At 40.7% G+C, this 72,089-nt stretch overlaps 1 protein-coding gene across 1 annotated transcript; it reads right to left on the bottom strand.

Moving 5' to 3' along the window:
* Positions 1–19,158: 19,158 nt before the first annotated feature.
* stat3 (signal transducer and activator of transcription 3 (acute-phase response factor)) lies at positions 19,159–71,184 on the bottom strand. The gene is made up of 25 exons (XM_078224033.1): positions 70,901–71,184; positions 68,707–68,785; positions 49,388–49,537; positions 47,122–47,266; positions 45,646–45,744; positions 41,787–41,879; positions 40,916–40,997; positions 40,672–40,766; positions 40,390–40,541; positions 40,083–40,241; positions 39,185–39,277; positions 37,992–38,051; positions 35,482–35,511; positions 32,880–32,973; positions 31,478–31,525; positions 30,902–30,985; positions 30,272–30,370; positions 28,679–28,814; positions 27,368–27,420; positions 26,824–26,918; positions 26,407–26,546; positions 25,861–26,073; positions 23,443–23,485; positions 21,905–22,020; positions 19,159–21,769 (listed from the first exon to the last, which is right to left on the bottom strand). The coding sequence occupies exons 3-25, from the start codon at positions 49,513–49,515 to the stop codon at positions 21,714–21,716; spliced, it is 2,313 nt and encodes a 770-aa protein (XP_078080159.1). The 5' UTR covers positions 49,516–49,537; positions 68,707–68,785; positions 70,901–71,184; the 3' UTR covers positions 19,159–21,713.
* Positions 71,185–72,089: the final 905 nt, after the last annotated feature.

Genomic DNA, 72,089 nt, shown 5'->3' with positions numbered 1-72,089 from the left:
CTGACCACTGTGCCACCCAAAATCAACGATAGTTTCATAGCCACCATTACTGAATTGAGTTTCCTGTTCCAGATTTTATTTATTGAATTAAAATTTCACCTCCTGCCACAGTGGGATTCGAACAAGTGTCTCAAGACTATTAACCTGACTCTGAATCCATTAGTCTGGCGACATTACCACGATGCCATTGTGTTTCATAGCCCATTGTTATTGTTTTTTTCCTATGTGCTTTCCTTGTGTTAAGGTGTCATATAAATGGTAGTTGTTATTGGGGTGGGGTGCAGAATTACAGCCAAATTGGCTCTCACCCGACCTCCCAATGCAAGCCTTCTCCAGCTGTAGTTACTGGATAACCTTCAAGAGCAGCAATCACAGTGGCTTTTTTAACGCGGGGGAGTTAGCGTAATGGTAACACCTCAGCTGCTGTATTGTAAGAGATTAGCTAATTTAGCACAGATGTAAAATCTAGCCTGGAATATTCTTGATGCTTGCTCTGGTCCCGCACAAAGTATTGACTTCCCAGTGAAATCATGGGGACTGAAGGAGTGGAATGTTACTTCATTTTTTTTGCAAGCATCTGGTTCACATTTTTGGACTTTATTTCCTGGCTTTCCCCCTCTTTTAATTCTCTGGCAAGGCTCACTCTTCATTAAAGGCACGTCTGTGTTACTTGAAAAAATAAACATGATCCAGCGGTGTACGTGGCTTCGGAATTCACCTTACCCACTGGAACTTGATGGGCTGAATGGCCTCCTTCTGCACTGTAGGGTTTCTATGATGATTTCTATGACATGGCTTGAACTGGATGCTCCGATTTCCTCCCACACTCCAAAGATTGCGGGTTGGGTGGGTTGGTCATGCTAAATTGCCCTTAAGGGAGGCTAGCAGGGTAAATACATGGGGTTACGGAGATAGGGCTTGAGTGGTATTGTTGTCAGTGCAGACTCGATGGGCTGAATGACTTCCTTCTGCACTGTAAGGATTCTATGATGATTCTATGATGATTCTATGGCACTTGTGGCTACTCTCTTTCTGTAGCATCCGTGATTCGAGGGGTGCCAAACCATGTCTTTACCATGATCGTAACAAGGGCAAGATGAGGAGGCAGGTCTTTATTCCATCTCAGTCAGGGTAGGGATAAAACCTATTGTTGGCACCCATCTGATCCACACATTCGCCAACTCGACATTTGAGCTAATCTTTAAAAAAATCATTTAGGGGATGTGAGTGTCGCTGGCTAGACCAGCATGCCTTGCCTTGCCCATGCCTTGTTGTCCTTGAGATGGTTGTGGTGAGCTGCCTTCTTGAATCGCTGCAGTCTCTGAGACGTAGGTACACCCACAGTGCTGAAAACCCCTCTCTCCTTTGACAGAGGAAAAGAAGATTTGTCAAATACCTTTTCATGGAGATGTTAGGAGCTGCCTAATTAGTTTATGGGTGTCTATTATTGCTTTGGCTGCTCTTCTATTGTTTTCACCTTTTCTATTTTTAATTGGCTTGTTCTTCCTTCACGAGGTGCTTCTTGCATGTTTTCTTGCACACCCTGGAACACTGCTTGTTTAAATTTGTCCAGGTTGTTTGTCGGGGCACATATTTATCAGGTAACAAAGGTGGGTGAGAGAAAAGACAGTCAGTGCATTCAAGCAGTTGCTTCAATTACTGCGATTTGTGATGGTATAAACCAAACCCCAACAGTGTTCAACAATAGGGTGATTGCTGACTACATTTTACCGCCAAGCAACAATGTTTCTTTGATTAAGATTGTTTCAGCAATATGCACAAACAATAGAACATCATAGAATCCCTACAGTGCAGAAGAGGCCGTTTGGCCCATCGAGTCTGTACCAGGTCCTCTGCCCTGTCCTATCCCTGTAACCCCATACATTTAGCATCCATCTAACCTACACATCTTGGGACACTAAGGAGCAATTTAGCATGGCCAATTGACCTAACCCGCATATCTTTGGACTGTGGGAGCAAACTGGAGCACCCGGAGGAAACCCACGCAGACACGGGGAGAACATTAAGAGGCTGCTGTGATTAGAGATTTCAGTAACAAATGTTAAAGGTAAAGCATTTTGTTAGGAGCACAGCATTTTGAATATTCTAGTTGCTGTACCTATATATTCCTCAGATTACAGAAGTCACACCCTCAATTTATAAACGCAAATTACTGCGGGTGCTGGAATCTGAAACCGAAAGAGAAAATGCTGGAAAATCTCAGCAGGTCTGGCAGCATCTGTAAGGAGAGAAAAGAGCTGATGTTTTGAGTCCAGATGACCGTTTGCCAAAGCTTTGACAAAGGATCATCTCTACTCGAAACGTCAGCTCTTTTCTCTCCTTACAGATGCTGCCAGACCTGCTGAGATTTTCCAGCATTTTCTCTTTTGGCTGCACACTCAATTTATACTGACTTCAGCTCATGGCTTTCATGTGGACTCCAGTGGTAGTTTTTGAGTGAGTGGCAACAAAGAAATGACCACCCATCAGTGGATTAGCCGTTCATTCACCTTGTGATGTTTGAAGATAAGCCACCCCTTCTGTAGAATATCCAAAACTCAGCTGGATCACAGAGGAGGATGAGGTGCTGGAGGAGAATGTTGTGGTCGACTATGTTGAAGATTGCATCCTTGAAAAGGATGGAGTCGGAGATTGTTTACCTTTGTCACAGTCACGTAGGGCAGGACTTTCCACACTCCCCACGGCGTGTTTCGCGGCAGAGGAGATGACCTGCCATTGGCCGGCAGTGGGATCTTCTGGTCTCGCCGCTGTCGATGGCTGACGTATGAGGAGAGACTAAACAGTTTGGACTTATAATCGCTGGAGTTTAGAAAGATGAGAGGGGATCTGATTGAGGAATATTAACATTTTAAAAGGGATTGATAAAGTAAATGTAGACCAAATGTTTCCTTTTATAGGGCAATCTCGAACAAGAGGTCACAGGAATAGGTTGAGAGGCGGTAGATTTAAAACTGAGATGAGGAGGAACTACTTCTCGCAGAGGGTGGTGAATTTGTGGAACTCGCTGCCCCATAGCGCGGTGGAGTCTGAATCATTGAATGGTTTCAAAATGTGAATCATAATATGGACATTGGTCAAAGATTTCTTTTGTTATCATCATTATATTCCCAGAATTTCCCAGCACCTTGATCTGTATCTGGATATGATTGTGTCTGCAGCAAAATCCAGACACCCAATTTATACCAGCAGATCTTTTGGTCATTTTTAAAATTCATTCCTGGGATATGAGTGTCGCTGGCTGGCTAGCATTTATTGCTGATCCTAATTGCCTGAGGGCAGTTGAGAGTCAACCACATTGCTGTGGCTCTGGAGTCAAATGTAGGCCAGACCAGGTAAGAACGGCAGATTTCCTTCCCTAAAGGACATTAGTGAACCAGATGGGTTTTTCCGGCAATCGACAATGGTTTCATGGTCATCAGTCGATTCTTAATTCCAGATATTTTTGATTGAATTCAAATTTCACCATCTGCCTTGGCAGGATTCGAACCCAGGTCCCCAGAACATTAGCTGAGTTTCTGGATTAATAGTCTAGTGATAATACCACTCGACCATCATGGTAACATTGCTGTTTGTGTGAACTGGCTGTTCATAAATTGCCCAGCACATCTCCGACTTAATTACACTGACCACACGTCAAAAGTCCTTAATTGGCTGTGAAGCATTCTGGGACATCTTGAGGTCCTGGAAGGTGTTATATAAATGTGAGCCTTCCTTGAAAAAATGGTCTCATTGTGAGAGTATGTGCCATAAATATCAAAATTATCAGAGCTATGAATCATGCTCTGGAGGGAAAGGGTTAGTACCCACTTCTAAACCAGCTTTTCTGTTGAGTAGATGAATCAGTTTCATATTATCGCAGCAGCTGAATATGAAATAAGCTTTATGCTACTTTATATGTGACCCACATGCCTGCAAGTATTACTGTACACTAGACAACTGTGTTACTCTGCTGTAGTAGGACTAAAATCTATTACTTGAGCTGTTTTAAAACAATAAGGATTTGTGCCAGTAATGGGCATAAAAATATTTTCCAGTTTCTGGGTATTTTGGAAACCACAAAGGAAGTCCAATACTCAGAAGGTGAGAGCCAAGTTAGCTGCGACTGAAACACAGTTAACCTTCTGGGGACCACAAGCCTTTCTCAGGAGTGAAACGCAACAACTTTGTGTGAAATTGACTCTTTGTAGATTGCTATTGATCACAATCATCAATATACAAATTAACTGTGTGTAGACTACAGAACATGCCTCAATTCATGGTTGTCCTGTAATATGTAAAGCAAACTGCAATCTGTGGCCCAGAAAGGCTACCGCAACCCTTTAACAGATTTGAGTGCATTAATTTTAAGTGCTTTTCTGCTAATCAAACCTACTCCTGTGTGCAATATAAATCTTGAGCTACGGTTTACAGGAAAACAAAACAAATCATACCGAGAACAAACCTACACATACTTTGAGTGAGGTGTGAATGATATGCTTTCCAATTGTCATTCTTAATGCGGTTTATCTTTGAATAAACCCTTGTTCCTATTAATTAGCAGCTGAGACTTTTTGTGGTTACTTACCCTGACAGTTCCCCACCCTCCATTTTCCTGCCCCTGATATTATGTGCGATGGAGAGTTAATTGCCTTTTGCCTGAAGTAGGTGCAAAATGATCAGAGCGACAGTATTGCCCAACCAAAGCTGGGGTCAGGAATTCAAACTGTATTCATATCCATATCTCATTCCAAGCATGATGTGGAGATGCCGGCGTTGGACTGGGGTGGGCACAGTAAGAAGTCTCACAACACCAGGTTAAAGTCCCTCAGGCTTATTTGGAATCACAAGCTTTCGGAGTCTCACTCCTTCTTCACCTGAAGAAGGAGCGAGACTCCGAAAGCTCGTGCTACCAAATAAACCAGTTGGACTTTAACCTGGTAGTTGTGAGACTTCTTACCATTCCAGCATGGCCAGTGATCTGCGGGTGCCAGACTTGCCCTCTGCCACAGTCTAGCGATAATACCACTCAGCCAGCATGGTTACATTGCAGTCTGTGTGACCTGGCTGTTCATATATTGCCTGCCGCATCTCCGACTTAATTACACTGACCACATGTCAAAAGTCCTTAATTGGCTGTAAAGCGTTTCGGGACATCTTGGGGTCCTGGAAGGTGCTACATAAATGTAAGTTTATTGCTGCGAATTGACCAACACCGGAGGCAGTGGAGTGGGGTGGGAGGAGGGGGGATGGGGGGGGAGGGGGGTAGAGGCTGGCACCTGGTAAAGGCTGCAGTATTAGGTGTAGCGCCAGAGAGACTTCCTGATCCCACACAAAAAATATATTTTGGGGTCTTTCCTTGGGTGGTCGGTAGCGGCCCCTTAAAGGATGGCTGCATAGGCTATTCACTGCCTGGTACACATGTGCGGTGCCCACTATGCTCACCGATTGCTGCAAATTGCAAAGCATCCTTGGTTTGATTTGTATTATGTAAATGAGAGCATCCCGGCCCAATCACAGTCCTTCCCGAAAACTGCCATGCCTGACAAGACACACAGGTCACCCCCTCCGAACCTCCCCCTAACTCATAGATCATGAGCTCAATTATAACATTTACTCCCAGTTAACCCAGGCAACGGTTTGACAGCAGGGGGGGTTTAAGTATCTTTTCAGCCACCAGCCAGCCTTATTCTGATTATTATTTTCAAAAGAAGCTCAATATTGTAGCCAGCAACATATTCACCACAGATCTCGCTGGGAGACTAACCGAATATTTAGAACAAAACCACAGGTTTAGATGTTCAAACGTGGAAATCCAGAATTGAAACTGGGACTTGAGTAAAGGCTATCCAGCAATCCTACGTCAGTGAGTTTAAAACTCATTTTACAATAAGTGCCTCGTGAGTCACGGACTTTGGCAGATAATTTTTTTGTTTTATTATTGATAGAGTTTAAATTTGAAAAGATACATTACCTTTTAAGGCAACAGTATCAGCTATGCATTGCAATAACAGTCAAATGCTTCACATACTCTTATGTAGGAGCCGTGCCAGGTATCACAGACACATTGCCAATAAACTCCATTTTTGGGGATGTTTTGTGCTTTTAAGAGAGCAGTACATTCCGCTGGGGGAAAAAAAATGAAAATGTAGGACTATGACAGGGACCATTTGATTTTACAAAGCTTTATGTTGGAACTAACAGCCATTTAACAAGGAAGGCTTAGAGAAATATGACTTCAGCTTGCTATTATTTGAAAAGATATCCATCGCCTGCTGTGCTGTGTGAGTCAAGCAGGGAGGGAGGGAGGGGGGTGGCGAATGCTTCCTTGTTAACTCTTTAACTGCTGGACTATAGTTGGATTCAATGGCAAATTGCACGAGGGTCAGACATAAAGGCCCCCATTTGCAAAGTCACATCTGCAAAAATAGATGCAGTGTCAAATCATAGGAGCCTAGTGGTATTATCGCTAGACCGTCCTTACCTGGTCTGGCCTTCATGTGACTCCAGACCCACAGCAATGTGGATGACTCTCAACTGCCCTCTGAAAAGGGCGGTTTCAAGGGCAACTCGGGATGGGCAATAAATGCTGGCCCAGCCCATGTCCCACGAATGAATAAAAAAAGGAAATTCTGTAGGCAATTTAATGATTTTCCAAACATTATAGGGAAAATTTTTCTTAATATGCAGATATGTTCCTTGAATAGGCCTTACTTTCAAAATGTTCTTTCTTTTGTGTAAAGAAGGAAGGAACACAATGGGAGCATTAAAATCTGACAAAGAAATATAGATGTCCTGGACAAATTCAATTTTGTTTTTGAGTTTGAACTGTTCCTATTTATTTATCTAAGCAACTTTTTAAAAAGGTCATTCATGAGATGTGGGCTTTGCTGGCAAAGCCAGCATCTATTGCCCATCCCTAATTGCCCTCGAGAAGGTGGTGGTGAGCTGCCTTTTTGAATTGCTACAGTCCATGAGGTGTAGGTACACCCACTGTGCTGTTAGGGAGGGAGCTCCTTGTTACGTTTCCTAATAATATCAAATAGATTAATTTGATAACTTGACGACAAATGTTTTGTGAATACAATTTTGTAAAACACTCATTAATATGAACTTTGTGCCTATTATGCTGAAGATGAATAAAGTAATTTAACTTGGAACAAAAGAGCACCTAGACTCGAGTTTCTCTGAATAACTTTATTTTTCTCCCTCCCATACGTACTGATTACTGACTCATTTTAATACTTGTAATGAGATGTTCATCTCCTCTCAGGATAAAAATAAACCCACTTAAATTTTCTCACGCCCAGTCAGAGGGAACATTACATCTTGTAGCTGTGCATGTTGGAATTGGCTGATGAAGATGTCAATGCAACATTGGGAGCAAGAATCTGGTGAACTGGTGCAACGACAATAATCTCTCCCTCAGTGTCAGTAAAACGAAGGAGATGGTCATTGACTTCAGGAAGCATAGTGGGGATAAGCCCCTGTCTACATCAACAGGGATGAAGTGGAAATGGTCAAGAGCTTCACATTTCTAGGTGTTCAGATCACCAACAACCTGTTCTGGTCTCTCCACGCCAACGCTATAGTTAAGAAAGCCTACCAACACCACCACTTTCTCAGAAGACTAAGGAAATTTGGCATGTCCACTACGACTCTCACCAATTTTTACAGATGCACCATTGAAAAAATCCTTTCTGGATGTATCACAGCGTGGTATGGCTCCTGCTCTGACCAAGACCACAAGAAACTACAAAGGGTTATGAACGCAGCCCAGTCCAGCAAACAAATCAGCCTTCCATCCACTGACTCTGTCTATATTCCCCACTGCCTCAGCAAAGCAGCCAGCATAATCAAGGACCCCACACACCCCGGACATTCTCTCTTCCACCTTCTTCAGTCAGAAAAAAGATACAAAATTCTGAGGTCACGTACCTACAAACCGAGCTTCTTCCTTGTTGCCATCGGACTTTTGAATGGACCTACCTTATATTAAGTTGATCTTTCTCTACACCCTAGCTATGTTTGTATTACTACATTCTACACCTGATCATTTCCTTCTCCCCGATGTACTCTATGAATGCAATGTTTTGGCTGTATAGCGTGCAAGAAACAATGCTTTTCAATGTACGTGACAATAATAAATCAAATCAAATCCATAGAAAGAATAGGCATTATTGTTACTCCATTATCTATCGATTTCAATACATTGCATGTGTCACAAAATTAACAGCTAAGGACGCTTACTGGATATATATACACACACATACACACACACAGACTTTGGTCCTCTCCAAAATAATTGAGTTTGTTTTATTGTTCAATCACAAATCATGGTTACCTGTACATATAGTACCGTTAAATATTACTTATAGTGTGAAAATGCTGATGTCATTCAGTTAAAAAATTGGTAAACTCGGGTCAAATAAAAAAAGCTTCGCATTAATTAATTGGATGGATTAGGGAACAAACACCTCCATAAAAGTCATTAACACAGCAAGAATGGAGGCAAGATGCAGAATTCCCCATGCAGCAGTTCCCCAACTTCTACTCTGCAGTATCAAGTAGGCTTAACTTAAACCCGCAATGTAGATAGTCAGTTACCCTGAGTTACATCATACACTCTCCAAAGTGAAAACAAGAGTAACACAAGCAGCAGTCTAGGAACAGAATACAGTGGCCAATTACCATTTCACTGGGAAACGGTCAACTGGACTGTGCAGGCTAAAGTTACAAGCAGGAAAAATCTTCTCTGCTTAAATGCAAATCGCAGGCAGGGTCAGAGTCAAATGCGAAAGCAGTTTAATTTTTATTGAAACATTGGTGAGTCGCTTATCAATTAGCAAGTTTATACACAGCATGGAAGAAAAATGCAAAATGGGAATAACTTTTTTTTGAAGTTCTCAGTTGTAGTTGCACCTTGTTGCCAGAGAGGTCTCCAACATCAAGGTCAGGCAAGCTAGTGGGATGAGCAGAGGAGGGTGCATCATGGGACGACACTACAGCACTAATGTTATGGCTGTTCAAGCTGGCTGGATTTTCCCATCCTGTTGTAGTAAACGGAGATTTGGCTGGGCACCAAATTCTCCGACTTCGCTGCAGCGTGAACCTGGCGTGAACAGCCGGTAAGATCACGCCCATTGTCTTATGGCCATTTAATTACATTTAACTTTATACAGGCAGCATGGTGGCACCGTGGTTAGCACTGCTGCCTCACAGCGCCAGTGACCCGGGTTCAATCCCGGCCTCGGCTGACTGTCTGTTTGCACGGTCTACCCGTGTCTGTGTGGGTTTGCTCTGGTTTTGTCCCACAGTCCAAAGATGTGTGGGTTAGGTTGATTGGCCATGCTAAATTGCTCCTTAGTGTCAGGGGGATTAGCAGGGTAAATACATGGGGTTACAGGGATAGGGACTGGGTAGGATTGTTGACGGTGCAGGCTCGATGGGCCAAATGGCCTCCTAGTGCACTGTAGGGTTCTGTGATTCTATGAATTAAAGGGCATGTGCCTGATCACATCATTGGCACGGAAGATCTTAAACTGGGATCTCACCGGCGCAAACCCCATTTTGGCTCTTGCAAGATTTAATGGTCAGAACGGGATTTGCACCCGTGGCGAACGGGGCAACTAGATCTCGACCATTCCATTGTGGGAGCTTGCCGTGTGCAAACTGGCTGCTCGGTTCCTTTACAACAGGGACTATACTTTGAAAATACTTAATTGGCTGTGAAGTGCTTTGGGATGTCCAAAGTTGAGAAAGGCACAAAATAAATCTTAGCCTTTCTTTTTTGGTTATATGTTGAAAGAGCCGGAATAACAAACACCCATGGACAAGCTAGCAGAATGTAACTGTACAACTAGACCCAGCCAAGAATTTGAAACCTTCAGGAATGGTGCAAAGGGATCGAAGAAATTAGGCAAAAGTAGAATCACAGAATTCACAAGATTGTTGCAGCGCAGGAAGCCACTTGGTCCATGGTGTCGGCACCGACTCTCCAAATGTCCATTTCACTTGGTGCCATTCTCCTGCCTAGGATACTGTATGCTTCATTAGCTGATCTCTCAACCTGTCCGGCCACCTTCAATGACTTATGCACATACAGGTCCTTCTGCTCCTGCTCCCCCTTCAGAGATATACCCTTTATTTTATATTGTCGCTCAATGCTCCACCGACCAAAATAAATCACCTCACATTTCTCCATACTGTACTTCATCTGCTATCTGTCTGCCCATTCCATCAACTTGTCTATGTCTCCTTGAAGTTCGACACTATCCTCCTCACAGTTCACAATGCTTCCAGGTATCGTAGCATCTACAAATTTTGAAATTGAGTCCTGTATACCAACGGTATTATTAGTTAACAATCTATTAAGCAAGCAGGAGCAGAAATTCTCGTGCTTTTCTGCTTCCTGATGCAGGGATGTGGGACATATTGTTATCAAAAAGCAGGTGGGTTTGGGATGATTGAGAGGGTGACTCCTGACCCAAAGCTGCCTCCAACCCATCCATAGAATCACAGAATCCTACAGTGCACTAGGAGGCCATTCGGCCCATTGAATCTGCACTGACCACAATCCCACTCAGGCCCTGTCCCCATAACCCCATGTATTTACCGTAGCTAGTCCCCCGACACTAAGGGTCAATTTAGCCCGGCCAATCCACCTAAGCCACATATCTTTGGACTGTGGGAGGAAACCCACGCAGACATGGGGAAAATATGCAGACTCCGCACAGATAGCGACCCAAGCCAAGAATCGAACCTGGGTCCTTGGCGCTGCGAGGCAGCAGTGCTAACCACTGTTCCATTATGCCACCTGTGAGCTTTAACGGAAGTGGGGCGATTGGTGTATATAACTACCCGAATTCAAGAAAGTGGTTTCACACTTCAAATGAGAAAACAATATTGTCACCCCCTGCATTTAAAATTTAATTGTGGATGTCCAGATTTTCCAAGCTTTGGAAAAACAGCTTAAATCCAGGTGAGACTGCCGAATCCAGGAGGTGAGTATTTACCTGTGGAATCCAGCAAGTGATGGACGGCACAATGGTTGGCACTGCTGCCTCACGGCACCAGGGACCTGGGTTCAATTCTGGCCTTGGGTCACTGTCTGTGTGGAGTTTGCACATCCTGCCTGTGTCTGCGTGGGTTTCCTCCAGGTGCTCCTGTTTCCACCCACACTTCAAAGATGTGCGGGTTAGGTTGATTGGCTATGCTAAATTGACCCTAGTGTCAGAGGGACTGGCAGGGTAAATATGTGGAGTTACGGGAAGAGGGTCTGGGTGGAAATGTGGTTGGTGCAGACTCGATGGGCTGAATGGCCTCATTCTGCACTATAGGGATTCTATGATTCTATGAAGTGATTCTATCTAGTGATAGATACAGGACAGATGTCAGAGGTAGGTTCTTCACTCAGAGAGTGGTAAGGGCATGGAATGCCCTGCCTGCAGCAGTAGTGGACTCGCCAACATTAAGGGCATTTAAATGGTCATTGGATAAGCATATGGATGATATTGGAATAGTGTAGGTTAGATGGGCTTTAGATTGGTTTCACTGGTCGGCGCAACATCGAGGGCCGAAGGGCCTGTACTGCGCTGTAATGTTCTATGAAGTGTCTCTGAGCAACCCCCAACCCCCACAGTCCCTCTCCCCACTTCCGGAACAATAGTGCATCACTCCCTCATGCTCTGACCACCCCATGCCCACTCTACCAAGGCCTCTAATATCCCACCTACCATCCGCCTTCACCTTCTCCCAGGATCTCTGGATCTGCTCCCGGGATTGCTCCCTGTCCTTCAGGATCAAGGGAAATTGTGAGAAAGGCAATAACTGCTGGCTTTGCCAGTAACAAATGCACACCATGGAAGAACAAACGCAAACTATGTCCTGCGGCCTCTACCAAAGTTCTCCCCACACAAGTGGAATTTGAGCCTTCCGGGACGAAAATGATTTGGTGATGCCACATGCACAGTGGTAGTAAAATGCCACAACAGGCGGGGAACTCTGATGTCCATGTTTCTGTGCTTTACAAATACCCACTCACCCCCACTGTTGGCATTTCAAGCAAGTTAAAAACTAGCCCAGAGAAGCCACCTATGAGGTCATCCCTGATTCGGAATCAGTTATCTCAGCACAAACCTGCGACTCAACCCACAGACCTTCCCAACACATTTAACAACTAAAGCACCAGGGGGAGTTAAACTTACTTTGACTTTTAGACAAAGACTGGAATAGAACTTTCAATGTTGCAATGAACTTCAATGAATTTCAAGTGCTATTACATATATAATCATCAGGCAAGAGAATACTACCAGATGACTTGCAAACAGCCAATGTTACATTTGTTAATTAGATTAAAAACAAAATGAAACAATGGATAAAGAACATGACACTGAGTTGATTAGATGCAGTCATCTGGAGAAAGGATAATTAGCCGACCAGTGGAAAAACAAATGTTTACATATGTGACTAGAGAGAACAATGGGGCTAAAGAATGGTAAGAAGTTTAACAACACCAGGTTAAAGTCCAACAGGTTTATTTGGTAGCAAAAGCCACACAAGCTTTCGAGGCTCTGAGCCCCTTCTTCAGGTGAGTGGGAATTCTGTTCACAAACAGAACTTATAAGACACAGACTCAATTTACATGAATAATGGTTGGAATGCGAATACTTACAACTAATCCAGTCTTTAAGAAACAAAACAATGGGAGTGGAGAGAGCATCAAGACAGGCTAAAAAGATGTGTATTGTCTCCAGACAAGACAGCCAGTGAAACTCTGCAGGTCCACGCAACTGTGGGAGTTACAAATAGTGTGACATAAATTCTGATTCTAGGATCGCATGATAAAGACTCAGGAGGAAAAAAGCAGAAATATTTATGTGAAATAGTGTGACATAAACCCAATATCCCGGTTGAGGCCGTCCTTGTGTGTGCGGAACCTGGCTATCAGTTTCTGCTCCGCGACTCTGCGCTGTCGTGTGTCGCGAAGGCCGCCTTGGAGAACGCTTACCCGAATATCAGAGGCCGAATGCCCGTGACCGCTGAAGTGCTCCCCAACAGGAAGAGAACAGTCTTGCCTGGTGATTGTCGAGCGGTGTTCATTCATCCGTTGTCGCAGCGTCTGCATAGTTTCCCCAATGTACCATGCCTCGGGACATCCTTTCTTGCAGCGTATCAGGTAGACAACGTTGGCCGAGTTGCAAGAGTATGTACCGTGTACCTGGTGGATGGTGTTCTCACGTGAGATGATGGCATCTGTGTCGATGATCCGGCACGTCTTGCAGAGGTTGCTGTGGCAGGGTTGTGTGGTGTCTTGGTCACTGTTCTCCTGAAGGCTGGGTAGTTTGCTGCGGACAATGGTCTGTTTGAGGTTGTGCGGTTGTTTGAAGGCAAGAAGTGGGGGTGTGGGGATGGCCTTGGCGAGATGTTCGTCTTCATCAATGACATGTTGAAGGTTCCGGAGGAGATGCCGTAGCTTCTCCGCTCCGGGGAAGTACTGGACAACGAGTCTTTATCATGCGATCCTAGAATCAGAATTTATGTCACACTATTTGTAACTCCCACAGTTGCGTGGACCTGCAGAGTTTCACTGGCTGTCTTGTCTGGAGACAATACACATCTTTTTAGCCTGTCTTGATGCTCTCTCCACTCCCATTGTTTTGTTTCTTAAAGACTGGATTAGTTGTAAGTATTCGCATTCCAACCATTATTCATGTAAATTGAGTCTGTGTCTTATAAGTTCTGTTTGTGAACAGAATTCCCACTCACCTGAAGAAGGGGCTCAGAGCCTCGAAAGCTTGTGTGGCTTTTGCTACCAAATAAACCTGTTGGACTTTAACCTGGTGTTGTTAAACTTCTTACTGTGTTTACCCCAGTCCAACGCCGGCATCTCCACATCATGACTAAAGAATGGGTCATTTTTAAATGGCGAGATAAAGAAATTATCATGTGCCTGCCAAAAGCCAACTCAGTAAGAAGTCTCACACCTGAATCACTCACCTGAAGGAGCCTGAGACTCCGAAAGCTTGTGCTGCCAAATAAACCTATTGGACTTTAACCTGGTGTTGTGAGACTTCTTACTGTGCTTACCCCCAGTCCAACGCCAGCATCTCCACATCAAAGCCAACTCCACAGGGTGGATAACATCAAAGGGAAAGATACAGTATAACTGCAAATCACTACGGGGAAGGAGGAGAGACAGCTAACAACAGAACTGCAGAAGTTGCAGATACAATCTCCTGAAAGAAGTAGCCATTTGCCACCTTTGTGGAACGTTAAGACAGTTCCCAGACATGGCCACTTTAACCTGTATGCGGAAGTTATTTGCTGGATTTATCTCAGTGACTTAATATTGGATGTTGTTTGGGAAAATGAGCATCTCAGAGTTTCAGGTAACATAGGTAGTTGGGGACCAAGTAATATTTCATAAAAAAATTGTGTATAATCATCAGTGTACTTACGTGTTGTATTATAGTCCTTTTTATTATTGCATTTTTATTTTTTGAAGTTTATAAATATTCTTTATTAATTGTCCACACAAGGACTGGACTGTTCTTTCACTAGGCTGTACATCGTTCCTCTTATAATACCAAAAGAACGCATACACTGCTACAAATTGGTGTTCCAACTTACTCTTGTGTGTTTTGGGACACCCTCGCATGCAACATCAGCAGGGATTGTAACTCATTTAAAAAGGGAGATAGAACCAGCCCAAGGATCTATAGACCAGTTAGCTTAACATTAGTGGTAGGAATGATAATGGAATCTTCACCAAAAGCACTCATAAACATCTAGAATATCAAAATATAGTCAACGTGGAATCATGCTTGACCAACCTTACTGAATTCTTTGAAGAGCGAAGAACAGGCAAGAATAATGCAGTGAATTTATTATACTTGGATTTTCAAAAGGGCTTTTGATAAGTTACTGCATAGTAGACTCATGATTATAGGCATGAGTATGTGAAGAAGGAGCTAGGTCATTAATATATCTCAGGAAAAGCTAGGGTTCCAACACTGATCCCTGGGGGACTCCACTTCAAAGCTTCTCTCAGCCTCAAAGTATCTATAAATCACTACTGTCTGTTCCCTGTCACTCAGCCAAGTCCACAACCATGTTGCTAATGAGCCATAACTTTGCTCAAGTCTGTTGTGCAGGACTATATTGTGATGATAGTGTGCTATTGACATATTTCACATCTGGTAGGAATACAGCTCAGATGTTGGGACAGCAGGATAATTACCGATTTTAGCCATGTAGTGTTTACTTTGGAGAAAGCTAACGGACTTTTATTTATAGATGAAGATTTCCTCTGGGGCTTTTGATTAGGTTGATTGACAGGATCATGTGATAATGTGGTTAATGGGAAGAGCCATGTTTGTAGCAGAGAAACAGCTTTCATTTCTGGCTGGGGTTTGTTTAAAGAGAGGTCTGCAAGCTGTTCTGAAAATCAAAACCTCTCTGAAAGCTTTGAGACTGACAACACTCATCAGAGCAAGTATGTTTATGGTTGCTAACTGTATTTAAAGTGGAATTTTAAGTCATTAAGAGAAGATTGCTAAATTGGAACTGATGTCAGATATTGAAGTTGTTCCCTTTCATTTTTAAAATATTGTTCAACTGTTAATGGTTAAGCTGTTTCCTTTGTTAGAAGTTATATTTAAACTGTTATGAATAAAGCTCATTTTGATCAAAGATTTCTAATTTGTCAGTGGAATTACTCCTGGAGTGAAGCATCCTATCCTCACATTTTTGCCAAAATAGAAAAATTGTTGGGTCTATTCTGGCTTCATAATATACCTTGGGGTTCGGATCCAGGGGCCTAACAATAGCAAATGTCTTTTGGAAGCACATGTGGATCAGACCAGACAAGAACAGCAGATATCCTTAAAAGGGCAGCATACACGTAGTATGTTTCCCCTGACTGGGAGCTCTACAACCAGGAGACAGAATCTCAGATTAAGTAGCAAACCATTTAGGTCTGAAATGAGAAGTCATTTCTTCAGAGGGCAGTGAATCTTTGGAATTCTCTAACCTCAAGGGCTGTGTAAGATCATTCATTTAGTATGTTAAAGACAAAGATTGATAGATTTCTAGGTACTAATGACAGGAAGAGATGTGGGGCTGGCGTGGGAAAATGCCGTTGATCTGGTTAAATGGCAGAGCAGGCTAAAAGGCCTACTCCAGCTCCTCAGTTCCTAAAGGAGATTAGTGAATCGGATGGGCTTTTAGGACAATTGATAATTTCATGGTCACCATTACCAAGACTAACTTTTAATTCCAATTTTTTTAATTTTTGAATTGAATATAAATTCCACCAGCTGCTGTAGTGGGATCTCTCTCCCAGAGATTTGGAAACAGTGGAGCAGTGGTAATATCACTGGGCTAGTAATCCAGAGGTCCAGATTAATGCTGTAGAGTCAGGGGTTCGAATCCCACCACGACAGACTGTTAAACTATCACTGATTTCATTAAAGCCCATCAGTTCACTGAAGTCCCTTTAGGGAAAAGAATTTGCTGTCCCTACCTGGTCTGGTATAGGTCAGAGTCTGACCCCAAATTAACATTGGTTCTTAACTGCCCCGTGGTACGGAGGTTAGCACTGTTGTCTCACAGCGCCAAGGACCTGGGTTTAATTCACGGCCTCGGGTGACAGTGTGCAGTTTGCACGTTCTCCTCCTCCCCGGCGAGGGTCTGGCAGATGGCGTACAATGTTGGTAAATGTGAGGTCATCCATTTTGGTAGGAATAACAGCAAAATGGACTATTATTTAAATAGTAAAAAATTGCAACATGCTGCTGTGCAGAGGGATCTGGGTGTCCTTGTGCAAGAATCACAAGGAGTTGGTCTGCAGGTGCAGCAGGTAATTAAGGTAAATGGAATTTTGTCCTTCATTGCAAGAGAGATGGAGTTTAAAAAGTGAGGTTATGTTGCAGCTGTATAAGGTGCTGATGAGGCCACACCTGGAGTAGTGTGTACAGTTTTGGTCTCCTTACTTGAGAAAGGATATACTGGCACTGGAGGGGGTGCAGAGGAGATTCATTAGATTGAGAGGGTTGGCTTATGAGGAGAGACTGAGTAGACTGGGGCTATCCTCACTGGAATTCATAAGAATGAGGGGAGATCTTATAGAAATATAAGATTATGAAAGGGATATGATAAAGCAGGGGAGTTGTTTTCACTGGCGGGTGAAACGAGAACTAGGGGGCATGGCCTCCAAATAAGGGGGAGCAGGTTTAGGACTGAGTTGAGGAGGAACTTCTTCACACAAAGGGTTGTGAATCAGTGGAATTCCCTGCCCTGTGAAGCAGTTGAGGCTACCTCATTGAATGTTTTTAAGGCAAGGATAAATATTTGAACAGTAAAGGAATTAAGGGTTATGGTGAGCGGACGGGTAAGTGGAGCTGAGCCCATGAAAAGATTAGCCATGATCTTATTGAATGGCGGAACAGGCTTGAGGGGCCAGATGGTCTACTCCTGCTCCTAGTTCTTATGTCTCTGCGTGTGTTTCTTCTGGGTGCTCCAGTTTCCCCTCTCACTCCAAAGATGTGCAGGTTAGGTTGATTGGCCATGATGAATTGCCTCCTTAGTGTCAGGGAGATTAGATCAGTAACTACCTGAGGTTACGGGGATAGGGCCTGGGTGGTATTGTCATCGATGCAGGTTTGATGGGCCAAATGGCCTCCTTCTGCAGTGTAGGGATTCTATGATTCTAAAATAGCCTAGCAAGCCAATCTGTTGAAGAGATATTAGGGATAGGAAATGCTGGCCTGCCAGCGATGTCCACATCCCATGTGAGTAAAAAAAAAGAGCATGAGGATGGTGTTTGGATTACTAGTCGAGTGGCATTACCACTATACCAGCCATCTCCACTATTTTTTTTAAAAGGAGTTTTATCCTCTCCATCATCATTAAAAAAGTTGTTCATGTTGAAGAGACATCTCAAGTTCAGCAGTTATACTAGTAAAAGACTGTTGTCAGGCAGGAACAATTGTGTTTATTTACTCTCCTGTGATACCAGAATGACTCCCATCTAGTGGCTTGTCTTATTTATGAAGAATTCTAAGAAGAAAGGTCGGAGGATTCTGAAGACAGTGCATTTCTTCGCCTTCATTTTGCTCCTTCAATGTTGGCTGTACCTTCAACTATCTGGACTCCACTCTCTAGGAATGCTCCCACCCCAAGCACAATCTTTCCACATTCCTCCCTTTTCATAGAATCCCTACAGTGCAGAAAGAGGTCATTCAGCTCATCAAGCTTGAAATGACAACAATCCCACCCAGGCCCTATCCCTACATACCCACATATTTACCCTGCTAATCTCTCTGTCACTAGGGAGCAATTTAGCATGGCAAGTCTACCTAACCTGCACATCTTTGGACTGCGGGAGAGAACCGGAGCACCTGGGTGGAAGCCCACGCAGATACGGGGAGAACGTACAAACTCCACACAATGACCAGAGGCTGGAATCGAACCCAGGTCCCTGACACTGAGGCAGCAGTGCTAACTGCTGTGCCACCATGGCCGTTTAAGGCACTCCTTGACGTGGACCTTTTTAAAACCAGAAATTTGGATAGTTTTGCTAATTTCTTTGATTTGGCATGTTTTACTCACTAAGCATGAAATATCTCAATGATTTGCCACATGCGGAAGTGAATTCTGCAAAATGACAACAGCTTATGATTCTCCAATTGCATCAGGCACTCATGTTAATCTGTGCATGCACTCACTCCTGAAGTTGCGGCCAGTTTCAGGGAGGTAATGACAGCAAACACTCATCGTTGGCCTTCAAAAGCCTTGCAAATTCTGGGCCATTATATTGGTCTTCTGGGATTGTTTTAAGTGTAAAATTAATATAATTATGTTCCAGGTGATCCTCCAGCACAATACAAAGCCATTTTGAAATGCAGTGCTATTGCCAAAGGGGGCAGTTTTAAGCCCTTGGGGTCTGTACAACTGATGCAGGGAATGGCAATTTAAAAAAACTTCAAATATGACATACATTCAACACATGTTCCCTTATATAAATTATGTATATACTTGAGAGATGCATTCTCAGTTGACTGCGTTGAAAGTATCTGTTGATTTTGTTGCATGGCAAAGGGCAATAAAAAGACAATTTCGACAAACCCAAAATTCAGAAATAAAACACTGGGACAACTGGACAGTTAAAGCTTGGCCTTTTAATCAGTAAAAGGGTAAGGAGACAGTATTCAGTATTACAGCAATAAAATTTACAGCATAAATGAATGCTGCCTTTTTCATTTATGCATACTTTTCATATACACATATCTTGATACAATCAAACCATACATCCCATAACACAAATGAAATTAATTAAAAAATGATAAAATCAGAATTGGATTGCATTAGAATGTTTTACAGCTTAAGTGATTTTCAATCAGCTTTAGAATTCAAGAAATCCTAGATTCTTTCGTTTCTCCATATACAATAGAGGGGACTAGAAATATTATTCCCTGCTTGTGAAAAGTAATGATATTGAATAAGACAGTGGAGGTATACAGTTGGCTTTAGGGCACAATGAAATCAAACTGCGTTACAACGAAGCAGGGGATGAGGAGGTAATAAATGGTTACTCAAACAGGTCAGAATTCAATTTGGACACCTCTGTAGCTCTCTGCTAGAGATTTACTTTTTCCAACATTGGTGAATTCAAATCCCTGATCAAGGAAACCTTTCCAATTTGTTGAATATTTCATCCCTCTCCCGTAATGTATGGGGAACGATACACAAAGGTCTGCTAAAAATCACTTCTGCTTGACTTAATCGTGGGTTTTGAAGTCAAAAATCATGATTATAAAGTTTAATACAACGTTATCCACATGGTAGCACAATGCACGCCCACTGGAGTTGTTAAAATTATAGTGTAGTCTTTGCAAAGAAGCTTTTTACATGGGTGGGTGGGGGTGGAAATACTAATCTTGAATAAACCCTTTTTATTTCAAAAAAGCATTCATGTCAAAAGGCCTGGGTTCAAATGAGATTTCTGGTCCTCATTCTTCCCCTTCCCAAATGCTAAACCTTCAACAAAGATTCTGATGGCCCAATATAGACAAATGTTGGCCAGCAGGGTCATACATGGTATTTCATTTGCACAATTCACTACAAATCCACCTCAAGTGCTAGGGCAACATCAAACATTCTTATGAGTGCATTCCCACAGCTAGACCAAGCATTGCTCTACATATATCTTTGTCAATAATAAACATAGTATCACTGGAATGATTGCAGACCTTGAATTTTTAGTCAAATGCACTCAACTACATTGTAATCTTCTACCTCCGGCCAAGGCTGGTCCAAGCCGTTTCCATCATTCCATTTCATCACTTCCTGCAATGCCAACTGTACCTCTCCAAGGTACAAATCTCAGACACACTACAAGTCCCTGCAGTTTCATACAATTTACATTTCAAACCTTTCTAAATTAACAATGTCAGGTTCCTCTTCCCTCAATGGCAATGCACCACATGGGTGCAGTTGTCTTTTAGAACCTCGTTTAAGAGTTGTAACAAAAATGCTTTTAATATAAAAACAATTAATCGATTTTAGAGAACTTTTACTTATTTAATTAATAACCAGCCTCAGAAAAATTCCACTGTATTGCTAAATTTAGCAATGCACTACAATATCCATTTACTCATCAAGAAACTTTAGTTGACTCTTGAAATAAATTGAGCACAGTCAGCTTGTCCAGTGCACCATGGCAATATGCTTCCCTTCTGATAACTAGTGAATAACCAGAGGATGCGGAGCTCACTAACACAGAGATTTGACACCTTTCCTTTAAAGTCCAGTCTCAGTACCAGCATCTCCTCTGAGCTCTATACAGTGCAAGTATTCAAGAGGCCTGGACTAGTTAATCCAGAGCACACAAATGCAATTCCCATTATGGCAATTTCAGAATTTGAATTCAGTTAAAAGATATGGAAACAATAAGCTGGTATCAGTACGTGACCATAAAGTTGCTCGGTTGACTCAAACTGATAGTGGCTCAAGGAAGCTTCGCCAGCATCTTTTCAAGAATAGGTAATGCATGACAATCTTCCCAGGGCACCCACATTCCGAGAAATAAAACATGAAAAAAGCAGTTCAAACACTGGTCACGCACAGTAGTCTGTTACTACGCACCTGGGTGTCAATTTCCAAACAAGATGCATTGTAGTGCAGGAATGTATTCCACATCTCTTTTATAAAGTGAATCATCACTGCATTTAAACAGTCAAGAAACACACTTCTGAAGAATTCACCTTTAATCTCACCGAGAGTTGCTACTGTATGCTCGAAGCTGTTGATAATGCACACCTAGTAAATCCACATGAAGAAAGGACGGTATACAAGGGTAGCATAGCGCCTTAGTGCACTAGAGCCTTGCAACATACTACAGAGAGTTTGCTTCTTTTGAACCACTTGCAAATGCAAAGGACTAAATAGAATCCAGGTTGAAGTACTGGACTGGTGGAAAAGAAAGCTTTCTTTGTTGGATTAAATTTGGAATAAGCAGCTGGAAATTAACATAATACAATGCAGTAAAAGCATTATATGCAACTTAACAATAATAGTAACATTATTAAAGCATTAATATTTAGAAGACCAGAGATATAAACAAATTACTGAGTAAACCATTATAACTAGTGGTTAATCATACTGAAGCTATAACCAGAACCACACATCCTGCATTGGCTAATGGTGCACAGAATTTACATTGGAGAAGCAGCACATTCTGTGCCAAACTCCATGTCCAGAGTAATGGAATCTATAAAGCAATAGAAAAATAAAACAGTAAATTAAAATTGTTTGAAGTTTCCACTGAAAACAAGTCATTGGATCACAGTTTCATGATTTCTCTAGGTGAACAGTACATGTTGTGAGGACCCTGCATGCCACTTACCAAGGCCACCTGCTGCTCCTTGTTCAGGTCCTTCATTATTACTTCCACAATGCATCAAAGAGTCCAGTGTTCGCGGAGACATGGGGAACAAGTCACTTGTGTTACCAGAGTTTGTTCTGTGCAAATTAAATAGAAAGAGCAGCAAAGATTTTCATGTCAGAGCCAAATTTCAAGTTGTGATAACTGTGCAATTAATTTAATGAAAACAGCTTACTAATTACTGCTTTGTTAATGTCTTAAATAACACTTCTCTCTTCACCCGATTCTCTTCTCATCCCTAAAACACGAGGCAGACAAAGCAAATGCTTCATCTGTTTCCACATTTTGGTTTTTCCCCGAAGAGGTCACTGGCCTGAAGCCAGAGGCTTCGGCTTGAGGGACGCCACTCCACAACATGCATGGCTGACGAGGAGTTTCTCCCTCTCTTAACACCTGCCATTGGTGTATTTCAGGTTGATAATTGATGTAGGGGGGCTAAATTAGGCTAACAGAAAACACAATCATGGTTTGAGAACATTAACACAATACTGACTGAAGAGATCTTAAACACAGCTCTAATTGAATAACAAGCATTCCTCATTTAAAACATGCACTTTGAATTTATAAAATGGACGCAGTTTGCTTTTAGAATACATTTTGTGAAACTTCAGCCAACAGCAAGATATAGCAGGGCTTGACGGGATGAAGTTGTAGATAGGGCCTGCATTCTGTGGGACAATGGTTCTACTGAATGTGGCCACTTTATCAGCAGTTGTAGGGAACAAAATGGCTACCAATGCCAGTTTGATGAATGGAACTATGCAGCTCAAAACTGATAACGCAGGTGCAAGGCAGACATAAGGATTTTCTCAGGGTCGGATTAGTGTCTGTTCTCCCATTTCACTGTCCAATGTCCTGTGTTGCTAGGCAACCGAGGAAGGTAACATCCGAAATTAAGGACAAATAAGATCCCCTGAGCCCAGGATGTAAATTGTTATTGGCTTGAGTTGGTGAGAGATGATTACTGACTGATTTGTATTAATGTTTATTGGATGATGTCTACCGGAAAAGTGGGAAATATGATTTTGAACATGTATAATTGCCCTCATGGAGGCATTGTTTTTCAGAGTGATATTGGGCTGCCCGCATTCGCTACCTGGAGTGCTGGGCAACTTTATATCGTTCTCCAATCGATCGTTTGGTTAATAAAGTCACGACTTAAAATCACTGCACTGAGTTTCATGAGTCTTTGTATTTGGCTTAAGTTTAGCAATACATAGCCTCAAAAGAAAACCCCCATCAACATAATTAACCTGTTCGGCTGTGCTATGAACGCACATTGGTGGCCACCGAGCCCTGGAGTGGGGATTGAAGCCAGGGCTTCTGACTCAGCAGCAGAGGATGCTACCCATTGTGCCACAAGACCTCCAAACAGTATTTCAACTTCTATAAAATGTTCTTGTTAACAAGTTGCTCACTGAAGATGGTTAAATTACAAAACTTGCCACTGAGGAGCATGAAAAGTAGTAACAAAAAATAATATGCATGTTTTTACTCACGGTGTCACACAAATGAATTTTCGTTTCAGGTATGCAAATGTTTCTGCAACATTGAAAAAAATGAAAATTAGCTCAGGGTATTTTTTTTAAAAATTAAAATTAAACAAGTATTTTGTAGTCAAAGAATATAGATTTGAAGAATGTAGGTCTCCATTTTCTATCCTTATAATCTAAACATATTTGCTGGCTGAAAAGTTGAATACGCAATTTTTAAATAATGAACAATTGTTCCAAGCACAACTCAAGGATAGGTGGGAGTATTGTCAAAAACAGTTCACTGCAAGGACACAGTGACTGCAAATTTCATAAAGAGTAGATGATGGAAGCACAAGGTATACATGATATGTTGCAGGCACAGAAGAGGGTGTGAATCAGATAAAGTTACATTTCTTGGTGGAACCAGCAATGTAGAGGTATAGGAATCAGGTCCTTCAAAAAGACCTTCCAAAGTGAGGATTAAGGAGGTAATCTCAAGAATAGTTAATTTCTGGAGATAAATGGGCGGCACAGTAGCATGGTGGTTAGCACTGCTCCTTCACAGCTCCAGGGACCTGGGTTCGATTCCCGGCTTGGGTCACTGTCTGTGTGGAGTTTGCACATTCTCCTCGTGTCTGCGTGGGTTTCCTCCGGGTGCTCCGGTTTCCTCCCATAGTCCAAAGATGTGCGGGTTAGGTTGATTGGCCATGCTAAAAAAATTGCCCCTTAGTGTCCTGGGATGCGTAGATTAGAGGGATTAGTGGGTAAAATATGTAGGGATATGGGGGTAGGGGCTGAGTGGGATTGTGGTCGGTGCAGACTCGATGGGCCGAATGGCCTCTTTCTGTACTGTAGGGTTTCTATGATTTCTATGAAATGGGTAAAATGGTGGAGGGGAGGAAGGTTCAGATGCATTGGGTCCAGTTCTGGTACTGGGATGAACTTTATTGGCAAGGTAGCCAACACATGTACTATAATGTTAACAAGGTTTGAGGGGGATGGTTAAAAATGAAATGAGTAACAAAGTTCAAGGTGTGTAGATAATATTGAGGTAACAAGGTTGAAAGAAATTTCAGAGAAAGCGATATGGGTAAATGAGATTGAGGTACAAAGCAGTTAATTAAATAATGGAACAGGCTTGAGGGGCTGAATAGCCTACTTTTGTTCTTATGTTTCTAAATAGATTGAGAGTAGCTTAATGTACTTAATTACAATTGAGTTATAAAAATAATGGAAAAGGTCCAATGTCAATTCACTGGCAAGTTACAAAGGACGAGAGGTTACTGTTATGGATACAACTTTAGAAGTTATCGTTTCACTGGCATGGAGAAGGTTGCAGAGTTCTTCAAAATCATGAAGTGGTGTGCAAAAATAAATAAGGATAAACTGTTTCTGCTAGTGAGCAAGACTGTAATGAGAGGGAACATATTTTAGATCATTTCAAAAATCTAATGGGGGGAATTAGAAAAATAAAATTAACAATTACATTGTGGAAATAGCCAACTGCTCATAAAAGAGAAAAATTATAGAGTAGTGAACTAGAAAATGATAGAACTAGAAACGTTAATCGGAAATAAAACCAAGTGACTTATTCAGAGAAAATGGGTGGAGTAGATTTTGATGGGTTGCATGATCCATTTCTATGCTGTAACATTCAACAATTCAGAAATGTCACTGAATTTGCTATCTTGGAAATTCTTTGGCTTCTCAGGGGATGTCAGTTATAAGAAGCCGTTGTATGCAATCTGCAATACAGCCAGTGGTTGCAAAGGAAGATGGCACTGGCTCTGCCTTGCAGGCAATCCATGGGTCCATCACTGTAGAAGAATATCAGCTGAATATAGCATGGTTTAACTGATAGAGAACATTCTAGGATTGATTGAGTCCAGATCACTTCCAAATTGGATCTAAAGAATAGACTATGTTGAAACAGGTGAAGGTACTCTTTTGTTCTCATCAATATGTGCACTCTACATGAAGACAGCTGCTTGTCTCATTGTCTGCTGATAATTCACCTTGAGCTGTTTCCATGGTAGTTTTTATTAGTGGTGTTTGCCATTGCCGCTCACTCACATGGGACGTGGCTAACAGGTCCATCTACCTCAGCAGAAGATAAATGGGTAATAATGGTGGCAGAGAGGAAAGTTCAGATGTATTGGGTCCAGTTCTGGGAATGGGAATTAAACCTATTTAATTGGCATTATTCCGAACCACATGCTAGTCATCTAGCTAACTGGCTCTAATCTCTAACACATCAGTTACTTTGAAAAGTCTCTGGCTTCTCTTATTTTACAGCTGGCTAAATGAACCTAAACTTCAAAGTACGGACTGGTTTTCAAGGTGCACAATGAACAGCTTCGTATTATCAACATTTTGAACTTATAGTTCAACAAGAATACAGAAGACCAAGTATGAGAGCTTCGGCAGTATTCAAAGTTTCACCTGGATCATTGGGATCAATAGCTTCTTGAGGTTCACTACAGCAATATTTTCCAAATGCCTCTTCCTTTGGAATGTCAGGATATAAATAGACGAGTGGTGACACGAGGATATTGGTTGCATCCATGATCTTGTAGCTTATGATAATGTCAGCAAAAGACATGTTAGTCAGTTGCTGTTTGGTGTATGGTTCCACAGACTGGATCTGGGTCTTTCCTGTTAGAAAGTAAAACAAAAAGCTAAATTAAATGAAACTTAAAAAAAGGGTGGGTTACAATGATGAAACATTTCAATATATTTAAACATTTCATTAATTCAATTTAATTTACACCAAGCATGAAAAAAAATCTCAAGGTCAAACTTCCAAGAAAAGCTCATTTTTGTTTTGGCATGATTTTGGTCTCCTTGAGGTGAAAAATGTCAGTTCTTAAGAATGGAACATGTCAGCTTTGGACATCCAGTGCGAGTGTGAAACACAAGATCATCAAGAGTTCTCCATTTACTGAAACTGCCTCACATTAAGATATGTAATTGAAAACTGTTACAAACCATTGATATCCTTTTCCACCCATGTAAACGTGATTCCTCCTTCTTTGTTGCTCTCACTGAAACGAAGGAGGAATGTGCCTGGGGGTTTCACGTTCAGTAAGGCTCTCTCTCTTTCTTTGCTTATGAAACCCATGATATACCTATTACAAATCAAATCGTGCACGTCAGTAAAATTACAAATTTTATTAAAAATAGATCAAAGTTTGTGCACTGTGCCAAGTTCAGAATACTTCGAAGGTCTTTATCAAAATTTAACCTAACAGATTGCTGCGATCTGTAGGATTGAACATGCCAAATGCTAAAACACAGGTTTGCGTAATGAAATGCAGTATAATTAATTTAAACAATGAGAGACTGAAGTAACAACAAGCATGTGAAGCATTACAAATAAAAAGGCGTATTATGGCAAACTCTTACCCATCATTCCACAGAGAAAGAATGAATTTCTTCACCAAGTCTATGATATTGTCCAGCCATACCCAGAATGAAAATGCTTTGCCTGGCATATTCTCCTAAATAAAAAAGAGTATCGAGGGAAATTCAAAAATGTTTTAAAAAATACCAGTATACTTGTTATTTAAGTTTTCATTGCCATGCAACTAAGAAAATAATTGCTATCCTGAAATTGCTCACGCATTTTGTGCAATAAAACCTTTTTGCACGTCAGTAGTAAATACAATGGACATAGCCAAGTGAGATGTTATTTAGAAAGTATCAGTTAACAAAAAAACAACACTGATATTATCTGGAGCTTGTGGACTATGAATAGGTATAATGAAGATTCTGACTAAATATTTGACAGAACAACGAGGAGAATTAAAACTTGAAAAAAATAAAAAGTTGTTTGAAAAGCAGGACTTCTGACCAAAGAATGAATGGCAGGAAAATGAGTTTAAAACTTAATAGCGAATCTTTCGAAAGATACTAACTAATTGAATAAGGAAAGAGGATGTTCACTCACTTTACAGAATTTTGCCCAAGTGATTTGGCACCCAGAGTAGTTGACACCAGGACCTAAAAACCAGAACAAAACAATTACTAAAAGAATTTTAAGAAATCAAATGAAATTAATGAAGCATTTCAAAAATACAAATAGAAAGTATCTCAGCCACTCTAGTCCTACATGCTTATCAACATTATCCTGCTTGAGTTATACCCATTGGATGGTCATACAACAGTTTATAGAAAAATCGTAAATGCTCCCAAGATGAAATAAGGTATATGGTGGTAGGCAGTCAGCCACTAGGGAGGACAAGGGTCAAAATAGATAATGACTTTTTTCATGCGTTTCAAGTTCATAATTTGCTGCATTTGTTCTGAATGGTTCTAACGAAATCAATATCTTATTTACCAAGGAAAAATGAATGAAATTTACAAAATTTAGATTGCTTTACATAATGGTTTTACACTTCACTGAACTGTTCCTAAATACTTCTGAATGAATTACTTTTTAGACTGCATGACAGCACCCTGCACCAACAAGATCCCACATCACAATGAGAACCACCAGCTAATTTGTGCTTTTTTGGCAATCTTTGCTGAAGGAGGAACGTTGGCTTAGACATGGAGAGAACACTTCCATTTTTTTTATTTGATTTATTATTGTCACATATATCACAGGATCTTGAGCTGGTGGATGGAAGCTTGATTTTTTAAAAAGGATATATTTATCTATTCATTAATATAAATTTTTATATGCATCGATTAAGTACAGTACAGCAAGAGGCCATTCTGTCCATCACATTTACACTGACTCTCGGATAGAGTATCTTACCCAGATCCACTCCCCCATCCTATCCCTGTAGGAAACTTGGAAGAAACCCACACAGACATAGGGAGAATGTCAGTGTGGAGTTTGCACAGTCACCCAAGGCCAGAATCGAACCTGGGTCCCTGACGCTGTGAAGCAGCAGTGCTAACCACTTTACCACAATGTCATATCAAAGAACAGAGCTCCAATAAGGCAGCATTCTCAGTGCTGGCGTGGGGATTGCAAGTAGATTCAACATTCTTAGCAATGATGTTAGACCATACAGTGTGCAAAATATTTACTCTGTACCAGTTTCAAATGCTGGAACATAATTAGCATTAATAAATGACTTTCAATCAGTATTTAATTTCCTAATTGGAATAGACAATATCCTCTGTACCATTTTCGTGAAGGTTTGAACCATTTCCAACAGTAGAATATCAGAGAACTAGTCTGATAAATTTGAGTGCTCAGGTCTGCTACCTACTGGTTCAAGGACACTTTTCTATTTCTATTACTCACCTAGCAGCTTCTCGGCCAGTGTCCCTAGCTGCTCCATATTCAGGCCTCTTTTGGTGGTAGAAGAAAATTGCCAACTCAGGATCTCTGCGACTTGGTCCCACGTGGCAACTGGTGGTTTAGTGAAAAAGTTCACGTTCTGTTTGAAAACAGGATGTAATAAGTATCCTAATTCAATTTGTGGCAGTGTGATAATGGCAATACCTTAAATGTTTTATATTAGTCTGTTGATAAAAGTACTAAAGCTGTTACATCTTGTAAATTTATCACCTTCGAACCTTGTTATATAGATAGTGACTTTATTACCATCAAATACACTAAACTTTGATTAATCATCAATACTTCCATAGAATTTAAGCGATCTTCATGACCATTTACTGCATCTCCATCCTCTACCCCCACCAAAAAAAGTGCAAAATATCTACAGTTAGTTTAAACATTTTTAAAAGGCATCTTCTGGGATGAAAAACAAATTGAAGATCAAAGCAAATACTTCCATCATTTCTGAACTGCACTTCAGAAAGTACAGTTTTAGAACTATGACAATAAACAAACAGGAACAAAGCAAAGAATTCAGTGAATGACAAGTTTTGAAAGATGACTGATTTTAGGGCAGTACTATAGCACAGTGGTTAGCACTGCTGCCTCACAGCTCCAGGAACCCGGGTTTGATTCCCGGCTTGGGTCACTGTCTGTGTGGAGTTTGCACATTCCTCCCGTATCTGAATGGGTTTCCTCTGGGTGTCCGGTTTCCTCCCACATCACGAAAGACATGCTGGTTAGGGTGCATTGACACAAACAGGTGCCGGACTGTGGCGACTAGGGGAATTTCACAGTAACTTCATTGCGGCAGACATGCTAGGATCATTTAAGACTTATCTAGATAGCCACATGAACAGACTGGGAAGAGGGATACAAACGGATGGTCTAGTTAGGAACACATGATCGGTGCAGGCTTGGAGGGCCGAAGGGCCTGTTCCTGTGCTGTATTGTTCTTTGTTCTTTGCAGTGTTAATGAAAGGCTTACTTGTGACTAATAAATAAACAAACAAACAAACTTTATAAAACTTTATTTTTCATTTTGACTTTGCAATATCCTGGTAACATGAATGAAGGCTTTAAAATATTGGCTGCGTCATATTTCTGAACAGCAGATTAAGCTTTCTGAAAGAAATGTCATCTGGGACTGATTAGGTTCCAAAGCTGACTGTGTATCAACACAGATTCTATATTAAGCTGAGGTCTCTTTAGAAACATGGAGGCAGATCTTGACTGTACCACAAGCGTAAAGTGGGTGATCGTAAATTGGCAGCCTGTTTTACATCTCTCCCAATTTTGTTCCTAGATTGGACTTGAAACCAAAACCCGTTGACTCAGAAGTGAGTGTGCTATTACTGCATCAAAGTTGATCTCAATGACTGAACACATCCAAACAGTTCTGACAAATCATGTGAAATATTGGAAATAGTCACTTCCCTAAATAGAACATACAATTTTTTAAACCACTCAATATCTTACATGTACACATTGCACTCAATACTCCCTTTCAAACTAAACCAGATCATCTTAAATTTAAGCAACAGTTGAGTTTCATACCTTTGGGTTATTGGTTAGCATATTATACCAAAGGATTGAGGCCCAAGCATTTGGCATCTGACAGATGTTGGAGATTACCACAACTGGCAGTGAAGAGGTCTGTCAAAGAGTTTATATAGATCGTTAATACTGCATGCAAAAACTTGTCACAAGCTCTCTAGATCTTAAAGAAAAACATAGTATTTAATTTTGGTTTCTTCAAAGGGACATACAAGAGCATTATCTTCTGAGAAAAAAACATATGTACAAATCCTGTAAGCTGGCCTCCCAACTTTCCTTCTACGCTGCCTAGAGTGATAGAAAAAATGGCGGTACATATATCACATCCCATCTTAAGAGAGTTTGGATCAAGTATAGTAGCTTGAGTGTTAGGTTAAGCCCATCAATATATAAATGTGTGGCAGAGTGCCTGGTGTAATGTACTAAACTACAGTGGTAGATTGCTGAAGGCACAACCACAAAAGTTGGAAATATGTGAAGTATGCCTAAACAGAACACAACTTAGCAAGCAAAAAGGAATTATTTTAAAACAAATGTGAGCTTGTACATTAATAGAAATGCAAGCAATAAGAAAGTTGGAATAAATTAACAACTAGTTAATAACTAGCAGATGACACAATGTTAACACACCTCCAAATCAATTTTAAGTCCTTGATGATAAACTTCTGTCTCAAAGGTTATTAGATGCAGCTCTTCAGTGACAATGAGGGAAGCCTGAAACAAAAAAATGGGAACTAATAAGTAAAAGTGATCCAGTTAAAACAATTCTCTCTTATTCCTTATGCCTAACACTTGGAAGTTATCAAAAAGGAAAAACCCTCCAGTCAATGACAAGTTTATCCTCTAAACTAATTGCATATGTTGCTACATGTGTCATAGCAATTACTGGTTACAATGGGGACATTAATAATGACTCTTCTGGGAGAAACTTGGGAAGTATTTATCCACTATTAGAGATGCCTCAGGCAAAAATTATGCAGCAAACAAATTATTTCCATTTCAAAGTATGCAAACCTGCGCAAAGAGTAGCATCCATTCAATGAAACTTAGGATACCCCTAGGTTCATAATCAGAGAGCTATTATAATAGGAAACAGAAATACTAACTTTGTGATGCAAAAGTTAACAGCATTGGTGCAGAACTAGTCAATGGATAGAGTAAAAAAATTTTGTTGCAAGAATTTGTACATTTTAATTCTATACTTACATCACTACTAGCTCTGCCTCCATTTCCACATCTCTGTTCTCGGAGTGTCTGGAAGAAGAAACATATTAATCAGTAAATGTAGGCATTGATTAAATAACATGATGTTATAGTGAAATGTCTCATTGGAAAAACAAAAGCTAAAAAAATCTTTCAGATTTTCAGAGTTCTGTTAAATGGGAAAACTTAACTGTGCCAAATGATAAGAGTTTGTAATAAAGTGACTTAATGAAACTCAATAAGTGCGATCATACCAGTCGCCCCCACTGCAGCAAGGTTGGATAATTTGGCCAAATCTCCATTCGCTGCAGCAGGATGGGAAAATCATGCTGGTGTGAACAGCCATAACATTCCGGCCAATGTTTATCATTAAATAGGAATACACGCCATTGAACAATGCTAAGACTTCGTATACAAGTAATGAATTCACTTTATGTAAGTGAGTCATTATCCCTTTTAATTTGATGCTCCTTTAATTTCACTACAGTTTAATCTGTATGGATGTCCTTTAAATTGTTATAAAAAGTAATGCACAGAATCAAATTTTATGCAAAGAAAATGGAATATACCAAACCTTAACTGGATTCTGCAATGGTACATCACTATTTGCACCAAAAGGTATTCATGAGAGAAAGATGAAATTCTCACACTTAGAGGCAAATAAATTTAATCCAGACAATGGGGATTTCAGCCAGTGGCTGGAGCTGGCAAGATTCTCAGATTGCTTCCATTGGGAAAGCCTGCCATATTATATGTCACGGTAAGAAGTCTCACAACACCAGGTTAAAGTCCAACAGGTTTATTTGGTAGCAAATACCATAAGCTTTCGGAGCACTGCTCCTTCGTCAGTAAAGTGACTTAATTAAGTAACTTAAAGTGACTGACGAAGGAGCAGTGCTCCGAAAGCTTATGGTATTTGCTACCAAATAAACCTGTTGGACTTTAACCTGGTGTTGTGAGACTTCTTACCGTGTTCACCCCAATCCAACGCCGGCATCTCCACATCATATTATATGTCAGTCAGACACATTAGGATCCCATTTTATGATTTGGAACACCATTAATTGTCCATTTGAGAGCCCAAATTAGCATCTGGGCACAAAGGATGCCCAGGAACCTTATCCACCATCCCACCCTACTGGACTTGCACAACACAGGAAGCTTGCAGGGTCTCCACCCCCTCCCACCCAAATAAACGCCCCCTCAGTCTCCAAACTTATTTCTGTGGGCATTAAATTCTGCTCTCAGATACTTTGCCAGTAATAGTAACTAAGTTTTAAACATACAGTTTAAACATACCTGTCGTCACAGAGAATATTGCATTATTTACATGTAAACATCTATATGAGCATTACGTAAACGGTCTATGACAATCATTTAAGAGCAGTTTTCCCACAATACTTACCAAATGCTTAAATTCTGCTGACAGACTTCCATTGTTTGATTCTTCCATATTCATAACTTTTGTATTGGTTCCCAAAATGTTGAATTTCCGTGACCTAAGGTGAAGGTATGATAAGTCTGTAAGTGACATTCCAGCTGGAATGTTCCAGTATAATAGATCTTTTACCCTCAACTAATTTTAATCCGAAATTTAGTAACAGTTACTTTGTGACCAGTAGCATTCCTCAGCCTGTCCCAGAAGTATAGTTTATGGACCCTGAAGCATGCCAAAACTAGTTATGGTTGCAATGCCATCAAGAGTTTGTTATAAGAAATGATGTAATAGAACTATACATGCCACTTATTGTGTATGCACATTAATTTTGCAACGTGCAAGTTATCAAAATGTTACTAAAGCTTTTAAAAGCAAAACAAAAGAATGAGAATATAAGTGTTCTGTGTAAACATGTAAACCTCTCAATGAATTTAAAATACTGCAGTTAGATTAAACGTAGCCATGTGTCTGTTATGGACTAACAACATGACAAATACATGATTTACATTCTTGTGCCTGGGGATAAGTGCTAAACAATTTGATGGAATAAATGCCTATGTATTGTGTCAGATAGCTCTTTCACTATTTTAAACTGGGTTAAGCAAACTCTAAAATAACTGCCTTTTTTCCTAGGCTGTGTTGGAAATTAATTTAGTTAGTGGTGCCTCAAAACAAAAGCTGTTTCTACAACAAGTGCATTTAACTGGTATGGACTGGAACCCTAGCCAACTCAACTATGGGCCATCTGAAAGAGAATGTACATTTCATTTATTGACTCCAATCTGAGATGCATCGAGAATATCTTCTGACTTCTGTAGAAGGGTCATTTAGACTGAAATTCATAGAACTCAGAATCTCTACAGTGCAGAAGGAGACCATTCGGCCCATTGAGTCTGTACTGACCACAATCCCACCCAGGCCCTATTCTCGTAACTCCACAAATTTACCCTGTTAATCCCCCTGATACTAGGGTCAATTTAGTATGGCCAATCAACCTAACCCGCACATTTTTGGAGTGTGGGAGGAAACCGGAGTACCTGGAGAAAACCCAGAGACATGGGGAGAACGTGCAAACTCCACACAGACAGTCACCCAAGCCGGAAGTCAAACCCGGGTCCCTGGCACTTGAGAGGCGCAGTGCTAACCACTGTGCGCCCCAAATGTTAAGTTTGTTTTTCTCCACAGATGCTGCCAGACCTGCTGAGTTTATCCAGCATTTTCTCTTTTTATTTCAGATTTCCAGCATCCACAGTATTTTGCTTTTATCTTCTGAAGTGGTCTAGCAAGCTGCGTAATCCAGGGCAATTACGCTGGGCAATAAATACAGTTTTGCCCTTCATCACTCACATCCATAGAAAACATTTTAAAACAAGGTGTGCTCAAAGGGGTTTTCTATCTTTTTGCCCCTATGAAATGACTCGTTTGACTGTTATTTGTTCAGAAATCTCTTAGGCAGATAATTACTATTATTCAGCTGGACAGCCGGCATGAAAGAGAGGGCAAGAACATTTGCCTTGCTCATGAACAGTCTACAAAGTAGTCTTGCAACATATCGAACTGATCTGAATCTTTGCACCACTCGTTTCCAACTGATTTTTTGATCTTGTGTGTAAATAAATAAATTCAACTTGCAATTTTGGCCTGAACAAGGATGTCTAGCACTATCAACCCACTGGAGGGGGCATAACTGCCTGGTGGGCAATCCAAACAATTTTATGTGCTAATTAGTTCAGTAAAAGGACAATTGCTAGTCTCATGGCACATTGCTCTTGTGCACCATAGAACCATAGAAAATTACAGCTCAGAAACAGGCCTTTTGGCCCTTCTTGTCTGTGCCGAACCATTTTATGCCTAGTCCCACTGACCTGCACTTGGACCATATCCCTCCACACACCTCTCATCCATGAACCCGTCCAAGTTTTTCTTAAATGTTAAAAGTGACCCCGCATTTACCACTTTATCCGGCAGCTCATTCCACACTCCCACCACTCTCTGCGTGAAGAAGCCCCCCCTAATATTCCCTTTAAACTTTTCTCCTTTCACCCTTAACCCATGCCCTCTGGTTTTTTTCTCCCCTAGCCTCAGCAGAAAAAGCTTGCTTGCATTCACTCTATCTATACCCATCAAAATCTTATACACCTCTATCAAATCTCCCCTCAATCTTCTACGCTCCAGGAAATAAAGTCCCAACCTATTCAATCTCTCTCTGTAACTCAGCTTCTCAAGTCCCGGCAACATCCTTGTGAACCTTCTCTGCACTCTTTCAATCTTATTTACATCCTTCCTGTAACTAGGTGACCAAAACTGTACACAATACTCCAAATTCGGCCTCACCAATGCCTTATATAACCTTACCATAACACTCCAACTTTTATACTCGATACTCCGATTTATAAAGGCCAATGTACCAAAGGCACTCTTTACGACCCTATCCACCTGTAACGTCACGCCATAAATAAGGTTGCAAGTTGGGGATTGTGGAAAATAAACACAGTGAACACAAACAAAAAGCCCCAAAATAACTTTCAACTTCCATGGAAGAGAGGACAAAGAGGAAAGACAAACTCACCCCCTCAGTGCAGAACCATCTCCAGAATCCCTGGAATAAAATTGAGAGAAAATACTAAGTGTACATTCTGCATTGGTCTGTGGTAGTGTGATCTCAAAGAAGTAAAACATAAAATAATTTGGATTAACATTTTTGAAACTGATGTTTTTGTAGTTTTGCTAGATATTCTAAACTAACTTACTTTCCCCAGTTAAAGAACATCCAAATAACTGGGAAATGGTCACTCCAATGATACTATGCCTGAAGTTGACTGGAGACACATTTACTAACACCAGGTTAAAGTCCAACAGGTTTATTTGGTAGCAAAAGCCACACAAGCTTTCGAGGCTCTAAGCCCCTTCTTCAGGTGAGTGGGAATTCTGTTCACAAACAGAACTTATAAAGACACAGACTCAATTTACATGAATAATGGTTGGAACCCCGGCATCTCCACATCATGACACATTTACTGCCATGATTCTAGTAACACATTTGAAAAAGTAGAAGAAATTCACCCCTTCCAAAATTCCCTCATCCACATTTTAGAATTGGTATCAGCAAACTCAATGCATTGGGTGTTGGCTCTGTGCATTATCATGCAATAAAGGACATGTGCTTGACGAGCTCTGCATCCCCCTTTTTTGCCTAAAGTGCTGTTGCACAACATTCTTGAGTGCACAAAATGCTCATTAAAGAAATAATATATTTTAATAAGGCTCATGCTCCAAAGTGCAGCATGAATGCCTGAACAGCATGCCAGATAGTCAGCTCTTGTTCTTGAAGAGTAACATAAGAACATGGCTGAACTGTATTTCAACTTCCTCCAAATCCTGATAAATCATTGGCTCAACATCCACAGCTTTGAGGAGAAGAGCATTCCAGATTTCTATCGTGTGTGAGATAGTGCCACTGGCTGTCACTCCCAATCAATAAAGTTCTAATTTTCAGAGTTTCCCCTCTTGTTCTTGACTCTGAGGTAACTGCTTTACTCTGCAATTACCCTATCAAATCCCTTTAACATTTTAGACATCTCAATTAGATCACCCCTCAACAGTTGAAATAAAGGTACAAATGCCAGGTTTAGGTAAACTATCCTCAGAAATTAACCCTTTAAGCTTTTTAACCTGTATTCTTCCCAGATTGATACATCCTTCCTGAGATGCGAATGCTAAAATTGAGTTCTAAAACAGATGGGCTTTGACCAAAGTTCTACACAAATGCTACATAGGGTGAAATCTTACCAAAATATTGCAGTGTTATTCTCTTTAGAGAAACATGCCGGTTTTCTCTCGATCTTACAGCACCTTACAAGACAGTGTGTTTGGGCCTAAACACACTGGCAAAACCCAGCTGCAGTGAGATAGGTCGATCATACCAGGAATAAATCTCCCGCTCAGCCCACCAGGGAGGTCTCAGGGGCTCCCCTCCCCACCCCCAATCAGAGTCGGCACTTCTCTCCCCACCATCCCCAATTAGCTCCTACCTCCCCCCTTCCCCCCGCCCAGTTGTCAGCCCTTTCCCCCAATTATCAGCCCACTACCAAATCTGAATGAACCCCTCTTTCCCCCATGAGGTTCCTAATGGGCCCAGCCCCCTGCCACTAGTTGGCACTGCCAGGTTGGCACTGGCATGGTGCACCTGGCAGTGCCAACCTGTGCCAAGGGGAAGTGCTGAGCGCACTGCCAGGTCACTGCCTGGCCATGTCCCCCTTCCCTGGGTGTTATACCTTTCTGACCCCGGGGAGACCCCACGACAGGTTCATGTGCAAGTGAATCTGTTGTAAATGGCACTGGCATGCCCACTGAATATCTAGTTGGGGGAGGGTGTCTAATGTACTAAAATGAGCTTCTGTGCTCCCGCAGCGTGTTTCATGCCACTCTGCGGTGAGGGGCCTGGGCTCATAATTGCCCCCATAGTTTACTGCCTTTTGCATTCCAAGCTACTTGAGACTAAGGTCAACGTTCTTTAGGGCCTTTTTTAGGGCAAATTTTTTTTTTTTTAAATCGCTTGGAGACAACTGAGCTACCCATTCTACTTTTCCTCGAACAGTATCCCTTCCAATTTATAGGTGCCAATGGCTGGCTTATGCAATGCTTATGCAGGAAACCCAAACTACAACCTCAGCACATCTTACATTAATAAGCTAACCTCACATTATTAGGCAAGATTAACTCATTCATGTGAATGTGTTGTTTAGACCGCCTTGTTAGTCCCAAAAAAGCTACATGGGTAATGTATAAAACAGGGAAAACACAAATTCACCATTATACCCATCAATGTATCAGACTTAGGGGCTCTTAAAGGCAAGTGTGCATTATTATAAGGTATCGACACACCATATTAACTCATATAAAGCTCTGTAAAATATATATACAACTACTGGCAAAAATCATACAGAGCACTGACAGGGTATTCTTAAATTAGTGGAAGTTAACTGTAGAAGGTGCAACAACACACATCACCAGCAAATGAAATACCTCCAGAGTTAACTACAAATATGCTCAGCAGTATGCAAGTTCATTTGCACTCACTTGTCAATGGCAACCTTGATTTTAAGCTGGTAATTCAACTCAGGAAATTTAACCAGCAACCTGTGAACAGAAAGCGCAGTAGATTTGATAAGTGTGATAGTTATGACAAAGTGAAACAAAGAATATTAATTTTGAACTTCCTAAATAATGTATGTAAACAAGCATCAGGCACTGTGGACCATATCCACAAAAGCTTTTAGGCAACTAACAAAATGCATATAGCTAACACCAGGAAACTAGTACCTACTACTATAACAGTTTCTTCATAGGAGGGAAATTATCTCACTGTGGGACTGAATGGAGTAAAGTTCCCCCAATCTTCACTTGCAAGATGAGCATGAAATAGTCATTCTGCCACTTTCACTTCAATGCAAAGTAATTTTAGCTGCAGAGTAAGGTACATTTTGATGTCAGGATCTGTTGCGACCCTGAGCACACCAAAAACAAGCAATGTGAAACCTATTCTTGAGAGAGGATTTCACTTGCTTGGAGTTCACAAACCAGTTGTCGGCAAATACATATTTCACTTTCAACCATGCAGCAAGGAAGCTTCAACTCAGATTATGTCCTAGAGTCCTGTCATGATGGTTAAACTCTCAGCTTTCGGAAAATGAGATTTAGTCAAGCAAACACTTTAATAGCAGACATGAAACCTACAAATTTCTTTAATGAATATCCATCATGATAGTGAAGGCAAATATATAAAGTCACTGAAGTATTATAACTCCCAGCAATGATTATTTTAAATACTAATGGGAAAGAGGTTTTTTTGGGGCGGCATGGTGGCACACTAGCTAGCACTTCTGCCTCACATGCCAGGGACCCAGGTTCAATTCCGGCCTCGGGTCACTGTCTGTGTGGAGTGTGCACGTTCTCCCAATGTCTGTGTGGGTTTCCTCCGTGTGCTCCGGTTTCTTCCCACAATTCAAAGATGTGCGGGTTAGGTTGATTGGCCATGCTAAATTGCCCTTTAGTGCCAAGGGCACTAGCTAGGGTAAGTAGGTAGGGTTATGGGGATAGGGCCTGAGCTGGATTATGGTCGTTGCAGACTTGATGGGCTGAACGGCCTCATGCTGCACTGTAGGGATTCTATGAAATACTAATCAATTACAATCAAAGTATCAGAACTGATTTCTAACAATCACTTGATGCTTTTGCTGTCAAATGCTCTCAATAAGTATTTTTCTACTTACCTTACTTTTGTTGTGAACTGCACACCTGTTTTGATCACTAATGGACGGTCTGGATGCATTGGCATGCACGGCTGTCGCTCCACAACAAAAGCACTGAGAACAGAAACAGGTTAAATAAACTTTGCAGGGCTGGACAATTGGCCTTCAAATAACTGCATTTGATGGTAGTCTGGTGGGACTGTGCTAGTATATTATGTAATGGACCTTGTTAGAATTCCAGCTTGGATGGTGTAATAGTTAATCATTACCCCCATTTTCTAGTTGATGACTTTTTTTAGATTGTTAGCAGTAGTAAGTGACAGTAAAGGAAGAACTGTAACTAGCTGAGTTGGGATCAACATCTTGCACTTTCCTCTCAATGAAGTGGATTCACAGTCATCACAAGACAAATAGGGTTAAGGTTTTCTTTCTGACAGTGGTAAGGCAAATGAGTTATGGCTTCCTCAACTCAGCTTTTAATAACTATTGCACAAAGCACCAATAAGGTGGCAGTTATAACATGGGGATTTACAATCAGCTAAGATTTATTATCTTGTTTCCATGCAATGTAGACTATGATAAATAATTTGGTGAAATATAGGGAAATGTCCACGCTCATCTAATTGTTTTCTCAGCCTGAGCTTGAGATCATAAAATGACGCAGAAGATTAGGCAAATAGAAATTAATCCAGTTTGCTAAACCACAGTAGTTATAAGTACAAAGCACATATTTAAATGCTAGAATGGAAAATTGCATAATTACATTTTTTATATCTCAGATCTCATTTTTCATAATTCTATTATTTTATAAATACAAACCCATGATGCATTCCCATAAGGTTTAGAGGAGCATTTTAATGCGAAGCAAAGGGCTGCATAAGATCAAAAGGAAAGAGTAACATCCACAAGATTGAAGTACCTTTTAATTAAGCTCCTAAATAATTCAACAATCCTCTCCTCCAGCACTGGTCTGTGATGAACAATAGGATCACCTTTGTAAGAAACCTTTTGCTGCAATTCTTCCAGTTTCTTAATCTGCTGACGTGTTTGGAGTTGAGACTCGGCCAAAGATGTAATCCTGATCATGGGCAAAATAAAACATACATTGTGCCATGTGGATATTTGATTTGTAATGATAGCCCCCAACAAAATATCGCAAATATTGACGTATGCATCACATAATTGGGAATATTAAAATGGTTCCTAGTTATCAACATATTTCTTACCAGTTTTCAAGACGGTCAAGGCAGATATTGGGTGGACCTCCAATGCATGCTATTTGTTGCCGCCTTTTCCAGTCGGCCAATTCTTCATCGGTCAATGTCTTTTGCACAAACTCCATAGTAGACAATAGGGCAGCTAGATCAGTGACTATTTGCTGTTAGAAAGGAAAATTTTAAGGCAAGAATAAGACTTACTTTGAAAGATCTGAACTGAGAAACAGCATCATAATAAGCAAAATAGAAAGATCCCTGAAGATCATGTATAATTGTTTTTAAGAACTTTACCCTCCTCATCTGATCCAAAGCTGTCAACATCTGTTCCAGTTGTGCCATCTTCTGCCTTGTTGCTGCTTGTGAATTCCCATTCAAATCTTGCACATCTGTTAACATTCAGAGCAGAATGCTGTGTTTAAGAGATGTGAGAGTGCACTACAAATTCAATTAACTCATTTCCAGACACACCCTATTATTCATTTACTTTACACTCTTACTGCTGCTTCCTTTTAAACTATTTATCAAAACTACTCACCTCCTTGGCTTTTCAATGTCTTGTAGTTAAAATCAAAATCATCCTGCAGATTTTCCAGTACTTTTATCTTGTGTTCAAGATCCTGAAAAACAAACATACGTATACCTTTTATATGCCAAGGCATGATTTGTTGCAAACCTCATTTAAAATAAAACTAATGGTCCCTGAACAGCAGAGATTACATTTACTTTAATGCAACATCAAATTTAAGGGTATTGCTCAAAGAGAAAGCCAGAATGTGTTTCACACGTATTGAATATTAAGGAGGTAGGCAAACACTAAGGGAGTATCAGATGTTTAAACTAAAAATCAATTTAAAGGTCTTAGAACCTCATCTCCAATGGTAAACAGTGGAATATGAGTAACGTGGCAGAACAAATTAGTGGGGCTTAACCGCATACTCCTGTTCATATATTCCTAACCTTCACTGAGAATTCCCACAGATCAAAGCTGTTTCGATACATGGTTTATTCCAAATAATCTATAAACAAATGTTCTCGGCTTGCATGACAATTCACTTTGCAAACGTGTACAACACTAGGTGTAGAATTATCAGATTTTAATAAAACTCTGCACAGGCAACGATCTTCATTAACACCATGGACCGAGTACCCTTGTCTAAACAGTTAAAGTAGTTTGAAAATTTCTATGCTGAGCAAGGCCTGACTTGCAACATCGTAAAATATCATTTTTTGGTTGATGATCCTTCATCTTTGTAGACCCTAGATTTCTAAATAGCAGTTGTGATACTCCACGGTTTTCAGTTTACTTGGCATTGTAGAGTTATACTATTTCCCGTTTACCATTGCAACAGTTCAAATCGATGCATGTAATTACATCTGTATTTTTTCTGTAACTCAAATGGACTCACCTGTACCCTCTTCCGTACATCCTGCAAATTATGTTCAAGAATCTGCTGTTTCTCAGTTACCACAGAGCTGTGATGTGGCGACTGTCCAGCTTGCTGAAAAGATAACATTTTAAATATTTAATTTAAGCTAAGAAAAGTCGGAATGGCAAATTTACAACACGCCCATTTCAGCACCAGACTAATATGAACATATCTGAAATATCTTTAATAAAGTAATAGATAATAGTCAAAAAAACTAGGAGGGAAATTAAATTATTTTTGATTAAGAAGCGATGAGTTGTGGTCAGGAATATACGACTTAAAAAGGTGCTGGAAGCAGATTCAATATTATCTTTCTAAAGGGTAATGAATATATCAGATATTTCAATCTGTTCCAATATCACTATGGTATACTGTGAAACAGGCTTTTGGTGTCTGTGCGTGTGTGTGTGTGTGTGGATTAATTTAATTGAAATGAAGACGGTTAAACTGCAAGGTTAAAAACATCACAAATGAGTTCGGCATGAAAGTAATTATTTTGAAGTGGAGATCAGCGGGGCTAAGATAGGACACGAGTGAGCAGCATGAATAGAGATTAGCATTAGGAAGATAAGGCGGGGAATGACTTAAAGGAAAACTATCGTTAACAAGTCCAATTGGCAAAAATCGTAAATGAATAAATCAAAGTATTAAGTTTATTTTTTACCCTACAATAGTAGCCATAAAATAACTTGAAAGATTTGTATTTTCTGGGAAAGGGGGCTTCCAAAGGGATGTAAAACAACAGATTTATAGATGAAAGGGGAAAAACATTTAAGGACAGATCGAAGGCTTTGTAGGTAGGTGTGTGTGGTGTGTCGAGCACTTTAAGGGATGTTTCCCTGAATGGGTCATATGACCCGCAGATCCAATCGGGAGCCGAGTTAGGGACTCATTCAGATTTTACTGGGCTTCTTTTAGCAGTCAGAGTTTTGGGCATGGTGAGTTTAAGACCTTTTTCATTGCCCTGTAACTTGTATAATTGTTCTGTTAATAAACCTTTGTTAGTTCACTGACCAGAGTTCAAGTCTTATCCTGCTACACTACATTGGTGACAAGGGTAAACTGGAAAACCTCTGTGGCCAGTTGTAATTCAAGACCAAGCTTTGACTGGACATAGGCCACAACAGCAAAATGTGAGTTAAGCATGCCTTTGATTGGGAAATCCGAAGCTTTTGATCCCAGTGTGGAGCACTGGGGTTTAATACGTTGAGCGCCCAAAATTATTCATTAGAGGGGGGGAGGAGGAGGAGGAGAGAGAATGTATGGAGAGAGAGAGAGAGAGAGAGAGAGAGAAAAACAGTGGATTACCCAGTTGTCAGTATGAGGAACTTCAGCTCTGGATCAAGTTGTATGTTTCACTTCTCTGGAGGTTCCTGATCCTAAACCTTGTGACGTTAATAAAGGAGCACCTTCATCCCAAACTATCTATAATCATGCAGCGGTGTAATTTAAATCAACTAACAGGAACTGGTGAGTCTATTGCAGAGTTTGTGGCCAGATAGAGATAGCTGGCTGCACAGTGCGATTTTGGAACCAGGCTCCAAGATATGCTCAGAGACAGACTAGTCTGTGGTGTGAACCATTTGACCACACAGAAAAAGCTGCTGGCTGAAATGGATGCCCTTTCAAAATGCATGGATATGCTTCACAGCATCAATGGCAGCAATAGAGAGGTTGCAGCAGATGTTTGCCAACCACAGGTTACTGGAGGTCCTGGTGTCAGATTAACGACTCGACTTTCACCAGTGAGGGGTTTCATGGTTTTTTTTAAACCACCAAATGGGGTTTGGGATGTTAAAACAGCACCTTACCATCCGGCTTCCAACTGTTTGGCAGAGAAAGTGGTCCAGACTTTTAAGGTATCATGAAAAAGCTGCCACTGTACTCCCTGCAAACTAAAGTATTGGGGTTTCTGATGGCTTATCAGATAAGACCATAAGACATAGGAGCGGAAGTAAGGCCATTCGGCCCATCGAGTCCACTCCACCATTCAATCATGGTTGATTTCAACTCCATTTACCCGCTCTCTCCCCATAGCCCTTAATTCCTCGAGAAATCAAGAATTTATCAATTTCTGTCTTGAAGACGCTCAACGTCTCGGCCTCCACAGCCCTCTCTGGCAATGAATTCCACAGACCTACCACTCTCTGGCTGAAGAAATTTCTCCTCATCTCTGTTCTAAAGTGACTCCCTTTTATTCTAAGGCTGTGCCCCCGCGTCCTAGTCTCCCCTGCTAATGGAAACAACTTCCCTACGTCCATCCTATCTAAGCCGTTCATTATCTTGTAAGTTTCTATTAGATCTCCCCTCAACCTCCTAAACTCCAATGAATATAATCCCACGATCCTCAGACGTTCATCGTATGTCAGGCCTACCATTCCTGGGATCATCCGTGTGAATCTCCGCTGGACCCGCTCCAGTGCCAGTATGTCCTTCCTGAGGTGTGGGGCCCAAAATTGCTCACAGTACTCCAAATGGGGCCTAACCAGTGCTTTATAAAGCCTCAGAAGTACATCCCTGCTTTTGTATTCCAAGCCTCTTGAGATAAATGACAACATTACATTTGCTTTCTTAATTACGGACTCAACCTGCAAGTTTACCTTTAGAGAATCCTGGTCTAGGACTCCCAAGTCCCTTTGCACTTTAGCATTATGAATTTTGTCACCGTTTAGAAAATAGTCCATGCCTCTATTCTTTTTTCCAAAGTGCAAGACCTCGCACTTGCCCACGTTGAATTTCATCAGCCACTTCTTGGACCACTCTCCTAAACTGTCTAAATCTTTCTGCAGCCTCCCCACCTCCTCAATACTACCTGCCCCTCCACCTATCTTTATATCATCGGCAAACTTGGCCAGAATGCCCCCAGTCCCGTCATCTAGATCGTTAATATATAAAGAGAACAGCTGTGGCCCCAACACTGAACCCTGCGGGACACCACTTGTCACCGGTTGCCATTCTGAGAAAGAACCTTTTATCCCAACTCTCTGCCTTCTGTCTGACAGCCAATCGTCAATCCATGTTAGTACCTTGCCTCGAATACCATGGGCCCTTATTTTACTCAGCAGTCTCCCATGAGGCATCTTGTCCCTCATGCCACACTGGGGGTGTCCCCTGCTCAATTGTTGATGGGTGGGGATCTTTGGATGCACCTACATCTTGTACTTCCAGTATTGGCAGGGCGGGTGGAGATAGTTTTGGGAAAATTCCACCCACTGACTTTCTACGCTACATTAATACCACATGTTAAACTGGTGTCAGTCTGAGATACTTTTGGCCTCTAGTTTGAGATAGAGAAGAGAAGGTTACTCAAACCTATCAATGGTTACAGGAAATTCAATAATTCTTATCTGGGGTAGTGATATTCTACTTCCAGTGACAGATCACCCTGTCTTAGACAAACATTTGACTGCAAAGATTGGCACACTGGTGCAGGTGATGGTGACTTGGTGAGATTGAATGTGACTATGCACTCTAAAGCCTAATTCACTTACTCTCTTAGAAGAAAGATATAATGACATACAAACACATCTTTAAAAAAAAATCAGTGCTTTATAATTAATAATGAATCATACATTGACATGTTTCACATCCTGACTGTGTTAATAAATTTCTGATGCCTTCTGTACAGCTGTGCTTAAATTTTACTTTTATCATTCAATGCACATTCTAATATATACTCCCTATGCTGTGTTTCTAAAGAAAATACTTTTACTTAAAATTGAATCGAATTACATCCAGAGGAAGTGAGCATAATAGTTAATTTATTCAGACAGAATATATGCATGGAGTTTAATTTGTTAGTTTGGTTGATAAAACATTCCAATTACGCTTCATTCACCTGTGACACGGATGTAGCAACTTGAAGAAGACGAGCTTCTTCCCATAAGCATCGAGCTATAATGCGTGCAATCTCCATAGGCCTCTCTAAATATCTGTTCTGTAAAAACAAAATGGTAGGAAGAAATAAAGTGACGACAAATCCCTCAGAAAAAGAATAATTAACTTTCCATAAAAGTCACAGTCCAAAGTTGTGTTTTTTATTTAATCTGTAAAAAAGTGATATTATTAAATTCCATCCTTCGTGATAGTTTTAGTCTCTCCTCCAGTTCCCACTCTGTAGGTCTTTAGTCCAGCTCCAGGTTTTTTTAATGCCATTTATGCCTATTTGTGTGTCTAACTCCTAATATCATGTGATTGGCAGCAACCAGATGGTCTCAATTTTGCAAAATTGCTGTTCATTCGTGTGATCACATTTTTGGACCTGGTAGTCATGATGGATATCTGACTAAGTTTGAAAGTAGTGAGTTTCACTTATATAAAAACCTGCCACACCAAGGGATGATACTATCAGCAGTAAACAGCAGCAGCAGCCGGAAGCCATCTGCAGGCAATCTATAAACATGAACGTATAAAGCCACTAAAAGATAGCGTGCCCGGTGTTAAAGCAAGTGCGTGCTCAGGACAGGTATTTAAATTGCAGAAATCCCATATTATACACGGTTAACTTCTGAGCACCCATTTCAAATAAAATTATGCAAAGTCAGCACTTATAAAATTCTCCAATGTTCTTTGAGAATGTGCTCAACGGTCTCAAATATTTTAACACAGGCGCATGTCTAAAGTTTTTGAGTTCTATTTTTTATAACAGACCCCCCAAAATTTAAAATGTGGACCTACTGCACGTCAACAAATAAACCTGCAGGAAGGCACTGGTAAAATTAAAATACAATTGCTTTTTTTCCCAAAATCAATGGAAGTACCTGGCCTCCAGGATTATTGATTTTCCATTTTTAATCACCAAGGCTCACATCAATGTTAAACTATACACCTACAACCAGCATCTAGGCACGGGTCACACTTGACCAGCTATGATGGGCGGGCCACAATGTCCGCATGCCCAACACGATTCCCAAAATAAGTGCTCCACTCCGAGTTCCGCAATGGCTAGCAATCGCCAGGTGGGCAGAGAAAATGCTACAAGGATAGTCTGAAAGCCTCCCCAAATAAATGCAGCATCCCCATCGACGTGGGGGAATCACTTGCCTCCGAACGCACAAACCGGAGAAGTAGCATCTGCGAAGGCACCAATCACCTTGAGCATCAGCGGGTGGAGCACGCGAAGACAAAGCATAAACAGCGGAAAGAGAGCGCAGAGTCCAGAGCATCCCACCCACCCATCTCATCAAACACCACCTGCAAAACGTATGGCAAAGTCTGCAGCTCCAGGAGTGGACTATTCAGCCACCGCAGAACCCACCTCCCCGGAATGGAAGCAAATCTTCCTCAACCCTGAGGGACTGCCAAAGAAGAATACCTGCAAGTACTGTTTAATCTTCCGCAGATTGTGTTGATATAGGACATTGGATTCCTGTAGAAATCTGCTGTACTGTTGATCAATCTCACCCAACAGATTATGGAACACTAGCGTAGCATGTGATTCCTTGCTGGCAGCATATGCCCTAGAAGGTTAAAGAGTCATTTCTGTGTCAGAATCTGTACTTCAGTCGCCACATTTGTAGTTTCATTATAAAAAAGATCACTATAGATAATTGCAAACAAAATGTCAAAGAAATCAAAACAAATGTATTGATTAAAAGGGGGGCACATAAAACAAGTCAGAATATATTTTGTGACTTACTCTACAAGTACATGAACAATTAGCCAATTTGGTTATTGCCTTTGTACTTTATATACATTGGTTTACCACAGTCTGAAGAGGAATCATAGGGACTCACAACATTAACGCCGTTTCTCTCCCCATAGATGCTGCCAGACTTGAGGTTTTCCAGCATTTTCTGTTTTTATTTCAGCCTGAAAATACTCCCAGGATTGGGGTGTCAAGGCTGAACTGCCCTTTGTAGCCCTGATGTGGAGATGGCCGGCATTGGACTGGGGTAAACACAGTAAGAGTTTTAACAACACCAGGTTAAAGTCCAAAAGGTTTATTTGGTAGCAAATGCCATTAGCTTTCGAAGCGCTGCTCCTTCAGCAAGAAGTAGCAGCGCTCCGAAAGCTAATGGCATTTGCTACCAAATAAACCTGCTGGACTTTAACCTGGTATTAAAACTCTTACTTTGTAGCCCTAGCAGACCTGAAGATCATCCCTGGCATGGTGATTCAGGCAACCCTGTGATCAACACCTTGCTTGTCAAGTGTGAAAATTCTGAAGTGGCCTGGTCACTTTAACTTTCATGCCCCCGGTCTCCATTCTGCAGCAGAGATTTTCCTTTCTCCCTGTCCTCCAGCCACATGTGTTTCTTTCCATTTCTCTTCTGCCAGGTGACTGGGGGCATGAAAATTAAAGTGACCGGGCCACTTCAGAATTTTCACAGCTGACAGGCAAGATGTTGATCACAGGGTCGCCTGACATCACCATGCCAGGGATGATCTTTGGTCTGCTAGGGCTCCAAGGGGCAGTTCGGCTTCCAACCGGGAGCTAGGGAAGGCTCCGCTGCCAAATGGAGTGCTGCAGTGATTTAAAATCATGCCAGGTAACCAGAGGGCATGGAGATTAAAGTGAGCTGGCCACTTCAGAATTTTCACAGCTGACATCAAGAATGTAGATATTTATCACAGGGCTGCCTGAAATCACCATGATGTGGAGATGCCGGCATTGGACTGGGGTAAACACAGTAAGAAGTTTAACAACACCAGGTTAAAGTCCAACAGGTTTATTTGGTAGCAAAAGCCACACAAGCTTTCGGAGCCCCAAGCCCCTTCTTCAGGTGAGGGAAGGGGCTTGGAGCTCCGAAAGCTTGTGTGGCTTTTGCTACCAAATAAACCTGTTGGACTTTAACTTGGTGTTGTTAAACTTCTTACTGAAATCACCATGCCAAGGGTGAACTTCAGGTCTGCCAGGGCTACAAGAGGCAGTCCAGCCACAACACCCCCATCCCAGCAGAGAGTGGAGAGGTCAATCCCTTGCCCTGGCTGAGCCCATCCAACCTTGAGGGACCAGCAGCCTGGCCGGAGCAGAGGGGAAAATGGCCATCAGACCTACCTCCTCGAGTCCCCTCGGGGTCCAAGGTACCAGTGAATGGCTTGTGAATGGCCTGTCAAACCAGCTAATGAAATTAAAATTAGTGGGTTTGCATAATTATCAGCTGGTTGCCTGCTCTAAGCAGGAACCTGATCAGGGCCCATGGGTCTGATCGGGTGAATCCTGAAAGCCCTCACGCCCGTTGATTTTCAGCTGATGCCCCATTCACCAGGGCATTGGGATTCCTACCAGCCGTCTGAAGGAGTCACCCCCAATATGTAGGTTGAAAGTCGCGGAGCACCTTTCATGTAATTGGCCAATCTAGTGCTCGCTCATGTTTGAACATGCACTTAGAATGGAAGACAGGTCATGGACCAAGATTTGATAATGATTTTCTTTCCCTGTAGAGCCCAAGGATACAGATCTGATGGCTATATTAGTGCCCCAACTAAGACAAGAATGACCTGACTTAAAGTTTCCAAGTTTTAAAAATCAAAATAAGTGTTTTAAACACTGGGAAGAAATGTTTCCCTCATTCACCTACCACTCCCAAAACGACATCTTACACACCTCTTAAATTCTGAATAATTGTCATACGTACCAATCCTGCGTTTCAATCCAAGCTGCCAGAAACTGCCTCAGCTCCATGGGAAAGCTGTCACTGTAAAGTTGGTGCAGTTGTTCCAGATATCTGGTATCCAACTGCTGTAACTGATTCCACTGTGCCATTGCGTGAGGAAATTATAGAAAGCTGAAAAGCAAAGTTATCTGATAAGTTGCCATCTGTCATATATGCCGAACAGATTTTCTCACAAATCAAGCCAGTCACAAAAGAAGCTGCCTTTCAGTACATACAGATTACATAATGTTTGCAACTTCTTGAAGAGAACATCTATACACAAATATCTCTTGTTAAAGGCAGCATTACCAAAGCTACAGATTGAGCACTATATACTGACCATTTTTAAAAATTTCCCTGAAACTAAGTGGTGAAATCATCTCCTTCCAAAACATATTAGTCCAAAGCACCAAAATTTCCAAAAGAGATCAGTCAGATTTTAAAATTACAAAGTCGGGGACTAGTCACTACAGAAATATTGCGGAAACCAGGATATGATGCAACTTTTGAAAACAGTATTGTGAACCGCACACTGTATTTCCACACAACTGTTATTTGAGGGAATTATATACTTGGTCAATTTTTTTTCTATCTTTAAATCAAAAAGACCGAATTACTGCCACGTATGACAATTAACAAACATGAAAACAAATGTCACTTCTTTTAAATGCATGAATCACAAATATCAATATTCAAATAATTCTGTAGGTTAAGTGGAATGTAATGAAATGATCAGAAATACCATTTTATTAAATTACCAGCACAACATAAAAATACAGAAATTGCATGATTCCACTGAAAGAGTGGAATCCATTCAAATGCATTGAGGTCTGTCAACTTTAGTTTTTAATCTTGCATTTTAACCTAGAAGGAAACTGCCTCAGCAGTGGGGTATTTATTCATTTTTGCTTTGGTCCAGCAGAGATGTCACCACTTACTCTACCTTGTTTTGCTGTGAGAGCTTTTCATTTCAAGTCTGATACGTTAGTGACAAAATTCCTCAGGCAGAAGATAAGTTACATGTGTGCTTTCTTCAAAAGATTTAATATTTTACTGAATTTAAAAAAGTGTATCCAATCCATCTGGTGAAAAAAGAGAATATGCTTGCTTCAAGTTGAAAACTGTGTTTGCACAAGGTACAAAGTTGATGATTCTAGATCAGCATGGAGTACTTTTGAGAGTTGAATTTTTTTTCCAGGAAGGTGATGCAAAACAGTCAATATTGGATCAGCTGCCTGTTAGACGCAGCATCTGATGTTTAGTTCCATGAAGTGCAGTAGAACAAAAGCCGGAATTTTCATAACTTCATTGTAAAAATGGCAGAAGTAAAGTAAAAGTAAAGTTTATTTATTAGTCACAAGTAAGGCTTACATTAACACTGCAATGAAGTTATTGTGAAATTCCCCGAGTCACCACACTCCGGCGCCTGTTCAGGTCAACGCACCTAACCAGCACGCTTTTCAGAATATGGGAGGAAACTGGAGCACCTGGAGGAAACTCACGCAGACACGGAGAGAACATGCAAACTTCACACAGACAGTGACCCAAGCTGAGAATCGAACCCGGGTCCCTGGCGCTGTGAGGCAGCAGTGCTAACCACTGTGCCACCATGCCACCCCGTAGAAGCTGAATTATGGAAGTCCTGCCCCATTTTCAGAGGCGGCATGAGGCCAGTTGGGGATTTTTACATGCACATTTCGTGAAGTCAGCTGCCCGTATAAAACAGAAGTCATGTTTGATTTTTGTCTGTCTGCTTTGTCTGTGTTTACCCCAGTCCAACGCTGGCATTTCCACATCATGATTTTTGTTTACCAGGATTGGGTAACACAACATATGCAGATTACACTCGCAGGAGCAGGTCAAAATTTTGGGCAGTCCTTTCAAAAGGTGAGATACCCCTTTGCAGGAGTAGGGCAACCCTATGGATATAGTCCTGGGACACTTTTTGGAGAGGTCAGGTTCCCTTTTTGAGAGTTAGGTGCCCTTTGGGATTGTTAAAAGTGCACACAAATGTGTGCAAAAAATGCGTAAACTTAGAACTGGCAAGAAGAACTGTCAAGCTGTCAAGGCATTTAAACTGCCTGCCCTTTAAGCTGAATCTGTGTGGCATATGAAAATAAATTATTGCATGCTATTGCATTCTGTTGATATAAGCCTGAGGGCTATCATAACTGGATTTGTGCTGCATGACTGATTTCACAACTTTCCCTTCGCACAGTTGAATGCCTTACATTTCACAGATGGATGGACAGCTCCGAGTGATTACAGACTTCTTGATGTGAGACTATGGATTTCAATGCTTGTTTTTATAAGGGATTGAGCATGTGAATGAAATGTCCATTCTTAAAACTGATTATGTAGTTGAAGGAATGTAAATGGGTTTTTACTGACTATTTTCTCAGAAAAAGAAAGGCTGCAATAGACACTTTTAAACTTTATGTAATTTCAGCATAGCTCTTGAGGTCTGCCCATGGTGGATGGGATGGTAGGTGTAGGTGCAAAGGGTGGTGGGTGAGGACCATGGGGATGAGTAGAGCATACAGGTTGGCATGGAGGGTATGAGTGGTCATGGGGGTGGGTCAAGGACATGAGGTGGCAAGGGGCGTGTGGGGAGGACTATTTTTCATTTTAATATTTTTTTAAAATCTTTGACAAAATGCTGGTGCATTTCCCAGCCTGCAGCCTCCCTACCCATTCTCGGGTCACCTGGCCCAACAACCAGAGAGCCCTGCCATCCCTGAATGAAAATCGTAACTTTTGGGACACTTTCTCCTGGTTGGGTTTGTAGAGCTAGGAAATGTCCCGACTCTGCAATCCTGACATGGGAGCGAAAAAATACATCCGAAGTATCAGGTGTTGGATTTAGTGAATGGTTGATATGATATTATCTGTTTTGCGCCACTGTCTGACACAAATTTCCACCCATGATTTTAATCAGACATCACTACTTTTTGTGATTCGCTAATTGGTCTCCTGTGGCTCTGGTCAGAGACACAACCAACTGTGGATTTTAGATTGAGCTGGGATAAAGAACAGGGGGAAACTGGAACAGGACACTAGTGCAATTATGTTCTAATTTTAAAATCAAATCATGTTTATTTTATATAATACTTTGATTATATAATAATTATAGGGGTGGCACAGTGGTTAGCACTGCTGCTTCACAGCACCAGGGACCCAGTTTCAATTCCGGCCTTGGATCACTGTCTGTGTGGAGTTTTCACATTCTCCTTGTGTCTGCGTGGATCCCAGGTGCTCCGGTTTCCTCCCACAGTCCAAAGATGTGCTCTAGGTTTACTGGCCATGCTAAATTGACCCTAGTGTCAGGGGGATTAGCAGGGTAAATATGTGGTGTTACGGGAATAGGACTTGGTTGGGATTGTGGTCGGTACAGACTCAATGGGCCGAATGGTCTCCTTCTGCATTGTAGGGATTCTATGATTATAGTGAAATTGCAATTGGAAATGCAGAGATGCAGAACTTGCAGTACAAGTCAAGAACGTGCTTCTGAATATCTGATATGACACATGCACAAAGGCAATTTCATTATCAGAATGGGAATTCATTTAGATTGCACTAGCAGATTTCAGATGCAAACTCATCGAGCTAAAGCTCCCCAAATTGCACTGAACATAGTTGATATTGTGTTCTCGGCAGTGTTTCTTTTCCACTACTGGTTTATTTGGGACAAGGTTCAGATTTTATAAAAAAATTTGCTGCTCACATAACTAAATAATATCAACTTCAAACACAAACATACAATGCACCAGAACAGCCCCACGTGCAATTTCAGCAGCAAAGGACCAAAACAAAAGTCAAATTAAAGCAATAAAATAAAACATGAGAATCAAAGATTACCAAACACCAGTTAAAAGTAGCTACAACTGTTTTGGATCAGAAGTGAAAATAAGTTTAGTAGGTCAGAATCAATAGCAACCTCCTCAGAAGTCAGAAAGGTAAATTCCCCAGCTAACGCATGTTCAGACTATTTCCATGATGTTTAGATTTACCTACTCAGAATGATGTAAAGTTCCCCTTAACATTACAGTCTTTTTGAAAAATGCCTACACTTAAAATTAATTAAAATCCCCAAATCAGCGAGAAGCATGTTTTTGAAGTGGAATTTCTTGGAATTGGTATCTTATCCAAGATATGATGCAGTTTCCACAGAAATGGGCAGAATCCCATCAATGCCAGAGGAATAAAGGGCAGACATGTTTTCCCAGCGGGTGACATGATAAACACTTAATCATATATTGACTTTCCTGATGGTGGGGTTCCTAATGGTGGGGTCACAAGGATCACAGTCTGAGAATACAGGGTAGAATAGAGATGAAGAGAAATGTTTTCACCCAGAGTGGTCAGCCTGTGGAATTCACTACCACAGAAAGTAGTTGAGGCCAAAACATTGTATGTTTTCATGAAACAGTTAGATATAGCACTTGAGGTAAAGGGGACCAAAGGATATGGGGGGGGGGGGGGGGGGGGGGGGAGGGGGGGGGGGGTAGGCAGGATCAGGCTATTCAGTTGGATGGTCAGCCATGATCATAATGAATGGTAGTGCAGGCTCGAAGGTTCAAATGGTCTCTTCCTGCTCCAATTTTCTATGTTTCTATGACTTCCGGGTAACAAGAGGTGTATACCCCTGGGAAATACCCAAGCCCAGTAAATGTATAGTTTCCAAACTTCCAATGAGTGAGTAGAGGTAAAAATATTAAAATATACACAGATTCAGATAAGTTCACTGGCCAACTGCCAAGCATCACACTTTAAAAAGTATAACATGAATCATTTGAGAGTTTCCCACTATTCCCATCCTCCTTTGTATCTCAAGATCAAAATTCCAACCTTCCACTTCAAATTATGCTGAAAATCTAGTTCCATCTTTGAAATGTAAAACTTGCAATTCAGTAAGTGCAACATCTACTTTTTACTTATTGAAGAAAATTATTTCTTTAGAATTACTCAGCTGTGATTCACTACGATGCTATGACGAAGACACCCTGTGGTTTAGAAATCAAAGTGATTCGTGTGTGGTCGAAGGCAAGACGAAACAAAGGAAATTCCAAATTACGTTCAAAAACGACATGATCATTTTGGAGATCAAAAGGTTGATTATTCACACGCCAAAACCATCCAACCTCAATAGACAGGAGCATACTCAACAGAAGCAACAATAAATCACAACGCTCAAAAATACAAACAGTAAAACAAATTCCTCCTTTACAGAGCTTAAGTTTTAAATAACATATGCAATACAGTTGAAGTGTTACAGAGCAAAACCAGGGAGCAGCTATTTCACTATAAAGAAAAAAAACAGGTTTTAAGATAATTTTACATGATGAAATTGCTATCTGTTTTAACATTATTGCATCAAAAATGGGAAACCTATTTGATTAAACCCATTTGACATTTTCTGGTACACACACACAAAAGATATTTTTCAAAACAGGACTACTTCCATATTGTATCCTAAATTCTAGACATCCTCATTTCAACACATCAACAGTACAAGGCCTGTGTTGCAGTGTGTTCCAGCAATGGAAGACCACTGCTTCATACATCTTCCTCTCTCGATGTTTCCTCCAAAAGCCTAACAGTCAGGACTAAATTTACTAAGTGATATTTACGAACTGTGCTCAGTTCTGGTCGCCTCATTACAGGAAGGATGTGGAAAAGATGAAAGGGTGCAGAGGAGATTTACAAGGATGTTGCCTGGATTGAGTGGCATGCCTTATGAGGATAGGCTGAGGGAGCTCGGTCTTTTCTCCTTGGAGAGACGTAGGATGAGAGGAGACCTAATAGAGGTATATAAGATGTTGAGAGGCGTAGATCGGGTGGACTCTCAGAGGCTTTTTCCCAGGGTGGAAATGGCTGCTACGAAAGGACACAGGTTTAAGGTGCTGGGGAGTAGGTACAGGGGAGATGTTAGAGGGAAGTTTTTCACACAGAGGGTGGTGGGCGAGTGGAATCGGCTGCCGTCAGTGGTGGTGGAGGCAAATTCAATAGGGTCTTTTAAGAGACTCCTGGATGAGTACATGGGACTTAATAGGATGGAGGGTTATAGGTAGGCCTAGAAGGTAGGGATATGTTCGGCACAACTTGTGGGGCCGAAGGGCCTGTTTTGTGCTGTAGTTTTTCTATGTTTCTAAATAATTACCATGAGTTCTCGAGGTCATTCTGTCTTGGCTGCATTACACTTAGTCAAGTACAAAATGCCTGCTGTTTCCTCACAAGAGAGAATAAGGAAGTTGGGATTACCAGACATGAGCAAATTTGTTAAAATAAATCTCAGGGCACAGATGAAACATAGAACATAGAACAGTACAGCACAGAACAGGCCCTTCGGCCCATGATGTTGTGCCGAGCTTTATCTGAAACCAAGATCAAGCTATCCCACTCCCTATCATCCTGGTGTGCTCCATGTGTCTATCCAATAACCGCTTAAATGTTCCTAAAGTGTCGGACTCCACTATCACTGCAGGCAGTCCATTCCACACCCCAACCACTCTCTGCGTAAAGAACCTACCTCTGATATCCTTCCTGTATCTCCCACCACGAACCCTATAGTTATGCCCCCTTGTAATAGCTCCATCCATCCGAGTAAATAGTCTTTGAAACAAGATAGATGATATTTATTGCCCATTTGGAGTTGCTTATTAAGCCACTTCAGAGAACATTAAGAGTCACATGGCTGGACCAGATTGCAGTGGCAGATTCCCCTTCCCTGAAAAAAAATGAATGAACCAGTTGGGTATTTGGACAAATTAATATATTCAAATTTCACAAGTTTCCTTAGTAGGATTTGGTCACAATACCTCAAAGTACCTCAACTACTACTACAATTGCTTGTTATTACTCCCTTGCCCCTTCCTTCCCCACATTGAACTACCAACCCAACTCTCAGCACGTTTTCAACCCTGTTGCACAATTCAAAAGGTGCATTTCTACAAGCTTTACAACAGAAATGCAAACTAATTTACATTTTGACTGTTGCTACTTTCACAGATGCTAAACATTGAAATTGAGAAATGAAAGATTTCAAATGAACACTTTGTTTAGAAAGCCTTTCATGTTATAACATAGAATAGAGTTTCCACAGGGGAAAAATACTTCTGTGAATGGATTTAGGATCTGCAGAATGAGTAATCTATTGGAGAAATCATTTTAAGTACAGTATGCAGAGCTAAAGATGACAGGCATCAACAACATGTGAAAGTCTGATTTAATAGCACAGCTGATCACTGAACAAACAGATTAATGCTTCTGCCAATAACATGTGGAAGCTTGACAGAGAAACACAAGAACAAGGAGCAGGAGTAGGCAATTCAGCCCTCGAGCTTACTCCATCATTCAATACGATCATGGCTGATCTCACCTTGGCCTCATCCTGCCTACTCCCCATACGCCTTCATCCCACTGCTACTTAAACACCTATCTATCTCCTCTTTAAATCTACTTAGTGTTCCGGCATCCACTGCACTCTGGGATAGAGAGTTCCACAGATTTATGATCCTTCGAATGAAGCAATTTCTCCTCAAAAAATTTGCTGTTCCTGCTATTTGTTGTTCAGTAGGAGCCAAGTATTCTGAATTAGCTTGGGGTCATGTCCTTACATGCTCCTACAGTTCCCACCCACCCCTCCATCTCAGAGTGCCTCTCATGCAGAAAACTGTACACTTGGACCCTGATACCGAAGTGGAGGGAGCGGGGCACATTGCAGGGGCCAGGAAACCTGAAACATGGAGGTCCTGCCAAATCTAACGAAAAGACTTCATCTGAATTTTATAAACACTATTTTCCACCTGACAGTCATCCAGACTGAAGGCTAGCTAACTGCCAGACTTGCAAAACCTGTGGTAGAGTCATAGAGGTTTAAAGCATGGAAACAGGCCCTTCGGCCCAACTTATCTGTGCCGCCAAGTCCCAGTCTATTCAGCCTCTCCTTATAACTCAAACCATCAAGTCCCGGTAGCATCCTCGTAAATCTTTTCTGCACTCTTTCTAGTTTAATAATATCCTTTCTATAATAGGGTAACCAGAATTGCACACAGTATTCCAAGTGTGGCCGTACCAATGTCTTGTACAACTTCAACAAGACATTCCAACTCCTGTATTCAATGTTCTGACCGATGAAACCAAGCATGACGAATGCTTTCTTCACCACTCTGTCCACCTGTGGCTCCACTTTCAAGGAGCTATGAACATGTACCCCTAGATCGTTCTGTAACTCTCCCCAACGCCCTACCATTAACTGAGTAAGTCCTACCCTGGTTCAATCTACCAAAATGCATCACCTTGCATTTGTCTAAATTAAACTCCACCTGCCATTCGTCAGCCCACTGGCCCAATTGATCAAGATCCCGTTGCAATTGGAGATAACTTTCTTCACTGTCCACTATGCCACCAATCTTAGTGTCATCTGCAAACTTACTAACCATGCCTCCTATATTCTCATCCAAATCATTAATATAAATGACAAATAACAGTGGACCCAGCACTGATCCCTCAGGCACACCGCTGGTCGCAGGCCTCCAGTTTGAAAAACAACTCTCTACAAGCACCCTCTAGCTTCTGTCAAGAAGCCAATTTTGTATCCATTTAGATACCTCACCCTGGATCCCATGAGATTTAACCTTATGCAACAACCTACCATGCCGTACCTTGTCAAAGGCCTTGCTAAAGTCCATGTAGATAACATCAACTGTACTGCCCTCATCTACCTTCTTGGTTACCCCTTCAAAAAACTCAATCAAATTTGTGAGACATGATTTTCCACTCACAAAGCCATGCTGATTGTCCCTAATCAGTCCTTGCATCTCTAAATGCCTGTAGATCCTGTCTCTCAAAATACCTTCCAACTATTTACCCACCACAGATGTGAGGCTCACTGGCCTATAGTTTCCAAGTAGAAGATAGCAATCGGGGACAACGAGGGACAATCCCTGCCTATCGGAGTTTGGGATTGGTAGTGGTTCGGAAGGCAGCAACCTGAAAGGAGAGATAGAAGGGAGGCAAGTTTGTTTGAAGGGTCAGGATGTGGAAGCATTCCTGCTCCACAAAAGTGCAGGAAAAGTGCTCATCTGTTAGACCTGACTGCTCTCATCTCCCTTCAACTGCTTGGTTTCCCAAGTCCTGCACACAACTATTAGCCACTTAAATGGATCACAGAATCTGATGAACAGAGCCTCATTTAATTATCAGCAGATAATCAGCAGACCTGTTTCTTCAGAGATGACTTGGCCAGCCCCAAACCCACATAGTTTAAACCACAAGTAGGCATGTTTGCAGTGGGTTTCATCTTTTTAAACAATTTAACTCTTGCAAGATCCTCTCCCACTAATGATGGTAGAGGCTAAAATTAGTCCCCAATTATTGCTTTCTAAAATAAACCTATTACTGAACTGAGCAGATAGTCCAAAACTGGATTGTCTGGTTGAAATTAAATGGATGGTCACCCGGTTGTACATATTAGGCAGATAAATCTATATCTAACCATACTTGCATCGTAGTTACAAACATTTGTAAGATAACTTTTCATTTTTAAGATTGGTACAAAACAAGATGAGACTTCTTAGTAAGTTAAATGAAAGTGTTGTGTAGCAACCATCAAAAAGTTTCTATATATTACTTTAGCTGGCATGATACTCAAGATTGAAATATAACAAACCAAATGGTAACCACACAGGAAATTACTTTTTGTATGCAAGTTTTGTTAAAGAGAGATATTCCACATAAATTGCACTGAAAGATGAACAGTTGAATAATATTTCTTGTATTATGACTAGCTAAAATATAATATGGTGCAGACTTCATCTCGTTGGCTCAACTTATTCAACATTATAATTCTTTCTGTAGTGTTATACTTCCACAACTAATTTAATACTATTAACACTAACTCATCCATTTGACCCGGGACAATTCATATTGGGTAAGAATTATAGTAGCTGCTTTTCCAACTTTAAGATGCAAAAAGTTGCGGACTTTATATTTTTCCCCGAGGAATCTCACAAATGACCTGCACTGATTAAATTATCTCAAGATTTGTACATTAAGTGAGGGAATTTGCACATCAACAAAACAGGACTTCGTTTTAAAAAGGTAATTTGAATTAACTAAAACCCCATAAAAGTCAAATTTTAATCAATGGGTTTGAATCAAGTGACAGGCCACAGAGCAAAACTTATGCAAATTTATCAGCAGAATGCCATTAGCAACTGTAGATTTCAACTAATACTAGATGTTTATGCAATACAAAAGATATAAAATTAGTTCAATTGAACAGCAAGAATAGGTTAGCCACATGTGATATACAAGTGTCAGGTTTAATTTGATCTCAAGTATAAAATATCACATGTTACAATGTTATACTGCTGAAGTTATGACTTTGTTAAATATCGAATCATATATCTATATTATTTCACGAAAATCTTTTACTGAATATTTCCACCAGCACACACCTTATGCAGCATGTATCTAAAAAGATCGCATTGAAAAACTAAATATTGCACAAATATTTAGCATTGTTTGAGATTTGCAACTAAGTTGTGGAGGTTCACTGTTTGCAGCTTTACTTGGCAAAAAATGTTCCCTCCAATGGAGTAACTGCAATCAACTGCAAGAGAGGGGAAGGATTAAAAAAAAGAGGTGCTCATAAATGCTTTATTCATAAAAGCATTTAGCATCAGATGCAATATCAGGCAAAAATTTTGTTTTGATGTATGGAAATAGGAAATATAATGTAAGGTGAGACATTAACAAGACCAAGGTGGGAAAGCATGTCAAGACACTGAATGGAGGTTTAATCAAGAGAGAAAACACAAATTATTAGTTGAAATTATTCTGGCTAAAAAACATTTGGGAAAAAGAAGCCCAAAGGTGAAGGCAAATTTGCTACAGCTTACAGGTTTGCTTTAACCCTGAGAAGCCTTGGGTTATCACAAACCCTTCAATTATTCTGTTTTAAGCTAGTTAAAATAGGGGAATTTTCAGGAATGAGAATACCACCTTAAATTGAGGGGGAGTAGGAAGGTTTGCCCAGATGAACTCATAACCCCCCCCGTGACACAAGTGAAGCAAGTTTACATATTTAACATTATAAAGGCTAAGTATGTGTTTAGTTTCACTTTATTGTTGATTTCCTGCCTGCAAGAACTAGAAATTCCTTTCAAATTCATTCCTCACTTATACAGATTTAGATTGTTTTAATGATTTGTTGAAAGAAACTAAAGAAGTGCACAAAATAAAAAAGTGTATGTCCATGTTTTGTAAACAACCATCATTCCATCAATGAAACATAATGGTGATCTCATAGAATCTCATAGAAACCCTACAGTACATAAAGAGGCCATTCGGCCCATCGAGTCTGCACCGACCACAATCCCACCCCATATCCATCCACTAATCCCTGTACCCTACGCATCTCAGGACACTAAGGGGCAATTTTTTTTTAGCATGGCCAATCAACCTAACCCGCACATCTTTGGACTGTGGGAGGAAACCGGAGCACCCGGAGGAAACCCACGCAGACACGAGGAGAATGTGCAGACTCCACACAGACAGTGACCCAAGCCGGGAATCGAACCCAGGTCCCTGGAGCTGTGAAGCAGCAGTGCTAACCACTGTGCTACCGTGCCGCCAACGATTCTCAAGTTATTCCACTACAGCTGCTCATAGTGAAACCAATCTGTTGTGCTTAATGGAACAAGTACCCGGCACAACAAATTTGACTTAGCCATAAAATTTATAGCTTTTTGCCTTTATAAAACATAAACAGTAGGCCTATTTCTGTAGAGGCTCATATTAGCTTAGGCACTTTCAATAAGGCCACTGAGGACTACATATTTGCCAGTCTGTATTAAACCAGAATGCGACAGTTGAGGAAATGACGATGCACAAAATACAAATGACCCCAAAAACTAGTGATCTCTGTGCTCAGGCCTTGTTTATTACCTCAGCCCTTAATCCAAAACAAAATGATAAATTGACTAAATTGTAATGCATTATAGAGGACAGGAAAAATGCAAATTCTCCAGTGAAATTAACTGTGATGTGAGGCAAAGTCAATGCAAATTTGATTAGTAATCATAATGCAATATTTTAATTGACTATAACACAAAAATCTGGACATAGCAAGTGGTTTATTTTGTCTGTAATTTTAGAACCATTGTAATTAGATGAAGTGCAAAATGGTGTTTTACTAGATCAGAATAAGTGGTTGTTTTTTTAAAAAAAACTTTATTTACACATTTAAAAGTAACTTTAGTCATCATGACACGATGTGAAACCAGTGTTCTGTGTGACCATATATTCTTTCACACAAGAGACTTTTGGTAGCATAACGCATCTTCCTTTCAAAGGTACAGTTCAATCAATTTGACCTTACTAACCCATGTTAATATTTGACTCTTAGAAAAGATCTGCAATGGTAATTAAGATTCTCACTGTCATCCTCTTTGCAATCAATTCCAATCAGTCTGCACCCATTTACTGCTACAATAATGAATTCCAAATGTATACCATCAAATATCAGTCATAAATAATTTTCTGAGAATCTTCTTCCAACAATGATTCTTTAATTTTGCAACCATATTCATTCAGTACAGCAGATGTACGAAGCAACAATTTCCCTTCTTGTACCAATGAAGCAAACTTCAAATTTAAGAATATTGAAATCCTTAAGATGCAAACACTGGTTCCACATCGTGTCATGACGACTAAAGTTACTTTTAAATGTGTAAATAAAGTTTTTTTTAAAAAAAATCAACCACTTATTCTGATCTAGTAAAACACCTTTTTGCATTTCATCTAATTACAATGGTTCTAAAATTACAGACAAAATAAATCACTTGCTATGTCCAGATTTTTGTGTTATAGTCAATTAAAATATTGCATTATGATTACTAGTCAAATTTGCATTGACTGTTTTTCTCTCCACAGTGAAGTGGAGTGAAAATTAAACTAAAGCAGTCGGTTATCATAAGATAAAAACACTAACAAAAAAGTAGTATCTCGTACTTGTTACAGGAAATATAATTCCCATCTACAATGATGATCATCTGGTTCATTACTCGCATGCACTGCATCAATACAGTGGCTTTTTTAAAAGCTTGGTGGAAATGACTGATTGGGAAAGTCTGCTCCATCACTGACAAATTTAAGATAATAAATTCACAGATGTTGGTCAAGCTCTTGTCCAAGCCACCAATTAAAATGTTAAACCCAACAATGGCGGAAATATAGATTATGCGCACAAAAAGAAAATACGCGATTAGGATGCAAGGTTCTATACTTTGCATTCTCGGAATTTGCAGCTGTAATTTGTAAACAAAAAGCAGGACATATCATCCAGGGTAAAACTGCCAGCTTGACTGGCACAACATCTCCAAACATTCTCTCCCTCCACCAATGACTCACAGTGGCAGCAGTGTGTGCCACCTACAGGATGCACTCCAGGAACTCACCAAAGCTCCTTTGACAGCACCTTCCAAACTCACGACCACTACCATCGAGATGGATAAGGAAATTCCCCTCCAAGTCACTCACCTTTCCGATGACAAAATATATCACCCTCCCTTCATTGTTGTTGGGTCAAAATACTGGAACTCCATCTCTAACAGCACTGTGGGTCTACCTCCCTCAGATGGACTGCAGCGGTTCAAGAAGGCAGCTTACCATCATCATCTCAAAGCAATTAGGATTGGGCAATAAATGCCAGGATTTTGACCCAGTGACAGTGAAGGAGGGAATGGCAATATATTTCCAAGTCAGGATAGTGAGCGGCCTGGAGGGGAACTTGCAGGTGGCAGCGTTCCCATATATCTGTTGCCCTTGTCCTTTGAAGAGATAGAGGTTGTGGGTTTGGAAGGTGCTGACAAAGGAGCTTTGGTGAGTTGCTGCAGTGCATCTTGCAGATGTAACACACTGTTGTCACTGTATGTCAGTGGCAGATGGCGTAAATGTTTAAGGTGGTAGATGGGGTGTCAATCAAGAGTGTGGATATGTCCTGGATGTTGCCAAGCTTCTCAAGTGTTGTTGGGGCTACACTCAAGGTTAAATGGAGATATTCCATTATGCTCCTGACCTGAGGTATGTGATGGAATACTCCCCACATGCCTGGCGAGTGTAGCTCCAACAAAACTCAAAAAACCTGACACCATCCAGCACACTGTAATTCCTTCCAGCATTATAACCCATTTCATGTGTCATGACATACAGACTAATAAATGCAAACGTGTCATCACTAAGTCAGTGATATTGACACCCATACCCTAGGTAATAAAATAAAAATCACATTCAATTGAATGTGCTCACAACTTTGAGATATTTCAAATTCTTCACCTCAAAATCTGTACTTCCTCCTGTACAATATTTAACAATCCTCTCTCCAGACATAATCCATCGTTTAAAGGACAGAATCTACCAGTATCTTTCATGGTTTGGATGCAAAATTTCATCTATATATCATAATACTTCATTAAATTATAAATCAAATAATAGTAATTATGGGGAGGTGGTGGCATAATATTGTCACTGGATTAGTAATCCAGAAACCCAGGGTAATGCTCTGGGGACCCAGGTTCAAATCCCACCACGGCAGATGGTAAAATTTGAATTCAATTATGATCTGGAATTAAAAGTCTAATGACAATCATGAAACCATTGTTGGATTGTCAAAAAAACTTACCTGGTTCACTAATGTCCTTTAGGGAAGGAAATCTTAACTGGTCTGACTTATATGTGACTCCAGACCCACAGCAATATGGTTGACTCTTAAATGTCCTCTGAAATGGCTGAGCAAGCCATTCCATTCAAGGGCAATAAAAACTCAAATGTCAGTGACACTCACATCCCCTGAACAAAAAAGGTGACTGAAATCTAGTAGCACAATCCAGTTGAAGCCATAAACGACACTAGTAGTCAGGATTTTATGGAAACTGTTTGAAGCAACATTTGGGTAACACATAGCTATGAACCTTAGCAACGTTCACCTTAGCGATGTCACAGAAACCAACACATTGTTAATCTGTGGACTTGTCAGCGTGACTACTGACAGCAAAATTGCTTTTAGTGCTCACCCCTGGATTTGTAACTTGTGTCAAGGGAGCTCCCTCAGCAGGTGTATGTGTGTGTGTGTCAGAATTACAGGCAGAAGCTGTGATCAACCTCAAGGATTATGAATATGTTGTAGCAGCTGCTCTATTAGCAGAAATAGTTGTTTGTTATTGGCAGAAATAGAATTGTTGGAAGGGCTGAAATTAGCAGCTCAGTGAAGGAAAAGGATTCACAAAGGAAGTTAGAGTACCAATTAGCAATCCAGTCCAAACACACTCGCTCATCCAACCGGGATAAGGGATTACCCGAGTGGTGGGTAACCTGCGGCTCGGTGGCCACAGGTGACCCATGAGACATTTGGTTGACTGTTGCCCAAACTCAGTGTTGCCAGATTCCACTGATTTTCATCTGTGTAGTTTTTTTTCCTACCAATATGACTGACGATATACACATGTAAAGCAAAGGCAAGTGAAATGAGGTGTATGCTGATGACACACAGCATTGACCAGGAGAGCCGTGCGCTCCCTCTGTGCCCAAAGTGTAAACATTTATTTTGTTTTTAACCATTTAAAGCTGATGACAGTTCTATTGATGTATAACTGATTAAGCATTTTGTATAGTTCATTATGAAATATTTGGCATGTATTAAACATATTTAATCTTATTCACCGGGCTTGATTTCAATCTTGTGGCCCACTGAGATAAAGGAGGGCCAATCATGCGGCCCACTTACTAGCCTAGGTTGCCCATCAGTGACTTACCCCTTTACCATGATAGATAGTTAAGGGTGTGACTTTATAATTAACTAATGTATAACTCTAGCTTAGCTGATTTTTCCCATAAGAAACCAGAGTGTTACCCCCACCCTGCCAAATCCACCTCATTAGGATTCACAGATTGGTATCATTCATGTATTTCTCAGATAGAAAGAGACTTTTGATCCCATCATTTTAAATTGATTTTTAACTGGATTGGAACTTTATACATGAAGAATCACAAATAGGATCAGGTCAGTCATGTCCAAGGAAATTATTCAGATGCTTAGTGATTGGCTGAAAGGTGTAAAAGGTAACTTCATGAAGCATCTTATTCCGGTGCCTAGAAAATTGGCTGCAGTAAATGGTACCTTGTCAAAAATTCACTGAAACACCACCATAAGGGCATATGAAACCAGAGAACACTGAGATGTTCACTAAGGCTCAATGCACATATTAAAATAGATATGCCTGGATTTTCCAGCTCTGTCCACCACTGGGATCTTCCAGTGCCACTGAAAGTCAATGGACTTTTGGCTGGCCCTGCACCCATGCTAGGTCCCACCACAGCGGGGATGGAAAATCCCATCTCTTTCCTTCAATTCCTTGCACGAAAACAAAAACATTGAAATTATTTACTTTTGCAACCAAAATTAAATTCAAAAACAATTAAAGCAAATACAAAAACTGAATGGTTGCTATGTGTTCATTTTCTGTTATCGAAACTTTATTTCATTTCAATTTCCCTCTTGCAACTGTGACTGTTGCTACAGTGAAGGCTGAAACAATTTCAAAGTTAATTTTACTTCAGAGTTTATAAAACAACATAACTAGAAAAACAACAGTACTCTCCCTTCTCCCACCATCATAAGTACGAAAAAGGAAAACATTGCGAATTTAAGATGCTATGAAGCAAAATCAAATATTCAGTCATGATCAATAAACATGTAGCTTAAAAGCATTCATAGACTAACCGGTAAATTAAAGTAATACTTCTTTGTATCCAAAATCCAAATCCCATATATCCGACTGTGATCTCACAACACAGATAACAAACAGTGCCTTCATAGCGCAATGTTTTTAATCATTAAGCAGAAGACTGCAAAGCTATGTTTCTGCTTTGAAATAGTGCTCTGCTTCCGGTTTTACTTTTCTTACACAACTCCACTGCGGTTAACATATTGCCTTTCAACAATTCTGACCTTTGCAGGCAGGTAGGGAGGACCTAAATAGCCCGAAGGCTTCTCTGGTTAAATAAAAAATTGTATTAAACATAGATAGGGTTGGTAACTGCCTGGACAGATTCCTGACAGTTGCATCTGCCTGTAACCACTCCACCCAGTAAACTATAGCAATTTTCCCCTCTTATGTTCAATGCTTTTATAACAAATAAACAAAAGAACTGAAAGAAAAAAAATAAAAATGCACAATTTTTAATACTGGCTTGTTTTTTCTCCTGGTTTGTGCTTGCAATGGCCAGTCGATTAATATTTATTTGTTTTTTGTTTAGAAACTGCAGGATAATCCTAGAGGGTTGACAACTTTATTTATATAGTGTCTCCTAAGATCTCAATACATCTCTACACACTTACAACTAATAAACTAGTTTTATGATGAAGGGAACACTATACTTTGGGAAATTATAAAACATGTCATGAAATCACCAAGTATTATACAAAATCATTCAACTAGTAACCGTGAGCATAAAACGCTGAATAAACCAGCTTGCAATTTTCACACTTTTAACAGGTTAGAAATTATTTTAGATTCTAGTACAACAAAAATACTCCAAAATTAATACACCATGAAGCAAAACGAAACATAAACAATGGAGCTTTGCACTACTTCAATTTCAAATCATTAATTTGCTTTACAGCACTGATATTCTGGGGGCGATCTTAACAGAATTTGTCAAATGTCAGGTACAGTCAGAAAATTGGCATGTTACTACTCCATAGACCAGTTTTTCCTCTTCAGATTTTGAGCCTCTTCAATGAAAAGAAAGTGAGGGGGTGTGGTTTATATCCTCACTCTGGAGAAGCGGGGGGGACTCTTAGTTGGGTGGTCTCTAGCACTATTAAATTCTTAGCTGGTGGAATAGATTTCAGCTTGCATCAATTTAGTTGGACAGGGTTGCACTCTACTCATTAATTTATATCCCATTAATCATATTTTGGCTCAAAAAGAGACTCTAAAATGAACAGTAATTAGGAAGAAGAGTGGAAGTGGTGTACAACACTTAGGGCAAACAACAGAAACAATTATCTTCAACTATTAAGAGTATACTGTCATAGTAGCAACATGTTAAAGTGACTGAGGCAGTACAGTGGCATAACATGTTACTCTAGCAACCATCAAGAGCAAATTAAGTCTGCTTTGAGATATCCCAAACACAGATGGAATGTCAGAGGGAGGTGGTGGCTGTGGAGGATGCAGACATTATAAAAGTGCAATTTTGATAATGTTACACTGTTGAGAAAAATATACCAAGACTGTACATATTCAATATTTTTGATGTTTTAAAATGGTTATCGTTTTTAATATCATTTTCTGAAGATATATCTCACTACTGCAAACATTAACAAGGAAAATAGGGCGGCACGGTAGCACAGTGGTTAGCACTGCTGCTTCACAGCTCCAGGGACCTGGGTTCGATTCCTGGTTTGGGTCACTGTCTGTGTGGAGTTTGCACATTCTCCTCGTGTCTGCGTGGGTTTCCTCCGGGTGCTCCAGTTTCCTCCCACAGTCCAAAGATGTGCGGGTTAGGTTGATTGGCCATGCTAAAAAATTGCCCTTAATGTCCTGGGATGCGTAGGTTAGAGGGATTAGTGGGTAAATATCTAGAGATGTGGGGGTAGGGCCTGGGTGGGATTGTGGTCGGTGCAGACTCGATGGGCCGAATGGCCTCTTTCTGTGCTGTAGGGTTTCTAAGATTCTAAGAAAGAAACATCTGATGTATATAAAATGCTAGCATTTTCCCCATTTCTGAAGAACTGAAAATATTACAATATTCCTACTCACAAGGTGCTCTGTGTCAAATTTAGCCTTCTAAGCCACTATCAGTATGTGACTGCTAAAACACAGTATCCTTCCTCATTCTTGTAAACCAAACCAAAATATTACACGTGCTAGTTCTAGTTTCAAAATTATTTTAAAGATTCAGCTTTAAGCATGGGAAACTGAAGTTACATTCAGCCAGCGTTACCCGCATAAGTTGCTTCAAGGTCACAGAATTTAAAATTTTACTTCCTTTTAAGAAAAAAATACTGTATTTTCCAAAATGGTTTCCTGAAACAAAATATATAACATTGCTCATCCTATTGTTAGTGATCATTTTGATGGAGACACATAGCACAAAAACATACCACCTCTGTATTTAAAAAGACAATACTTTGGGGCTAGTCATAATAATTAACATTAGAGACTGAGAGAAACATCCTGGGTTGAGAAGGAATTATTCACTGATAGACACTAAATGGTACATTACTTTACCTGGTCTCCTCAGCTGTTTTGTGTAGAACGCTTCTTTTCGAGGATTTTTCAAGATAGGACTCCTTTCTGCAGTTCAATACTGAAAAATAGAAATAACTATGATAAAGTTATGTGAACATACAGAGGAAAGAAAATGGCTGAGATCAATAAATAGAATAACTGATTGAAAGTCACAAAGTTATCAGACTAAAAAAGTTGTCAATTGCAGAGGAAATAGAAAAAAATGTTTTTCAACGGTAGCTGACAGTAGAAAATCATCGAGGTTAAACAGGTGAGAAAAAGTGTTCCAGATTTTTTAACAAGTTCTTTTGTGCATATCGAAAAAGGGCTCCTAAACAAATTGAATCATGTGCAATATGCTGTGTTTCATCAACCAAGCAGAAGTCAGGATCAGCAATAATGCTGTATTCAACCAAAGTCCAATCTAAAGTCAGCACAGTGTCAAATTTGATCAGTTTTTCATACATCCTCTCTTTAATTTCACCTAGCATTCTAGGAATTTTAAAATCTTGATGTCAAGTACAGCATAAAATGTACATGTCAGCTAGTCATAATGCAGAGTCATGTTGTATTTTACATGTCACAAAAGAAGGCACAAGTAGAAACTGAAGCTTTTTTATGGATTTGTGAGTAATATTGTGAATTTGTTGAGTACCGAAACATGAGTCCTAGTAGCGTCATTTCAGGTGTGATGATTTTGACATAAAACACCACCAATCATAAATTACAACCACAAGTGACAAAGTTAGTTTGACACTGAAATACTGAACTGATACCTAAAGTCAAAATAGCTGTTGGGCACATCATGAGGACACCATCGAGATACAAAAGTCATCCAATAATTTCAGTATTGTTCTGAATACACACATAATTAATGGGAAATACATATGCAAAAGGTTAAAGCAGAGTGAAACAAAGATGAAGATTAAACAATAAACAGGATGACAACAGCGTCATTCGTAGTCCTTTCAACCTCTATAATTGGAAATCATTTGTCATGTAGTTAGTTACCATCCTTGTTGTAACGAACAGTACCTCCAGGGATCCTCTGGCTTATTTCATACATATAAAACTTTTCAGTAACAATCACTTTCCTTGTGTTCAAATCGAGTTAATATTTGATGTAAATTTATGAAGCAAATCAAAAATACATAAAAGTTATAAAAATTTCATTCAACAAACTGAAACCCAATTACATAATTAAGAATGGGCTACTGAATAGGAGTGTAAGCAGTTTTGATTTAAAACATGACACAACATGTTATTTAACAAATACTGCTTTGTTGGAAGAGCAGCAACCAACAGCATATATTAAATATTTACAAATATTGCTGCACCCTTCTACACAGTTTTATATTTGCATGCAGTCACTACATACTTTTTGTGACAAAATGTTATTAAGAACTAATACTTCAACAGGAGCTGATAAATATACTTGCCATGTGCCCAAAAAAACTTTCTTCTCTTTAAAACACAGTTACAAAACTTCCTGTTCGCAGTGGCTGAAGGGAAACACTTCAGTTAGTAAAATGTTTCTTGGCCTTTTGGTTAAGACCAAGCGTTGGCTCAGGCCCAAGATGGGGTGCAGTGCCTTATCTTGGATCTTGTCGGTCACTCTTGTGGGGACCATGAATTGGATTCAGTTTGAATTTGCTTTTTGGAGTAAACCAAGGAGATGGATTTGGGTTTGCCCTGTCCACTCTGAACACTGACTTTGTAACTTTAAGAATTGAGTTTTAAAAAAATGTTCTTAATAAAGTTACCTCCTGCATTACATGCATTTTTCATTGTTAATATTTTAAAAAGCCAATAAAGTATTAGAAGTGCATTAACCTGGAAGAGGCTGCTCCTGCATCACCTTAAACAAACTGGGAGATGCTGTATTCCACACAGGATGTTTGGAAATCAGCAATTGCCATATTTTTGTCTCAGCACTGACTGTGGACCAAAAAGATTGAGAAGTCAAGGGGATGTGGTGGCTCCTGATGAATTAACTCAATGGGTTTCTATTGTAACTGGGCTTTTTAAACCCCATTAATTAATCCTGTTGTGGGGTTTCTTTTAAAATTTTTCATTGCACAAATCACATTCTCAGCAGGTAAACCAGATTTGCTTAAAAAAGTTCCAGACTGGGTTTTGCATGAAGCTAACAAGGAGTTATCAGGCCAACTGTGAGAAGGAATATAACACATACCTCTGCAGCAAGAAAACTTTCCAGCCTGTCACCCCCCAACTTTCTGACGCCTCGCTCTACGGCAAACACATGCTTAACTCCATCAACGTTTCGCGTTATATTTTATCCCAGCTTTTTCCGCGTCACAAAATAATTCCCTGTCGATTCACGAGTCTCGGAGATTATTTTTTTGTGTTTAATATCGATGTATATTTGACGCACTTCGGCTTTGCCCCGGCCAACGACATCAACAGAGACAGATAAAAAATTCCCCTCAGCCGACAACCCGAGCCCGGGGTGAGGGGAGGGGGAGGGGTGAGTGGGAGGGGAAGTAGGCGGGGACTACTGATTGATCGACAGCCCACCCCACCAATCGGAGACGGGGTTTGGCCGCCGGGGTGATTGACAGCCCATCCCGCCCTCCGCCAACCAATCGGAGGCCGCTCCAGCTACCAAACCCCAGGGGGCTTCCGCCAATCGGCGCGGGGCAAGGTGGGGGCGGTGCGCCATGTGCTCCCGCCCACCCCCCCCCCCCCCCCCACGAGCAACGCTGACAGGCTGCTGCGCTGAGTGGCCTCCCTCCCTCCTGCCGGGCCCCCGCACGCGCCGCGACCGTTGGGAAGCTCAGCAGCAGCGGCGGGCGGGGGGGAGGGGCGGCAGGTGGCCGGAACAGCCGCCGCTGCGAAATCATCTGAGTTCCTGGCAGCGATGACGTCTTGGCCTCTGAGAGCCAGCTCCAGAGAGCAAATTGGATAGGGGGGAGTTTTGCTGTCAATGAGATGACTAACCGCCTTGCTATATTCCCTCAAGGCAAGAAGGAAACAGGCAATTGCTTATGGTTTTAAAGCAGCATATTTACCCTCATTCAGAAAAGCTGGACTTGCAGTTGCTGATTTTCAATGTTTTGCTCTTGAAACTAAAACCAACCTCTTTTTTTTCACAGCAACTCCATTGCAGTGTTAATGTAAACCTACCTGGTGACACTGATAAATAAACTTTAAAATACTGCGGATGCTGGAATCTGAAGCAAATGCTGGAGAAACTCAGCAGATCAGCCGGCAAATGTGGAGAGAGAACTAATGGAATTAAGCATGTGTCTGCTGTAGAGTGAGATCAGTAAGAGTTTTAACAACACCAGGTTAAAGTCCAACAGGTTTATTTGGTAGCAAGTGCCATTAGCTTTCGGAGCCCTGCTCCTTCGTCCTGACGG

The sequence above is a fragment of the Mustelus asterias genome, chromosome 11 (assembly GCF_964213995.1).
Source record: "Mustelus asterias chromosome 11, sMusAst1.hap1.1, whole genome shotgun sequence".
Classification (NCBI taxonomy): Eukaryota; Metazoa; Chordata; class Chondrichthyes; order Carcharhiniformes; family Triakidae; genus Mustelus; species Mustelus asterias.
Note: the sequence above shows the minus strand (reverse complement) of the source record. Positions and strands in the feature narration are given on the sequence as shown.

Excerpts from the sequence above, each read along its gene's own strand:
- stat3 (XM_078224033.1), bottom strand. The coding sequence starts at position 49,515 with ATGGCACAGTGGAATCAGTTACAGCAGTTGGATACCAGATATCTGGAA. Across the intron at positions 40,767-40,915 it reads GACATTGAAAAGCCAAGGAG|ATGTGCAAGATTTGAATGGG; the intron begins GTGAGTAGTTTT and ends GAATGTTAACAG. Across the intron at positions 39,278-40,082 it reads TTTAGGAGCTTAATTAAAAG|TGCTTTTGTTGTGGAGCGAC; the intron begins GTACTTCAATCT and ends TTCTGTTCTCAG.